Source organism: Ictalurus furcatus, chromosome 8 (assembly GCF_023375685.1).
Source record: "Ictalurus furcatus strain D&B chromosome 8, Billie_1.0, whole genome shotgun sequence".
NCBI classification, from domain to species: Eukaryota; Metazoa; Chordata; class Actinopteri; order Siluriformes; family Ictaluridae; genus Ictalurus; species Ictalurus furcatus.
The window spans coordinates 22,889,848-22,961,445 of NC_071262.1; the positions used below are offsets into that span (position 1 = coordinate 22,889,848).

At 38.6% G+C, this 71,598-nt stretch overlaps 6 protein-coding genes across 11 annotated transcripts in view; all 6 read left to right on the plus strand.

The window, feature by feature from the left end:
* The first annotated feature begins 2,387 nt into the window (after positions 1-2,387).
* Positions 2,388-28,671, plus strand: smpd3 (sphingomyelin phosphodiesterase 3). The gene is made up of 7 exons (XM_053631546.1): positions 2,388-3,797; positions 15,514-15,589; positions 18,682-18,843; positions 20,430-20,519; positions 24,189-24,252; positions 25,310-25,472; positions 28,201-28,671. Exons 1-7 carry the CDS (start codon positions 2,388-2,390, stop codon positions 28,300-28,302), a joined length of 2,067 nt encoding a protein of 688 aa, XP_053487521.1. The 3' UTR covers positions 28,303-28,671.
* Positions 27,688-59,790, plus strand: LOC128611770 (regakine-1-like). 2 transcript variants are annotated; one of them, XM_053631548.1, is made up of 4 exons: positions 27,688-27,694; positions 58,822-58,900; positions 59,104-59,224; positions 59,408-59,790. In XM_053631548.1, the coding sequence occupies exons 2-4, from the start codon at positions 58,837-58,839 to the stop codon at positions 59,520-59,522; spliced, it is 300 nt and encodes a 99-aa protein (XP_053487523.1). In that variant the 5' UTR covers positions 27,688-27,694; positions 58,822-58,836; the 3' UTR covers positions 59,523-59,790. The 2 variants fall into 2 exon arrangements, with proteins under 2 accessions (XP_053487523.1, XP_053487522.1); XM_053631547.1 differs by lacking the exon at positions 27,688-27,694 and having other exon boundaries at positions 58,572-58,900.
* Positions 50,049-52,456, plus strand: LOC128611771 (C-C motif chemokine 3-like). Its single transcript, XM_053631550.1, has 3 exons — positions 50,049-50,257; positions 50,929-51,049; positions 51,981-52,456. Exons 1-3 carry the CDS (start codon positions 50,188-50,190, stop codon positions 52,087-52,089), a joined length of 300 nt encoding a protein of 99 aa, XP_053487525.1. The 5' UTR covers positions 50,049-50,187; the 3' UTR covers positions 52,090-52,456.
* A 4,482-nt stretch (positions 59,791-64,272) lies between the features above and the next one.
* LOC128611832 (monocyte chemotactic protein 1B-like) lies at positions 64,273-65,132 on the plus strand. The gene is made up of 3 exons (XM_053631647.1): positions 64,273-64,346; positions 64,529-64,649; positions 64,820-65,132. The coding sequence occupies exons 1-3, from the start codon at positions 64,283-64,285 to the stop codon at positions 64,923-64,925; spliced, it is 291 nt and encodes a 96-aa protein (XP_053487622.1). The 5' UTR covers positions 64,273-64,282; the 3' UTR covers positions 64,926-65,132.
* A 2,532-nt stretch (positions 65,133-67,664) lies between these two features.
* Positions 67,665-68,588, plus strand: LOC128611833 (C-C motif chemokine 4-like). Its single transcript, XM_053631648.1, has 3 exons — positions 67,665-67,728; positions 67,905-68,025; positions 68,206-68,588. Exons 1-3 carry the CDS (start codon positions 67,665-67,667, stop codon positions 68,318-68,320), a joined length of 300 nt encoding a protein of 99 aa, XP_053487623.1. The 3' UTR covers positions 68,321-68,588.
* Positions 68,589-68,913: 325 nt separating this feature from the next.
* Positions 68,914-71,598, plus strand: part of LOC128611831 (monocyte chemotactic protein 1B-like) — a 4,327-nt gene continuing 1,642 nt past the window's right edge. The window contains exon 1 of one of the 5 annotated variants that reach the window (XM_053631643.1): positions 68,914-69,008. The gene's annotated coding sequence lies outside the window, so the exon portion shown is untranslated. Of the gene's footprint in view, positions 69,009-69,233; positions 69,530-70,999 lie in introns of those variants that run through there. The other 4 variants (XM_053631645.1, XM_053631646.1, XM_053631644.1 and 1 more) reach the window with 4 other exon arrangements.

Sequence of the window (71,598 nt, forward strand, 5' to 3'; positions counted from 1 at the left end):
CCATAGAAGACTGTTCATCAGTATGAAGGGCAGAGGTGGATGAACAGATTGATGTATGGATGAATGGATGATCACTTGTGAAAGGATGGAGGTTTAGATGGATGGATGGGTAGATAGAAGGGTTGATTACTGGTGGAGATGAATGGATGACCACTTGAAGATAGATACATGGATGGACATATGAATGGATTACTGGTGGATAAATGGATAGATCTTGAATCACTGGTAGATGAATGAATGAATGGAGGGCTGGATGATGCATAGATTGGTGACTGGTGGATGGATGATAGACTGACTGATAGAGCAGGGATGGATGGATGGGTAGATGGATGGATAAATGGATTATCACTGGTAAATAGATGCAGGTTAAAGTGGGTATGGGTGGATGAATTGGTGGATTACTGGTGGATCGAGGATGAATGATCACTGGTGAACGAATGGAGGATCAGAGGGATGGATGAATGGATGGATGGATGGATGATACATAGATTGGTGACTGGTGGATTTATGATAGGCTGGCTGATAGACCAGAGATGGATGGATGGATGGATGAATGGATGGATGGGTAGATTATAGGTGTATTAATTGAGGGCAGAGATGAAGGAATGGATGACTGATGGATGGATGGATGGATATATGGATGGAGGGATTAATCACTGTTTGAATGTATCAATGATCACCAACAACACTTTACAATCCTGACTATCAAGATGCTGTGTTTAAAGTGAAGAACCAGTTCAAGGCGTTCTGGCAAATGCATTTAGCATCTAAAAAAACAAAAAACAAACTGGTAGCCAGCTGTGATAAATTAGGGGTGGAATTGGGCACAGCAGGCTGTATAAGCTTGAGGAACACACTGATGAGCTGCAGCTTTAGTGATTTTCAGCATCTAATCTCATAACACTCGCAGATCCATCAGAACTGTAAAGACAGACAGATTGATGTTGATTTGATCTGCTTTTATCAACAACTTCCTGGTTACTCATTATGTGAGTTTCCATATATACAAAAGGTCATGTAGAATGGTTGACTCTGACATGACGGAATCTAAAAAAATTGTCATTTCCTTCCTTAATTACCTACTTATTGCAGAGAAAATTAGGCACATTGTTTTTACTGAACAGAAATGTATATTGTTTTTTTTGTTTACAAAGACGACTGCATAGCTGTCTCTTCCTGTCTAGATGTGTGCTATTTGAATGCTGGGAGCATATGTGCAAATCGTGATTTTATTAGTACTCATCAGAGTCATAGCCGCAACTGTCAAGAAGGTCAACAACACAATAAAAGGCAATAAACTCCAGGGCGTAGCTGTATTCCTAATCAAAATACACAAAGTTCATGACACAGAAGGCTAGCAAGACATAAAGAACCAGAAAAGACCAAGGATCCGTTTACTTTTTCACTTAGGAAATTAGGAGTCCACAGATTGCAAAGCAGGTAGGGATGAGGAACATGGCACTATGGATTGCCTAATTATTATATTTTGCAGTTACATCTGTGCTGAGATTCTTTTAAATTCCCTTAGTTTTGTCTTTTTTAATCATAAGGTCGGTCTGAATAAATAAGACACATCTGCCGGACAGATTTTTTAATTAAATTAGAAACAAAAAATAAAAGCGATTTCGAGACAGTGCATGATTATGATAAATCATAAAGGATTTCGGGAATGTTTTGTACAGTATGTTCCATTCTTTTACTAAAAAGGATTTTATGTGTGATGTAGATAGATTTCATTTCTAAGACTTTACTCTTTGTTAGTCTTATACACCTAACTATACACCCATGCACACAAAAATCACGAAAATCAGTGAAAGAATAATGTTGGTTATAAGTGTGCGTAAGTTCCGGATCTCTCTGATTCTCCGCGCTCCGTGAGGAGCTAATATTATTCATTATTCATCGTGATTCAATCTGATTTCCAGTTCCCATTTTTTGCTGATTGCACATTCTCCTCAGCTTTCATCTAAGTCCCTCTCTCGCCTCTCCTTCTTGGTTACCTGCAGGTTCGGCAATAATGACGATGAAAAAGATGACAGCGGTGGTGCTGGTGATTTGACATCCCGTTCTGCAACTGAGAAGTGTGGAATATTATCGAGCCCAGCAGCGACTGTCTTGTCAGGATGCTCAGATTCTTTATAAGATTGTAGAATTTCAGTCCTCCACCAGGCAGCCTCACTGGGGAGGAAAAAACAGCAGATCTAAAGCCTCAAGGCTGGAGAGCCTGTTTTTTATCAGCAGACCATAACGACGGAACCATGTAGAGATATTTTCTGCTCATAAGGGGTGTGGGTTAGCTTTCTAGTTCCTTTTAAGGTTAATTTGTTTGATTTATGTCTTTATTTCTTTTTCTGAGTTAAATTTCTGAACCAGACTACCACATAAAAATGGTTCTGCACACATCCCCCTACCCAAGTGCCTTTCTAAGTTTTCTCAACAACCTGTCCTGGGCCTTGGTTTTCCCCTGTTACTGGATGCTGGACAGGCTCATGGCCTCATGTGTGGCCACGTCACTTGAAAAGCGAAGGCGCTCACAGGACCCCTGCTCCTTTCTGGCTCTAGGGATGTTAATTTCTACACCGCTGTACCTAGTACTGCTCCTGGCCTCACTACCGTTTGCCCTGCTGGGATTCCTGGTCTGGGCACCTCTGCAGGCATCCCGCCACCCATATATCTACTCATACCACAAACCAGACAAAAATCAGGCCGAGCATGGTAACGTTGCAGGATCTGGGGCAGGGATTCGTGAATGGCGCCCACAAGGCCGCAGTTTCTGCTTCGGCAGTGCCAACGTGTGCCTTCTTCCGGACTCGCTGGCTCGCTTCAACAACTTGGCAGACACGCAGCGCAGGGCGCGAGAGGTGGGCAAGCGCATCCGTAACGGTGCGAGCCGACCACAGATCAAGATCTACATTGATTCTCCTACGAACACCTCAATTAGCGCTGCATCCTTCTGCAGCGTGGCCACGCAAGGCTTCCGACGTACATCCTCATTAGACCAGCGTCCTGAACCAGCAACAGTAAGTGATGGTGACAGTGATCCTGTTGCAGAGTGTCCTGTGCATTCATCAGGTGGAACAAGTTCGGATTGCCCCGTCCATAACACCCAAAGTGTTCCTGAATGTCCCTTGCACACTAATGGCGAAGAAGCATCTTCAGATTGTCCAATCCACCAACCAGCAGATATGCAGGCATCCAGTGATTGTCCAGTCCACTCCACCACAGTGGTCACAAACTCAGAAGAATGTCCCTTGCATCCGTCTGGGGTCCAAATCAGCATCACATCGCCTGACCCTGAACCTTCTGAGGCCGAATTCCGAAATCATCGGTCCAGTGAGGGAGACATAGGCAGCTTGCAAAGTCGCACTGCCTCCCGCGAGTCTTTGACCCGTTTCCATGGTGCCACAGATGGGGGAATACCATCCAATAATACACTCTCACAGCACCGTGCCTCTTTCTTCAAAAGGCCTGTTGGCCGCAAACGTCGACATGGGGACGATGGCTTTGACCACGAGATCTCAGCCTTTTTTCCTGCCAATTTGGATTTCCTGTGCCTGCAGGAAGTGTTTGACAGACGGGCATCGGAACGACTTTGCTGTCAGCTGCACCGCTACTTCCCATATGTCCTGAGTGACGTGGGACGCTACGGCTGGAAGGGTTGCTGCTCAAGATTCAAGTTCCTAAACAGTGGCCTCGTCCTGGCCAGCCGCTACCCCATCCTGGATGCACATTTCGAGTGTTATCCCAATGGCCGTGCGGAGGATGCACTTGCTTCCAAAGGTGTTCTCTATGCCAAGGTAAGGAAGCTCTTTATGTAGGCTAGAAGTGGCGGTCGCTAAATCAAGCATAGTGGAGCATGAATAAGCATTTTCAAGTTCCTAATTTTGTTTCAAATTTGCTAAAATTGCAGCATTGTGAATTTTAACTAACCTGGCCAATTTTTTTTGTTGTTGTTCATTTCTAAGAATCATTAGACAAATTTCTGTAATCGACCAGGGTCTCAAACTCTTACAAAGATTAGTTTTTTCTTGGCTGTACGGTGACATAGTCTTTTGTGGTGGTCTTTGCAGTGTCTCTTCAGGGGTGTATGTGGTCAGCCTGGTTTGCTGTGCACATTGACAGCAGTTGCTCTCTGCTCTTGTAGCCACTTCCTGGCTTTCTGATTTAAATATCATGCAAACCTATACAAATGAAAGGATTCATGTGACAAAGAGAAGACTCAGAGATAAACTATGTCACCTAGCATTGAACAGTGATTTTTGATTCTTATGTTTAGACGTTATTGATTTAATACTTTATAATTAAATTGGCACCAATATATAAAATAGCATTACATAGTCTAAAAACATGTTTCCAGCTGGAACAAAAACACACCTTAACCCAGCATGAATTCCATGTTGATGTATGTTGGATTGGCTTTGGTTTTTCCCTAGTTTGACAGTTTATGCGAACTCTTGCTGTTAAACCAGGTCTTACTGGTGCAACTAGTGTGGTTTTGCTGGCTGCTTGCTTGCAAACAATATGCATTATGCTAGTCCAAGCAGTTTTTTTCAGCAGGGTTTTCTTGACTGGCAAGCTTTGTCAGGCTTTGTCCTCACGTCGCTAGTGTAGGTGTTGTTTACGTATAATCAGGATGCCGAGGATGCTACAGCACCCTCTAGTGGCACACAGGTAAAAATGTTACAGACTTTTACTGGTTTTTGTTTGTATTTTACTAGTAGAAAAAAAATTAAGTTCTAGAGAGTTCTTTGAGTTCAACTGAAAGCACGAGTGTATTTTTTATCTAACCATCAGATTTGTCTGAAAATAGACCTACTTCATTAAACCAATAAACTATTTTAAAAAACAAGATGAAGCTAATGTAATAAAGTTAAAAGTAAACCTTGGGAATGATATCGATGTTTGAGTTGACATATAAGTAAAGATGTTTTGGGTTACTGACTGGAAGTGGCACACCTTCTAGTGAAGACCTCATATTTCTGTTACTGGATTCTTATCTGACATTGAGTATGTTATATTTCAGTTGAAAGCACCTCTGACTAAAAATCCATCCTCACATCCTCAACACTTCCAGCCTCTTTAGACTATTTAAACACATTTTATATACTAACCGACACAGCAAGCTAGTTAACTGACTATCATATTCTAGATATCAAGTTAAATACACTGCCTTGTTTAAGATAAAGATGGAGAATCTACAAATGCAAATACAGCCAGGTCTTCTGCTGCTTTCACGTCCTGCGGGAAAGCGTGCAGTTGCCAAAGTTGCGTTTGCTTTGGAAAAAAAATATTAATTATGTGTCAAATTGTGGGAGCTTTTTGGCAACCCTGATTTCTGACCCCAGCAGAACTGATTCAACTGACTACTACGCAATAAAATCTTAAATATATTTCAGTTTGTATAGAATTACAAATTAGATATTATATCACTCACTTCGGTTCTATTAAAAACATATCGGGAAGAGATGTTCTGATGTTTAACCTGAATCCTTCTATATGCTAATGCCATATGCACTACTGAATGCTTCTGTTAGATAAAGATAAGTGCCATTTTGTTCCTAAAGTATGAAATGCTTTCAAGCGTTCAAGGCTTTTTGATGCTTTCAGGTCTGAATAACTTGACGTTTTCGCTATCCTCTTAAATTCTCCTACATGATGTAAAAGAGGCATAAATCCAAGATATGCTATGTGTGTAAAAAAAATAAAAATAAATAAAAATAAAAAAAAAATTGTGTTTAAATTAACAGGACATCAAGCAAACGCCGCACTCTTCGGAGGAACTTGCAATTTTTCAAAATGATCATGTGACGTCATCACAACGCGCATTCAGCCGAAGCCGTCTTCGATGCAGGACAGTAACAATAAGAAAGCTGGATTGAGCTGGAAAGGAAATTTTTATCCAAAGATGTGAATGAGCAAAATTTGGAAACATTTTTGTAACGCAAGGTCAAAGGAAACTTCCTCACTTCAGATAAACAGTCTGATCTGCCATTTTTCCTGGCAAACTCTAAAGTGATGAATTATGGGATTGGTTTTGCTTGTCCTTATGGTACCTTCTGAATGGGACAGACTTTATGTTCATCTCAGGAGCACAGAAATTAGGCTGCCCAAAAATGCACTTTCATAATCACAGACACACACACACACACACACACACACACACACAACAACAACTCCCTTGTCGAAGGGTGTAGGTGGTTTAGAGCAGCTGTTGGTCAGGCTTGACTCTGGATGCATGCTTTGTGAGTACACACACTGAATAATTTATAATCCTGGCTTTGTAGAGTAGAGCATCTTTTTGAAGTGTCTCATCCGTAATTCGCGATGAGAGACGCACTCCTCTGTTCTGATCTTTGGAATTGATGGTGGTTTCTATTAATATGAGTTTGGAGCTGTGCCAGAGTGGAGCTGAGTTTTTCATCGCAGAGGGATTCTTCGTGTGGAGAGTGTATTAATGGGTCCTGAATGGGTAGCTCTTTAGAGAGAGAGAGAGAGACAGATGTAGGGGTCATGTTTTAAGTATGTGTGTGTGTGTTTGTGTGTGTGTTAGAGAGAGAGACAGAGAGGGGCGGGGGGGGGGGGGGGGCAAAGAGCAAAGAGCGGTAGTGCTTATGTTTATCACCTGAGTCCCTGGCTGAACTCCAGTTTCGTTGTCAGTGCCTGGCAGACAAGCCTGCTAAATGGTGTGTGTGTGTGTGTGTGTGTGTGTGTGTGTGTGTATGTGTGTGTGTGAGAGAGAGAGAGATAGAGAGAGGGAGAGTTGTTAGACAGTAAGTGCCGTTTGCTAAGCAACAACATGCCAGAGGCTGACAGTGGCTGACAGCACACCCACCACACACACATACACACATACACACACACACTGATAAAGGTTGTCAAAGCTTCAGGTTTCGGTTTTGTCTTTGTATTTTTCATATAAGCTGCACTTGTAGGTGTGCAGAAGTGTTGATATTCAAATGCTGTTGAATTCTGGATTCTGATTGGTCAGAAGGTGTTGATTCATTGTTCTATAACTATAATAGCAGCTCTAACAGTAGTGCAGCTGCAAATCACAGGTTTATATTAATGCGCTTGTTCTAGTACGTTATTGTTTCTATAGTAACAGCTCATTCGCAGGGACTTGTATTGTGAATGAATGGATTTTTATTTTTTTTTTAACCTTGTGAAATCATTGATATGGAGACTCCAGTGTCAGCGGACAGAGGAGTTTCTCTGTAACATGACCAGCTGTGTGTTGTTGTTTTTTGTTGTTTGATTAAGAGAAAAGAGAGAGGCTGGTGAGGGAACGACTGTTTATAGCTACTATAACGTAAGTGAAAACAGGAGCTAACTTGTTTTGAGAATGTTCCACTCCGTTAAATGTAACTGTAAATGGATAAAAAGTGGTGACAGGAGCTCCGCTTCATCACACCACCGTCTGACGTATTATTTGAATAGAACAGCACAACGCTGAGTGTTTTATTGCTTACATAACAAAGTATGTATATGAGCTGGGCGTGGTCAGTCACTGAAGATCTCGCAGTGTGAGTCGTTATCTAACATGGCTGTGTCCCAAACGTTAGAGTTGAAAGTTAGTTCGTGTTTATACTGTATATCAAATTATGTTATATTAAATTTAAAAAAAATGTTAGGTATCATAAATAAGGGAGATTATATCTGGATTTATAAATGAGCTTGAGGCTTCCTAACGTCATGGTTGGAGTCATGGGGTCATAATGCAAATCACAGTTAAATCCGTGTTAAAAACGACTCTGCTGATTTACTACTAATTTATTAAACACAATTTCAGACATTTATTGAATATGTAATATCACGGTATGTGTTTGTAAATGTAACAGCAGTGTAGTGTTCAGTCTTGTCTTCATGCTTAGGGTTGAGACGACCTACGGCTGAAGCTAAGAACCCTGGTAACAAAGAGCTGTTTTCAGGAAGGTTTTGGGAATATAGGAATCTGGGAAAATCGGATTCTGTGAGCACAGGATCCTGGAAACTTTGTGAATAAAATGGCCTGTGAATATAGGCTCATGACTCTGAGGTACTGCACTGAAGCTGTTCTGGAGGTCCCTGTTGCCTGACACCTTATTTGTTGTTTTTTTCCTTTAATTTGTCAAGATGTGATGAAGGAATATGGCCGACGGCGTGATAAACACGAGCGAAGGAAGGAGGCAGGAGAAATGGAGTGAGGAAAGGCAGTAGAGAGGCAGAATATTAATTAAGCTTGTTTCCCAGAGGATGCAGCAGCTCTGTAATTCAAGCCTTCCTGAGCACACACTTATCTCCCTTATTATTATTATTATTATTATTATTATTGTTGTTGTTGTTCTACTTATTATTATTATCATTATTATTGAAAAGCTGGCTGAGGTCTCCATGGGACCGGAGTCAGCATCGGTTTGGGAGTGTGTATGTGAAAGTGAGAGAGAGCGCGAGAGCGAGAGCGAGAGAGAACATCCCTCAGTTTATATGATTGTCTCCTCCAGGTTCTTGAGTCTGTTATGTAAGTGTGTGTGTGGGTGTGAATGTCCAAGTGTCACTTGGAAATGTGTGTGTGTCGTACGTGCCTTTCTGTGTCAGAGTCTCACTTAGAATTTGTGAGTTAGACGTGTTTGTTAGCCGTGTGTGTGTGTGTGTGTGTGTGTGTGTGTGTGTGTGTGTGTGGACTCAATTACTCAATATTATTCATCAAGTGTCTGATTCTGTTCTACCCTTGCAGTAATCCTGTGTGTGTGTACATGTGTGTGTGTGTGTCATGTGTGTCTTTTTGTGTCAGAGTCTCACTAAGGATTTGTGAGTTAGATGTGTTTGTTAGGCATGTGTGTGTGTGTGTGTGTGCATGCGTGCGTGTGTGTGTCCCACTTTGTATTTGTCTCCACTTGGTGCCTGAGTCTGTTATGTGTGAGTGTGTGTGGGTGTGTGAGTGCCTGTCTAAGTGTCGCTTAATGTTTGAACTATGTGTCTCGTACTGTGTCTTGACTGAGTGTGTGTGTGTGCATGCGTGTGTGTGTGTGTGTGTGAGTACACACTGAGTTTCCATGTAATCAAGGCCACTGTATATGGCCACTCTGTAGGTGTTCAGTTACTGACTGTAGGCCATCTGTTGCTCTGCACAAAATATTGCCCCCCGCCCATGCCTGAAAGTGCAAACGTGTGTTTATTGCACCTTAATACAAACTTACTGCACTTTCATACACGCGCCAACCTCGTTTCTCACCTTATAGGCTTTAGTTTCTAACTGTAGTTACACAGGGAAAAGTTCAATACAATAATTTAATACATTTCAAAGTTTTTTCAAAAGCTTTTACACAAAAGTTACTTACATTGTAAATATTATAAAATATCAAATATAATAAAATCAATTCTAATAAATGTAACAACAACAACAAAAAAAAACAGTCAATTGTCTTTATATATAAACATTTCCATTTCAAAAAATAAACGACTTTTCCAAATCCAATTCCAATCTTCCAACAACCTGGCGTTTGTTACAGGATCCGATATCCGATATCTTTTCTCCGATGTCCGATCAAACATTTGTGCCAGTATGGGCCCGATCTTGATACTGGTTATGGGATCTGTACCGTCTTGTTTCTTGACGATCATTATACGATGTGAAAAAAACAAGCAAAAGAAAACGTCCCTTTAGAAGCCAATGCAGCCAAAACACGCATGCTGACGTCAGGCAGACGTTTTCTTTGTGGAAGGTATTATCTCGGGAAGTTTGCAGCATCACGCTGTTCGATTGTGCAAATGATTTCATTTCAGTTGTGAAATTGTGCTGATGAACAGCTACTCTGACTTGACCTCAAAATTCACGTTATGAGCTCCAATGGCTGTAATCATTAACACACACACACACACACACACACACAGTATTCCTGTTTTCTGCCCCTACATTTGCTGACGCTTTAAAGCGTCTCTGAGCTCAGCAGTGGTACACACTTCCAGCCAAGCATGCATAAGTACCTGAAATATTCATTTCACACTGCAGGGCACCCACACACACACACACACACACACACACACACACACACACACACACACACACACACACACACCCAAACAGAGCGAGAGCGAGACAAGCTGTACTCTGCACTTTGGCAATGGTTCATCACTGTCCCATAATGGAATTAAAATCTACAAATCATCACTGAGGAGCGCTTACATTTACTAGCCCTGCCTTTCTAAACCGTGCCGCTTGCATTTTATCCATCTGCATTAATTAAGCATCCAGGCTTTTTTGCTTTGGCACCAAATGATGCGAGTTAAAGGAAATCTTTGTAAAGACGGATCGATTTAAAACACTTGTCTTAATACGTATTATATGGTTGCACTCTGCGCTCTGCAGCTACAGCTACGTCCAAGCACTCTGGCTCCTTATTAAGGAATCAAACACTCAGTGTTGTGCCGTTACAGGATCATAATCAGTGACAGAGTAGTGCAATGAGCATATTTACAAAGAAATAAATAAAAAAAACGCTTCTCATGTAACCAGGAAACCGCAAGGAAGCGTAAACTCCTGTGTACTGAAGATGTCGGAAAACTTCCTTTAACTGTTACAAAGCTCTGACACTGGAGACTCCTTCCGTACAGTAGAATATACGTCTCCTTACAGAAAACTTCGTCGTGTCAATAATAAGATCATTCAGTCCGTACAGGATTTGGTAGGATGCCAGAAATGCTTGATTTTGCCGTGGCTTTTTTTTTTTGTGACGCAATTTGCAGAGTTTTGTTCTGGAAATCTACTCGAATTGGCGAAATTGCGGAAAATCTGTAGTAACTTTGAAAATCTCCGACGAATATTGCGATCGCAAATTTGGGACTGATTAGTAATCCATTGTGAATGATTCCCTGTGAATAATCTGTGACTATGGAAACAGTAAAGTATTAGAATGAGCGTATTAATATAAACCGTGTAGCGAATCGTAGCAGTTGGAACGACCGATTTAACAGTTGCTGAAATCCTGCTATTTGGTATAAAACTGTAACCGTATTAGTGTGCAGTGGGTGAGGGTCGTACAGTGTGTCCTTCCAAAGGTAAAAGGAAAGAAGCGATATTAAATAATGAGCCGTTGTTTCTAATATTCTATCGAGAGCGACTTGTCGCTACTTGGTAACCTGAAACTCGCTCTATGTGTATTACATCATTGGCCCGTTTATGAGCGAGACGTCTCATGACTCGCTCACCCCATTTATTCATTTCCTACATTTAGTCGTCGTCAGGAATTTAATATTCGGTACATCGGATGAAATATTTCCTCAGGCCAAATCTGTTGCTTCTTACTACAAGTGGGCGTTTCAGTCATTTTTAAAATACACTCACAACTTTCTGATGTTGTCGTCATGTGCTACAACGTCTACACTGATTGGTCAATGACTACGTTTACATGGACAGCAATAATCTAATTATTGACCTTACTCTGATTAAGATAATAATGTGATTAAGGTGTTTACATGAGTCGCTTTTAGAATACTCCCGTCATGTTCCCGTTTTACATGTTATAGAACATAATTAGACTAACAGCTCGCGTCATTATGTCACCGCGCCACGCCGTCCGACGTCCCTCCAGAATTTCACGTATCAACATACAGTTCGTCTTCGTTATGGTATACAGTTTCTGTGTTTTTATTTAATTTTTTTTTTACGAGCGCTTTACGTGCAGTTAATTATTTGTCATGCTGTATGTGCTAATAGACAACTGCTTGAAGCGGTGGGCTGCGTCTCAAACCGCGTACTTACCGTCTATAGAGTAGCCGAGATACATGCATTTTTCCCCACTATAGGCCTGTAGTAGGCAAGTACGCGGTTTGGGACGCAGCCGAACTCTCTTGTTCGCCGTAAAATGTCGAGAACTGCCTTGTGTGATCGTGTCCTGTCGCAAAATGCGGTGAAAACTCTCACACGACGTTCATAATGTGATTAAGGTGTTTACATGTAATACACGTCCATAATGCGACTAAAACAGGAGTACTCCACATGTCTTAATTCGATTAGAGCTTAATTCGAGTATGACCTTAATTAGATTAAGGTAAGTAAAAATTGCTGTTTACATGGTAGTTCCTTAATCAAAGTATGGTCTTAATCGGGTTAAGAGTGGATTATTGTTGTCCATGTAAATGCAGCTAATAATAAGTGAATAAGAACGCTCTTTTTTTATGTAACGCCTGTCCAAGTGGTAATGCTGCGGAACCGACGCCACGTCAAATCAAACTGCATTGAGAAACAAATCGAGATTTGTTTACTTCTGCCCACGTTGATCCCATTTTATTTCTCTCATTCATGAAAATAAGAGTAAGAGCCCAGAGTTATACATCTCAATCTCAATCTGAGAATTTTCTGTAGAATAGACAACTCATATGTCCAGTTCCTTCTGTAATGTACTGCAGTGTCGTATTTTTTTTATATTCATGAATATTTGATTTATAGAGTTTGTACGGTGAGTAGAATCAAGTAGAAGCAATTAAAAACGACTCAGTCTTTTATTCTTCAACAATAACTTTATGGTGCTTATACTAGTGTGTTTTAAATAAAACAAAAATGAACAAAAAAAATTAATGAAAGCGGTTTCCTTGTTTTCCCATTTTCATCTCGAAACAAAAAAAAACAACTAATAAACACTATATACACGGACCACGCTGGCTCAGACGTGGTTTATGAGACGGTTTCGCAGTAACAGGCATATTTGTTTATTTCATAATTACTCATAAGCACATATGTACATAGTTACCTTTGAGGTTTTTTTTTTTATTGGATGCAGAAAGCGCTCACGATCTTCTGATTCCTGTTTGGCTCTCCGTCGTTCAGGATGGAAAGGAAGAGGAAGCAGGGCCGTTGGCTGTTTGGCTCAGTGTGTGTATGTGTGTGTATGTGTGTGTGTGTGTGTGTGCGCCACACCACATAGGAGACAATCTGTCTCTTCACTGCCGTTTAATCTACATTAAAAACGAAAACCTGCATCGATCCAAATGACATCAGACTAAGCCAATTCCCCATAAATAACCAGTAAGAGGCAGACAGAGAGCGAGTGAGAGAGAGAGAGAGAGGGAGGGAGAGAGAGAGAGAGAGAGGGAGAGAATGACTCATTTGAAAACTTGTGTTTCACATAATGTGGAAAATTGACAAGAAAATGTGACATGTCAGGTACCATGACTCAACTGCACGTCTAAACGATCACTCAAGTTGTTCAGTGTCTCTAACAGATTTGTTGATGTGCTTTCTGACTCACTGTTATCTGGAATTAGAAGCGAAAGGAAATAAAATATATGTTATATTGCTTTGCTTGTATTTCCTCATTTGTAAGCCGCTTTGGATAAAAGCATCTGCTAAATGAATAAATGGAAATGGAAATGTAAAATGGCAGCGATTAAAAAAAGCATCCTGACACCAATAGGAGTCGGTTTGTGTAAGGGAATAGGTTCCAACTTATACGGTAAAATGTCCTAAAATGTCCATACCAACATTTGGGCTTTTAATAGAGTGTAAAATAGATGATAGTTTTGCCTCAGTCCCTTAGGTTTGTCACATGATGATTGTAAGTTACGTCTTATGGACGTCTAAGTTATGGAGGATAGGTAGTAAGTTTGGGTCATTCCTATGTTCCCCAGTTCTGTATTCTGTTAACAGACATGAAGGAAACTTTTTTAAAAGCTTTCATGTAGTCAGGACTAATTCTCCCAGCACCCTATTCACTTTATTGCCTTTTAACTTTAAACACCAAGGAACATAGGACCCTGGGAACATAGATACGCTCCCGCTGAGTTGCTCAGAAGCCGAGAATTTATTCATGTCTAGTTTATTCTTTGTCTTTAGGTTTTTTGAGAGGAAATGTTTTGCCTTCATTTCATTCCCTCGTCCAAATACATCATCCATCCATCCATCCGTGCTTTGTTGTCATAATGAAATTCCTTACTAACTGTACTAACTTCCATTTTAGTGTTGCTGTCACTTTAATAAATGATTACAATTTTATCCGTTGACACAGACAGTTAATGTACTTCAAATTAAGTTCAAACGATATAACTTTGGGATCTGGCTAGCATTACCTAATGGGAACTAGCATTTTAGCTAGCTAGCACAACCAGATTGGTACCAAGGTGTTTCTTTTGAGCAAATATGAAACGCTTACTCACACTGCCAGAATACACATCCATAGTTAAGTTGGTAGAAAGAGCAAGAGGGGATTGTTACATGCTAATTTACATGTGCATATAGTAGCTGAGCATTAGCAAAGTGAACAGCTTGTTCATATGTAAATCATATATTAAACTGACGGATATGTGTTGAAGGTTTTTATTTTTTCTTCTTCTAATTTATCCATATAGGCTCAGGGAAACCTTACTTTCATGTGTCCCTACCAACCAGCATCCATCAGACAAACATAGTTCCACTTAACATCAACTACAAAACAGCTAGTGTTTCGTATACTAATCCACTTATCCACTTTTAAGTTTTAAAGTGGCCATGAAATCAAAATGAGTGGTTCAGAACTTTTTGTCCCTGTCCCTTATTGGTATGGACACCAGTATGATACCATCTCTGAAAAAAAATAAAACAACAAAAGATGTATGTTATGGAGATATTCTTGTTTAAAATTTTATAGTTTGCCACTTCTAGGAAACTTATAGTTTAGTTTTTTTTTTTGTAAATTTTATTAACTCTGTACTAGTCTTGTGTTTCTCCAATGAAATGCTCTCTAGAAAGTATATGTGTCCCGTCCCCTGGTTCTACAGTAACAGTTCATTAGCAGTAAACATGGTTCCTCTGTGTGTTTTTGGCTGAGAGTCTTCCTGCACATTAATCACTTTTCCAACCATCGCTTGAGAAAATGTTTGGAAAAGGGTGGAGTGTGTGCGAGTTGGCAGTTTTGTGAGTTTTGGGAGAAGTGTTTTACCAACTTGGGGCTGTTCAGTGCTGGAGTGTCGCTACCTCAGACTGACAGAGAATGTTATTATATTCGTCTCTACCACCATGGGTGTCGTAGTAGTGTCAGGTGGGCCAGTGGTGGCTCAATAGTTAAGGTCGGGGGTTCAAGACCCAGCATAGCCAAGATGCCACTGTTGGGCCCTTGAGCAAGGCCCTTAATCCTCTCTGCTCCAGGGGCGCTGTATCATGGCTGTGCTCTGACCCCAACTTCCTAACAAGCCCGGATATGTGAACAAAAGACTTTCACCGTGCTGTGACATACGTGATGTTGTCGTCTAGGGAATCGTCCTGGCGTGGGTGAAGGTGGCAGATTTGAGAAATCCTCCACAGCTGTTAAAAGGCTCTCGTTAAACTCTTCACTGTTCTTTACTGTCAGGTTTGTTTAGATATCCAGGGGTGTGGCTTACTGTATCTCGGAGGCTGCTGGCTGTTGTGTAAATCAATCACTTCAACACGCCGTTACTCAGACTTCCTGTTTCAAAAGGAAATTCATAACATTCGAGAATCAAATGACGGCTCTAAAGATGTTTCACGGGGACTTTAATGTCATGCTGTGTAGATTGAGACAATCTTTCTTCCCTCTATCTCCACAGGTCCAGGTGGGCACCTCGCATCAGGAACAGAGGATTGTAGGGTACATCGCCTGCACCCACCTTCACGCTGTCGAAGGTGAGTGACTGTGGACACACACACACACACACAAATTAAATTTTTATTTCTTTAGATTTGTGTGTGTGTGTGTGTGTATGATAAAAGCCAAAATGCTGCATGACTGGATCAAAAAGCACACTTATTAAAAGCACACACACTGCACAATTGTTCTGTTCATTCACAATGCTATAACACACGCACACAAACACACACACACACACACACACACACACACACACACACCCCGATCTGCTCTCACTTTCTGCACAGATTAACGATCATAGCCCATCAAACCACCCACACATTCATAGACACACACGCTCACACACGCGGTGTCGTGTAACCATGGCGACAGGTCATGACCGAGTTCAGCGTCAGTGCTGCTATTTAAAGGATGTGGACGTAGGGAAGACAGAGCTCCCTGCTATTCCTGGAGCCCCACACACTCACGTCTGCTAGCGATGCTAATTACAGCGCACTCAGCTATTCCCGACTCATGCGTGAAAAATGAAAGAGAAGGAGAGCAAGAGAAAGAGAGCTTTTTCAGCTGCTGTTATGCTTTTACTCAATAATAAAAGGCCATTGTAGTCCTGCATCCTTTCACGCGAGCGTGTGTGTGTGTGTTTGTAATTGTGTGTATGTCCTTCTTCCCCATGATGGACAAGCAAAGAGGACATGTCTCCTTCAATGTAACTGACAAGTCAGAGGCCACGCCTGCTTTGCTGTGACTGACAGGTAGACAGACCACTCCTTCACTGGGACTGGCAATCATGAAGCCATCCTCCTCCTCACTGAGAGCGGTTATACGTACTTGTGTCTTAAATTTATTCCCACACTTTACTGTGACTGACGTGTAGAGTGGCCACGCCTCATTCACTGTGACTGACGTGTAGATTTACCACGCCTCCTTCACTGTCACCGACATGTCGAGAGTCCTCGCCTCTGTTTATGTGGCTAACATGTAGTAAGGCCACACCTCCTTCACTGTGACCGACATGTCAAGAAGCCATGCCTCCTTCACTGTGATTGACATGTAGAGAGACCACACCTTCTTCAGAAGCCACGCCCCTTTCACTGTGACTGACATGTAGAGAGACCACTTCTCCTTCACTGTGACTGGTAAAAAAAAAAAGGCCAAACTACCTTTACTACGCATGAGAAGTAGAGAGGCCACACCTCCATCACTGTGACTGACAGGCACATCGTGGTGGGGTAAGAGAGAAACACAGTGCCAAAGGAAATTGATTTGATAATGTCTACAAATAATAACCTAATAATATTAAAAGATCCAGGCATGTGTTGTCAGACTTACAGAGCGATACAGAGAAGCTCGGATTCATTCAGTCACCATCGCCGAGCAGCTTTTACACGATTCATGCTGTTCTGAATGGATGAACGTTAGCGTTATATAAAGCAGATCTGAGGCGTGACAGCGCAGAGGCAGCTCTGTGTCGCTCTTTAATCATTCGTGTACAGTCTCAGCTCACACCACAGCCGTGACTCATGGGCTTTCTGTCTTTAAATACGGCCTGATTTCACCTTAACGCCCAGAGACACACTACTGCCCACACACACACACACACACACACACACACACACACACACAGACACACACACACACACACACGGCAGGAGCTCTTTGAAATGTGTTACTTTGAAATATGCTATGGGAATGCTGCACCTTTCATTCCTATACACTCTCTTGCTCTCTTGCTTTTCTTTTAGGTGTGCTTAGTGTCTAAGAAAGCTTGCATTTTTTGCATTTATTCCCTCTCCATTTTCTCTTCCTTTTCCATTTATTCTCTATTTACCTTTCATCATGCAGCTTTCCTTTCTTTTCCTTACCTTTCCTTTCCTTTCTACCATTCTCCTTTTCCTTTCTTTTAGTTTCCTTTCCTTTCCTTTTCCTCTCCATCCTTTCCATTCCTTTCCTTTCTACCATTCTCCTTTTCCTCTCCATCCTTTCCATTCCTTTCCTTTCTACCATTCTCCTTTTCCTCTCCATCCTTTCCATTCCTTTCCTTTCTACCATTCTCCTTTTCCTCTCCATCCCTTTCCATTCCTCTCCTTTCTACCATTCTCCTTTTCCTCTCGATCTATTTCCATTCCTTTCCTTTCTACCATTCTCTTTTTCCTCTCCTTCCCTTTCCATTCCTCTCCTTTCTACCATTCTCCTTTTCCTCTCCTTCCCTTTCCATTCCTCTCCTTTCTACCATTCTCCTTTTCCTCTCCTTCCCTTTCCATTCCTCTCCTTTCTACCTTTCTCATTTTCCTTTTCTTTCTACCTTTCTCATTTTCCTTTCCTTTCTACCATTCTCCTTCTCCTTTCCTTTCCTTTCCTTTCCTTTCCTTTCATTTCTACCATTCTCCTTTTCCTTTCTACCATTCTCCTTTTCCTTTCCTTTCTTTTCATTTCCTCTCCATTCCTTTCTACCATTCTCCTTTCCTTCCCATCCCTTTTCTTCCCTTCCTTGCATGTCTTGTCCTGCCCTATCAGTCCTTTCCAATATTCTCCTTCCCTTTATTGCTCTTTCTCTTCCCTCTCTTTCTCTTATATACAGCATTGGGTGTACAGTACTGTGTCTTTCCTGTTTGACGTATACTGAAAATTCCCAGGATCCCACCAGGGGGTAGTGTTAGACTGAAATTTAGCACTACGCCTGTAAACTAGCCTGCATTACGAGGTTGCTCTTTAATCACCAGTTCCCGTCTGTTTCTCAAATTGCTGCTAAACTGGTTAGCCCACAGCGTCAGTTCCACTTTTTAGTGAACGTTGATGATGTCTAGTGGCAATCTGTCTAATAAAAGAACGCAGAAGAATTCTGACTAATAACCGCAATGCATTCACTGTCATCTAAGCTACGCGAGATGCACGTCTATCTCGGAATAAGGGTGGGTCTTCTCTCGGCTAAACCTGGACACGCCTCCAATCAGTGATATTCTTTGAGAGTCTTTATACACATATATAATATTTAACATATAAAGAACTACACTATAACGATTCTACATTTATCATCAAACCCCACGGTCAGATTCAACGGTGTAGAAATGACTAAGACGCGAATGATCAAAGCCGTCATTGCCTCGTTGTGTCTCTCGGCCTCGTACAGGCGATGCGTCCGTGCGTTGCGAGCAGTTAGATCTGCTCCTGCAGTGGGGCGCTGAGTTTAGGAGGGCCACGTCTCAATCCGCAGGTCAGGAGAAAGGTATGGAGGACCAGGTGGCCTTCGACGTCATCCTCGGAGACCTGAACTTCGATAACTGCTCCTCAGGTAAGTTCACTGCTGGAAAATATGCACTTCGCTTTTTGTTTTTAATTATACCCCATCCCATATCTAGTACATTGCTTTTAGCTTTAATTAACAGTCATTTAGAGAGGGGAAACCCATCAGAGGTTCCTTTTTCCAGCGATAGCACTGACAGGAAAAGTTATGGAAGCCCTGGACGACAAGTAGTGAAATAGAGTTCTGCTGTTATTTCGATTTATTAACTCGTTATTATTTAAGATATCATGTCATTATTTTGATGTAACATCTTGAAATCTCGCTAACGCTTTACGATAACAGTACAAGTAACTAATGGTCAGTTAAGGCATGTTCTAATCAAGAACTAATGAAGAACCTTAACTACATGTTAGTACATGTTTGTTAGTTAATGTATTAATGAACACTTTGGGATAAAGAAATCAAACCCGCTCTTTAAGAAAGAATATAAATTAAACGTGCACATTTTAAAATTGTTTGTAAAATTTGCCAGCTGCAGCTACATCACAAACAACATTGGATGGCGCTGGATTACTTTGGCGGTTGACTTTGGTGGCTTGGCGGTTAAGGCTCTAGCCTACTGATCGGAAGGGCAGGGGTTCAAGCCCCAGTACTGCCAAGCTGCCACTATTGGGCCCTTGAGCAAGGCCCTTAACCCTCTCTGCACTGTATTATGGCTGACCCTGTGCTCTGACCCCAACTTCCTGGCATGCTGAGTTTCACTGTGCTGTAATGTATATGTGATAAATAAAGACTCATTATGATTATAGTTAAGGTTAGTTCCTCATTAGTTACCGATTAGTACATCCCTTAACGCATCATTAGATCATATTAAAGTAATTATTAATTCAGGTATTAGTACATGATTGCTCGTGTACTGTTATTGTAAAGCGTTACAGGAAGCTCTACTTTATAGCTTGGGATTTATTAGTTATTTAATTAGAACAAACCAAGCATGTATAAATCCTATAAATAGCAATAAGGTTCTAGCACCTTCTCTGCTTGGACCCCTAAAATAACCCCCACATAAGAAATGAATAGCTTATTTTTTTTATTAGTTATTGTCTCAGTGCATGGCCCCTTAAAATCCTGAGCAAAATCAGTTGGGTTCCAATGCTTTGTGCTTGACCCCTAAAAATCCAAGCACGTATGAAAATACATAAAAATCCCAACAAAGACAACAGGGATGTAGCACATTCAGCGCTTGGACCCCTAAAATGGCAGTAAAACTGTTATTAAAAACAATACTAATAACCGTGGCCAGGAATTATAACAGCAATTTGAAACAAATTCTTTGAACGGCTTTTGATTTCGAGCTGTGTCTCAGGCTCGCTCTGAGCACTTGGACAAACATCGATGTCTCATCGTCGTCAAACTCCCCCGGCTCTATTCGATTCCATGCTGACTGGAAGGGAGTTTTCAGCTTAATTAAGTGGATCATTCGGTCTCAGACGTATCGACAGCCTCCTTTCTCTCCACTCCAGAACCCAACGGCAGTTGATTGTATGTTTGAAAAGATGGAGAACGGCAGGGTTTCATTTTAAAGTGCTTCTCTCCCTCTCTCTCTCTCTCTCTTTTGTTTCTCTCTGTTTTAGAGGATAAGTTGGAGCAGCAGCACGCTATATTTACTCAGTACAGAGATCCGTGTCGTCTGGGGCCTGGAGAGGACAAACCGTGGGCTTTGGGTGAGTCGACTCTCGCTTGCTTGACGTATTACTGCCCTCCTGTGGCTTATTACTGACACTGTGACCTGCTTTTATACGTCATGCGTCATCAAAGGAGTTTCCAGTTCCTTCGTCTCACAGTACATTTATAGATTAAAAAGAAATTAGAGCTAAAATGACCCTGATATTCCAGTTTATTTAAAGCAACGGGCTGCTTTTTGTTTACTTTCTCACCTCTCTGTACAGCACGTTATCTTTTTCGTGTTAGCTACCAGTGACTTACTAATAAAGTTTATTTTATATACCCAGTATTTTTCAATTAAGCGTTAAGTAATATAAGAAAACTGTAAGCAATCTCAAACTTAAGTGATAGCAGCTGTGTTTCGTTGTTCGCTCGTAAAAGAGCTTCTTTTCTCAGTCGCCATTTTCTAGTGGTGTCATATTCAACGTCATATTGATGAGAAATCTAGCGAAGAGGTAGTAGATACACTGTGGAACTCAGAATGCAATGCAGCAATATGACACAGTTACGGAAGAGACTCGGCCCAGCTAGTTAGCGATCTACGAGATGATGAGTGTGCAGACGATGAGGTGAGAAAGCTGGACAGACCACAGGACTAAAGCACCGCTGCAGCACTCTGTTTGGGTAAACATTAAGCGAGGGCGAAATCCCACTCCACGGCAACACGATCAGCAGGTAGAATAGCATTGTGGGTAATGTAGGAAAGTGTTAACCAGAGTGAAAATAGAGCAACATTGTCAACAAAGTCAGTGAAAGAACCGAAATAAGTAAATAATAAATAAATAAATTTAATAAGAGTGTAGTTCTTGGAAAGTTGGGAAGGATGATCAAGACAAATAACAAACTTTTTTTTTTTTAAAGTGTGGGGAAAGTGTTGTCTCTACACACTGCTCGAGAGCTCTTCAGAGCTTTATGCTTTGTGTGTGTGTGTGAGCACACAGAGCAAATTTAGACGTGCCGCAGGCTCCGCTCGCCCCGCAGATGGTGTGTGAGATGAGCTGGCAGGATGTGCCCGTGAAGACGTTGCCTTCCCAGCATGCTCCGCAAACAGACAGGTCCCGAAGCGGCGGCAGCGGTGGTTTAGTGGCTCACGTCCAGTTGCCTTAAACACTGACCACCCTTGAGTCGAGAGCCTCAGGAGATCTAGGCCTGCTCAAGGAAAACAACATGGCTGCCAAAACCTTCTGAATTTTAAAAAGGCAGTGTTTGCTGAGTTTGTTAGTTTTAGCCCTTGCTGGGTTTTCCTTTTTTTTTGCTCCAGAACTGTGAAACGGTTCTGTTTCCCTGAAGAGTCTGTTAAAGGAACACAAGTCTCTTGTGGGAAAGGAAATACAAATGGAGTCCATCAGCCAAGACATTGTGGTCTCTAACATGGCTGGAGCTACGAGGCTAATGTAGCTAAGTAATGGAAAATGGAAACTACCGCATCAACTAAAATGTGTGAAGGTCCACTTACATTCAAGTCAATAGAGTATAATAGATCCAAATAGAGAGCTAACATGACTGACAACAGTTACCTTTTCAGTGCTTAAAAGGTGCATTAATAATTAGTTCATGGCTATCGATACAACAATTTGTATTGATTATATTTAGTTTTGTGATGGCCTAGCCCTCTAGCTAGTCTGTGGTCCGATGAGCTGCCTTCAGCTAAATAATTTACACAAATGCATGTGATTGGATCTGCCACGGACGTTGCATAGGTACATGTTTTAAAAACATAGATTTGCTGAACTGCAGCTAAGATTTTTATCGGAACTGCTACAGTGTTTTTTCAAGTTTGGTTCGTTGCCCCCTGTACTTTAGCCTCCAAATGTACAGCTCCGCCTTCAAACTCCAAACCACGCCTTCTATCTGATTCTGATGCTGTAGCGTGAAACCAAACTCTGTGCTGAGGAAGAAACTGATTATGTAGCTCCAACTCGTTTCTACATTTTTAGCTCAGCTGTGTCTTTTTGGCCTTTTTTTAAATAGATAACCCCATCAGCAAGTCTGTTTGTGACACACCTACAGTACATCTGTGACATTTATTAGGCTTACAACTTCAAATATAATGCTAAACTGATCGTTATAAGCTTTAATTACTGATCCACTCAAATTCCAGAAGAATTTAAGTAAGCAAATGTCAGACACCAAACATATCTTTTGGGAGTACATTTGGGGAAAACTGTCAATTATTTGAATTTGTAAAAAAATATTAGTGGTTAGCACGTTCGCCTCACACCTCCAGGGTCGGGGGTTCGATTCCCACCGGGGCCCTGTGTGCAGAGTTTGCATGTTCTCCCTGTGCTGCGGGGGTTTCCTCCGGGTACTCCGGTTTCCTCCCCCAGTCCAAAGACATGCATGGTAGGCTGATTGGCATGTCCAAAGTGTCCGTAGTGTATGAATAGGAGTGTGAATGTGTGTGTGAATGTGTCCTGCGATGGATTGGCACCCTGTCCAGGGTGTACTCCGCCTTGTGCCCGATGCTCCCTGGGATAGGCTCCTGGTTCCCCGTGACCCTGAAGGAAGGATAAGCGGTATAGAAGATGGATGGATGGATGGATATAGGGCTGTGTGTTTGTGTTACAGTGCTGTTGTTTGTGTTTTTTTAAGCATTCTTGCTCCTTATCCTTATAAACTTATAATAGGGGTCCAAGCACCAGTAGACACCGCAAACACAAGATTAAACTAAACAAACTATATGTGAAGACAAAGAAAAACTAGAAAACTAAGAAATAAGAACAAGGTGCTATAAAAATGCTTAGCTTTTTTAAAAATTAAAAGTATAGTATACTGTATGTATATATATATATATATATACATAGAGAGAGAGAGAGAGAGTACTGCACAAATTTCAAAATTGAGATGAAACAGTCTTAAATGTAGAAAATTTACTATAAAAGCAGTAAAACTAAACCTTATGAAGTTGTATCTTGGAGAACCTTCACACTTTTTCAAGCTCTCACCTACTTCTTTCTTATGATATTGTTATAGGGGAAATTTCAAGACGTTTCCTCTGTTAGGTGTTAATAAGACAGAATTGTATGCATTTATAAATGTTAAATATTTTTATACGTATGCATTATTTCGTTTATTTTTAGCGATTCTGATTCATCTGTTCAGTCTTGCTTCATATCACACGTTGTATAAGGAACTGTCTAATCTGTTAATAATAGCCCCTGAAAAGAAAATGGACAAAGCAAGAAACTGAGGAACTGAAAGAATGACCTGTAAGGGTGAATTTTTAAAAAGCCCCCGAGATGTGTAGCATAACGAGCGATAGAGGAAGTGTAATTATGACTCACGGCTTCATCGAGCTCGTTTGAGTGTGGTGCGATGCCCACGCGTGTGTGCAGCGTCTCAAGCGCAAGCTCTAAACGGGTCCTGATTACACAAAGATGTCAGATCTGTGTTCTCGTCATGACTGGAGTGTCTGCCGAGGCGTTTAGATTAATGCAAAAGAGGGGTTTTGATTGCAGAACAATCTGACGGTCGGCGTTCCTGTAATGAGTGCAGAATCTCTGGATTTGAATGTCGAGAACAAATCTTGAATGTTCGCGTCTTAGTCATGAATGTTCATGCAGAACATTCATGGAGGTGTTAAACGGCTAAATACGGCCTCACAAGGTCGCAAAGAGTCAATTTTGCATCATTCAACCCTTTGTGTGTGTGTGTGTGTGTGTCCACAGGTACCCTGCTGGACACGAGTGGTTTGTATGATGAAGAAGTCAGCTCGCCAGAGAGTCTACAAAAGTAAGTCTCACACACACACACACACACACACACACACACAAACACCTTCACCCACTGTTAAGTTCAATAGTAAGTCCAAAACACAAAGGCTTGGACAGACACTAACACACACATTCTAACAAATCCCACCCCCCCTCCTTCATGGTGGAACCATTAAAGTTTCTGTGTAGAACCCTAGAACAGAATGTGTGTAGTGTATTGTAAAACTCCTTTTTTATGTGGGTATGTATTTATATTGTTATAAGAACCCTTAATTATCCAATGAACCCTTAATGAACCCTTGAAGATTATTTTTTTCAAGAGTCTATGTATTAACTGGGAACCTTTTTTTTGGTTAATTAACCACCCTTAATTTTCCAATGAACCCTTAAAGAACCCTTTTATTGAAGCGTGCATGTATTAACAGGGAACCCATTATTGGAAACTAAGAACCCTTAATTTTCCGATGAATCCTTAAAGAACCACAGAAGAACCCTTTTTTCCAAAGAGTGTATTAATTGGGGAACCTTTTTTGGAAGCTAAGAATCATTCAATATCCAATGAACACTTAAAGAACCATTGGAAAGTCACTTTTTCCCTAAGACTTTAAGTATTAACTGTGAACTCTTTTCAGTATGTAATAACTAGGAACCATTTGTTGGAAACCCTTAATTATCCAATGAACCCTTGAAGAACCATTTCCCCCCTAAAAGTCTATGTACTGACTTAAGTATGTGGTACTTTCTGTGCAATGTTTAGCATATTTTTTGGTGATGTCTGAAAGCACTGTATGAATTATCCAGTGCCCACTGATATCACATAGTGGACTTTTCCATAGGACATCTCCTATGTGTTGCATTTTCTCTTCCGCCTTGTACCACCTTTTACAGTTCAGACAAATGAAAGAACCTTTTAAAGCATTTCTCCGAATCCTTGGCATTTCCGTTAAGCCTTTTTTCTTTTAAGCTTGGCATTTCTATGAATACTTGGCATTTCAAAGTCGGGGTGGACGCAAATGTCCAATGCACACATGTACCCACTGCTGATTAACTATCTCCCTGCATTCCTCTTTTAACAGGGTTATGGAGAATGAAGAAGGCAGAAAGGAGTACTTGGTTTTCCCAGCGAGTAAGAACCAGTGTCCAAGTCAGAAGGGACGTAAGATCCCGCTGAAGGGAAATGGACGCAGGATCGACTACATCCTGTACAGAGAGGAAGGCGTGTACGCCGACTGGAAAGTGGTCAGTATGAAGAAGTAATGTACTTCAGTCTGTTTTATTCAAGCTCAACACTCCCACCTTGTGGCACTGAGTAGGAACAGCCTGATTGGTAAAGGAGTGAGGAACAATTATTTTATTTATTTAAAAGTAAGATGTACTTTTTTTTTATCCATTTATAGTTACATTTAATGCTGTGAAACAAGTTATCACTTACATTGTAGCAGCCATACATAAACTGTAGTTCCCTCACCAGCCTTTATTTCTCTCTTAGTCTTGAAGGGCAAAAAATGCAATTTGAAATCCTTTTCACAGACCGAAACAGCTTTATGCTAATTTATTTAATACCTGCCCTTCGATTCTACTGGTTTGCATTTGCATGCAGAGTTCCTGAAGTGACTTCTTTATTTTTGCATTTTGTAAATCAAAATGGAATACTGTACCTGTATATGAGCTGATAATTCATTAATCTACAGTACCGTGAAAACGTAGTTCATACTTAAATGTTTCAGATCTTCAAAGAAAACTGAATACAAGACAAAGACAACCTGAGTGAACACAAAATACAGTTTTTAAATAATCATTTCATTTATTGTAGGAAAACGGTTATCCAAAACCAACTGGTCCTGTGTGAAAAAAGTAATTGCCTTCTTATTTACTCAATCAACCAGTTAACTACATTTAATTGATAATTATGGTCAGTTAGAGTACACACACCTAGCCTTAATTACTGGCAGCCCTGTTCAATCTAAAAATCACTTAAATAGAACCTTAAATAGAACCAATGTGAATTAGGCTAAAAGGTCTCCACAAGCAGCACACTATGTCCTGATCATAGCTGAGAAATACATAAGTCTGGAAAGGGTTTAAAATCCATTTCTAAGGCAATGTGACTCCAGCAAACCCCAATGAGAGCCATTATTTCCAAATGGAGAAAACACGGAATCTTCCCAGCAGTGGCCAGGCCTAATTTCACTGTTCCACTGTTCCTCCTGATTCCACTGTTAGAGATTGGGAAATATGGTATGCATGGGAGAATTGCAAGGTGAAGACCACTGCTAACCAAGAGGAACACACTATAATGGGTTAGCATGGCTGTGGACTGCTGAGTCAAAAGTGGAACTTTTTGGGAAGACATGGGTCCAGTTATATCTGGTGTGCAGCTAAGACAATAAGAACAATGAGAACATCATACCAACAATCAAACATGGTGGTGGTAGTGTGATGTGGTGGGGATTTGGTGCTGCTTCAGGGCCTGAGCAACTTGGCATAATTGCTAGAACCATGAATTCTGCTCTCTACCAGAAGATCCTGATCGAGACTGTCTAGTCATCAGTTCATGATCTAAAGTGTAATTGGGTTATGCAGCAAGGCAGTGATCCAAAGCACATGAGCAAGTTCACAGCTGAATGACTCAAAAGAAACCAAATGAACGTTTTGGAGAGGCCTAGTCAAAGTCCTGAATTGAACCCCATAGAGATGCTGTGGCAGGACTCGAAAGCGACCTCCAATGTGGCTGAATTAATCAGTCCGTACAGGATTTCGCAGAGGTTTTTTGTGATTGTTGCAGCCAAATATGTTTGCTTTTGCTGCGTTTTTTTTTTCTTCTTCAAAATTTGCGATGCAAGTTTTTTGTGCTTTTTTTTTTTGTGGAAAACTACTTGAATTGGCGAAATTGCAATTGCACAAAATAGTTGTACACGTTCTTTCGCAGTGATGTTTGTTGGTAAATGAGACCTTTTAGCTGTACTCATGTTCAACGCACGTGAATAGATGAGGGCTTTGGCTGAATGCGCGTTGTGATGACGTCACGTGGCGTGTCCTGGCGTCTTGTACCAGCTGTATATGGTTGAAATGACAATAAAGCCACTTGACTTGAAATATGTGTAAATCTGCTGTCATTTTGAAAATTTATTAATTTAATTAATTCATTAATTTCTGAGATAGCAAAATCCTGGAAGGACTGACTAAAGCAAATAAAGCGGAAGAGTGAGCCAGAATTCCTCCACAGCAATATGAAAAACTGATCTCCAGTTATCAGAAGCTTTTGGGTACAGTTGTTGCTGCTAAAAGAGGCCAGTTCAATTCCAGTTTCGCATGGGTGATATGTGATAAGCTTTTCCCTTCAGTAAATGAAATGATCATTTAAACGCTGTTTTGTTTCCTCATTTTCTCCTTGTCTGATATTACATTTCGTACAAGGATCTGAAACCATTTAGTGTGACAAATGTCAAAACAACAAAAAATGGAGGAAAACAAATGTTTTTTTTGAACAGCATTCATCAGTCCTCATGCATTCAGACTTTTTCCCCATGTGGTCCACTTCGGAGTTTTTGGCAAATCTGGAAAACCATCAGCACCATCCAAAACATTACCAATGTGAGCTGGGGAAAGGGGGCGGGGCTTCCAGATAGCGTCAGTTCATATCCGAGACACTCAAATGACGATTGTTTCATCTGCCAATTTTATTATGGGAAATAATAATAATAATATGGGACAGCTCTTTAGGTGTATTTTAGAGTACATTCCACATGTTAACATCTGGAGCTCATCTGCAAAATGTGTAAAGGTTGGCAGGTCTTTTCATTTGCTGTTTTTTGGCATTTTCTGTCTCACTTCTCACCCACACCCACATGCAGTTTTGAAGGGCTGACAGTTTGAGTCTCTCTGCCGAAGCGTAAAGGTCAGTTTATTTCCCGAAAAAGCTGGGTGCTGAGTGAGTCATCATATGTTTGTTGTTGTATTATTACAGGACATTGAGGAGTTCAGTTTCATCACTCAGCTGGCCGGACTGACCGATCACCTCTCTGTGGCAGCGCGACTTGCCGTGTCTACAGGGGAGGAAGAGTCATAAATCCGGCTTCCTGTTACACAATGCCACGGACAGAGCGAGAGAGAGCGAGAGAGAGAAAGCAGAACTAAATCCTTCCCAACTGCGGAATGGAAAGGAAAATAAGTGTGTGACGTTTTAAATCTTGCCTCATCCTCATCAGTGACAGCATGGAGGCACGGCATCAAACACAAACACCCACATACACTCACGCTCACCCACATATACACCCACACACACACACACACACACACACACACAAAACACTGATGGGCACACTGTCCTCTGTTTTACCCAGAGACACACGGTGATCTCACTCTCTCACTTCCTCTTTTGGGTATCTCTACATTCACACTCGAGAGTGAGAGTTTACGTCCTTATCGTGCTTTATCACACAAGTTTGGCTCAACTCTGCTACTTTCACTTCTCCATGGCCTACGAATTGAGGAGAACACTTTTTTTTTGTGCCATGACTCGAGGAAGTTTTACAGGGAAGCCTAGATTCAGAGTATTGCATGTCCCGATGATTAAATGAGACCTTTCCCTTTAGCTCTCCTCAAGAACCTCAGCGAGAAGTTTCTTTCTTTTCTAACCTCTTTCTAGACCTTTCTATGGCTGAGCGCGCCGTCTTTGTAGAGCGCTTGTACAGAGTCACCTGTTGCGAATGGACTCGACTCTGATCTATAAATACAATCAGAATAATTAACTCTCGTATTTCTAGCGGTTTATTGTAGCCAATCTTTGAACTACAGTAGTGATACCGTGTGTGTGTGTGGGGGTGTGTGTGTGTGTGTGTGTGTGCGTGTGCGCAATGAGAAATGGGTTTAACTGTAAATTTAATCTCCTGTTGAAGATTTTTAACTGTTTGATAAATGCACAGCCATGAGAAACCACCGTCATAATCACAAAATCCTGAAAATGGTTCAAAGATTCCACGGGTTCTTGGTCTCTCGCAAATCTTATCAGTCTCACACACACACAGACACAGACACATTCTCATGCGCTGTCTCACACACACTGTTTTTTTTTTTCTTCAGTATTGCTAAAGTAATTATTTTCAAATTGAATTTGATCAGCCAACCAATCAAATTTGATCTTATGACATCATTCCCAATCTTTCTTTTCATTCACTTGAGCATAAATACTGGTTTAGCATTTTAGCAAGTTTAGCACTAGCTAACCTAGCAAGTCATTTAAATGCATTACTGAGGTAATGTTATCCACCTAACTAGTTAGTTTAGCTAACATTACCCCTCCAGGTATCTCTCTAGCTAATGTCAGAATAACAATGTGTAGTTCAAGCAAATGGCAAGTGTGGTTTTTTTTTTCATTTTAAGCTAATATAATATGTAATTTAAACCGGTAACCATGTTGGCTAGCAAGCTAGCTAATATTAGGCTTGTCTAGCAAGTGTTAGACTAAGTATTGTCTAGCAAGTGTTAGACTAACATCATGTAGTTTAAACACATGACAAGCTAGTTAACTTCAAGCTGTGCTATTATGTTTGCTAGCAAATCAAGCCCATTTTTAAATCAAATATTTCATTTTAATTACTTTGTGTAGTAAAACCAGTATTTTATGCTGAGCATACTTAATATTGAAGAAGTTTCATGTGTCTGGATTGAAATTGACTGATCATGTTTAATTTAAGCTCCGCCCTCGCTGAGACAGAGATGCCTGTCACTTGCAAATTCAGGACCTTTTTTTATGGCTCTAAGGCTTTAAGTGAGTTTACGGTACAGTAAAAAGGCTCTCTGTTCAGGGTAAAAAAAAAAAAAAAAGGCTTTCCGTATCCCCTCTCAGCCTAGACAACCGCACCTGTGCAAATGTTTACACCCCCGTTACTCAACACTATGGAGGACACCGGACTCAGACTGAAAATGACTACACCACATGAACTGCTGTACTTTCTATTCATCTGTCACTTTGTTTGCTTTTATACGCTTTCTATATTATTATTATTATTATTATTATTATTATTATTATTATTATTATTATTATTATTAAGCAATGCAGTGTTTTCCCGCATTAGCTTAGGTGCTAAACGGTTCAACTGCAACAGAAATTGGCATCCTGTCTGCATCCTTCTTAAAGTCCTAGTGTGAAATTGGCAAAATATACAGATGTTAAGTATACAGTTGGGTCTGGAAGTCTGATTCCGTGAACAAGGACTGTTTTTATTTCATCAGTCATTAAAAACAAATATAAAATTCAGCTGGAAATCACAGAAAACAACTCACAGCCATAACCACAGTCCTTCAAAAGAACCCTTTCCTATTGTCTTGCTTTTATACTGTTTTTACAAAGTAAAGGGGGAAAAGTGAAACAAAGAAACATCAAAACATTGAGTTAACAGTTAACTATTTACTATATCGGTAGCTCAGTATACATATTACACATAGACTGTACACACTGTGCATATCAGATTAGGTATATAGATCTATTAACTGATAATATAGCAATTTCTTAAGCGCCATCACAAGTGGAAATTTATTTGAGTGATTATCAGTACACAGTATGTGCCTAGATCTAACCCTTCTATACGTAACCCTTCTTATATCACAATTACAAATTTTGGGGGGAAAAGAACAACACTTTTTATCCATTTAGAGTTACATTTAATGGTTTGGAGCACCCATGGACCAAGCAACTTCCTGTTCTTACGTTATAGCAGCTGTAAACAGCTGTTTCTGCACCAGCCTCGCTTTATTTTTTTCTTAATAAGTCCTTAATAGGACAAAAAAAAGTAGACCGGGGGTCTTCCGTCTTGTCTGCAAAGAGCCGGTGTGGCTGCAGGCTTACATTACAGCCAAATTGGAGGCCCACTTGATAGTTGCTTGGAGACTAAGATGAACTGATTAAACAAATGGAATCAGGCGTGACTCCTGCTTGGTTGGAATGAAAGCCTGCAGCCACACCGGCCCTTTGTGGATCAGACTGAAGACCCCTTAAGCAAACAGTCCTGAGTCAGAAAACTTTAAGTTTCTCAAAGTGATGACACTGGAGACTCCTTCATAAATGTTAAATAAACATCTCCTTACCGAAAATTATACCATACCAACCATTGTATTGTATGCCTTTGCTATGTCTTTGTTAAAAACCAAACAAACACGTTTTTCAATTCGATTAAGTTTTTAGACTCGGAGTCTGTGGAGCATCTGCCGTATACCGTAAGACCCTGTGAATAAGCTATTACTATAGAAACCATAACGTATTAGAACGAGTGCATTCATATAAACCAGAGCTGCTGTTATAGTAAATGAATGAACATTTTCTGACCAATGAGAATCGAGCATTCAACAGCGCTTTGGTATAACTGTTAAATAACTGATGAAATAAAAACATGCTTTTGGACCTGACTGTGTGTGTAATAAAAGTCACTGAGATATTCTGGTTAAGTTTTTGTTTTTTTTCAGTGTGTATTAGTTTTTGGTATTGATCTAAATGTCTTATTCAATAGAGAGTTATAGAACAGTAAGTTTAAAGGTTGGCATGTTGACTAAGTATAACTATTTCTGTTATTTTAATTAATCGAGCCACGTTTGTGTCCTCTGCTCATGAAAAGAGATTATCGTTTATACACAAAGAAAAGCTGACAGGTAAATATATGGGAGAATAAATAAAATAAATAAATAAATAATAATGTCAGTGACATTCGCTGAAGTCAACGAGTTCCCGCCCAACGTGGCCAAATAATCTAATGTAAATAATGAATCAAAATAATCTTCATACAGTACTTTTACCTCAAAAACCTATATCTTTTTTATAGATAATAGCTTTATTTCTATAGCACTTCATGTATTTTTAATTCAGCATTCTCGTCGAGGTGCTCTGGACGCGCCATCAGGAATGCAGGTTGAATTTGTAATATACACAAGGCCAGTGTCGAGCGTATGTTCATAAAGAAATGATGGGTTCAGCAATTCTTTTGTAGAAATCCATTTGAAGAAAGCAGATGCTTTTCTTTAGATGCTGGTGCCCCCAATTCCCCCCACCCCCAGCCTGGCTCTACCCAGAATGCATTGCTGATGCCCTGGATAGCAGTATCGGGATCATGGATTTCTGTATGTGATTTCATGTATGTTTTAAATAAAGTTAATAGACATCTTCTTTTTGATGTTTAGTTGCTCCAGCACATCAACAGTGAACAATATCATGTCCCATGATGCATTGCGCTGCTTTTTGCTTTTTTAGAGTGGTTCTGTTTTTAGAGTATGTAACTCACAAATTGGCCCTTTAACATGTGTTTATGAGAACATATAGGATTTTAGAAAATGCATCAATGTTCTAGGCAGACGTTCTGGGAGAACCCCAGCCCTGGTGAGTGTTGTAGCAGGGCTCACAGTCAAATTGGCTGCAAGTGAGCATTACATTATTCGTCCTGAGATGTTTGATCTCAGCTCACAGCCAAATAATACTTTTATGAGTTGTGAGTTTACTACAAACCAGCTATAGAGGAAAGAGATTACCTGAAAGTTCAGGGTAGTGATCCTCCAGGACCAGCATTATGAAACACTGCTCTACATGACTGGATATCATCTGCCTGGGGACCTCAAAACATCGATGCTTGACCCCAGAGTATGTTTCAGCAAAAGGTCAACTCTTTTACAAAGAAACTATAGTCCAATTTTCATGCTGTGTTCAGTTTTGTACACTCAAAAAAAAAAAATCTACATTGTTTAAGCCTAAAGCATCTTCAGTTTTTCTCTCTGGGGAAACCCTTAAAAGTCCTGTGTAGAACACAACATCAAAGAGTTTTCCTTTTAGAAAAAAATTTACAAAGCGAAGACCCTTAAGGAACCCAAATCAAAGCAACTGGGTTTGTTTTAATCTCGATGTTTCATCACATCTTGGTCTCCATTGGGTGGCAAAACATCTTCAAAATTACAGCACAAGTGCAGTGTCGTTGATTCACTGCTATAGCACCAGATGACTGGAAACCTTCACAGACAGTGTGAGTGAGTTCCAAATCATTGTACATTATATCCCAACAGAAAGTCATGGGAATGGATGGTTTTGCCACCACTCATTCGAGCAATCGGGAATTATGTAACATGGGAGTGTATCGTTCATCAATCATAAATAACTGCTTCATCCTGGTCAGGGTCACTGTAGATAAATTACTTACACTATACGGTGAAAAGTTTGTGTATACATGACCATCACACGCATATGTGCTTTCTGAACATCCCATTCCAGATTTAGTTCCTCATTATTATAATAGCTGTTATAATAGAAGCAGCACAATGCATAAAATCATGCAGATACAGTTCAAGAGCTTCAGTTAAAATTCATAAAGTGTGATCTCTGTGACTTTAACCATGTCATGGTTGATGGTACCAGATGGGCTGGTTTGAGTATTTCAGAAACTGCTGATCTCATGGGAATTCCATACACAACAGTCTCTAGAGTTTATACAGAATGGTGTGAAATACCAAAAATACATTCTGTGAATGGAGGGCCTACAGGTTTAAACACCTTGTTGAGAGAGATCAGAAGAGAATGATCTGACTGGTTTGGATTGGATTGATCATCATTCTAGTGCTCAATGGGGCCACAGTCAAGAGGGTGAGAAGATACAAATACCTAGAAGTCCACCTCACAGAAGACCTCTTCTGGACAACACACATGAACAGCTTAGTGACAAGGGCATGCCAGTGCCTCTACCATCTCTGACGCATAGCCAGGTTCAAGGTCTCTCAGAAAGTGCTGAGGACTTTCTTCACTGTGGCTGAGGAGAGTCTTCTCACAGGGAGCATCACCGCCTGGTTCAGCGGCACCATGGCCCAGGACCGAAAGGCATTGTCAAGAGTGGTGAGGGCAGCAGAGAAGGCCATCAAAACATCTCTCCCCTGCATCACAGACATCTACACGCAGCGATGCAGGACCAGGGTCAGGAGAATTATCAATGACTTTCACCACTCTGGACATAGACTCTTCCCACTGCTCCCATCAGGGAAGTGCTACCGGATCCTGAGGACCAACAAAAACAAACTCAGGAGATGTTTCTGCCCTCAGGCAATCCAGCTACTGAGCAAGGAACTGAACAAGTAGTCTGCATATTCCTACCTCACACACAACACACATACACAAAACAATTTGCACTATGGTGAAGGAAAAATAATAAATAATTTTGCACATTGAGTATTTCAAAGTGCAATGTGCGGCTGTGGCTCAGGTAGTAGAGCGGGTTGTCCACTAATTTTAGAGTTGGTTTGATTCCTGGTCCACATGTCTCCATATGCTGAAGTGTCCTTAGGCAAGACACTGAACCCCAAGTTACTCCCAATGGCAAGCTAGCACCTTGCATGGCAGCTCTGCACCCACTGGTGTGTGAGTGTGTGTGTGTGAACAGATGAACGAGGCAGTGTAAAGTGTTTTGTAGACCTGCTAAAGTTAAAGAAGCAATATAAAGTGCAGACCATTTACCATTTACATTGTATAGTCTCGATATACACCTTACAACTCTGTGTATCTGCTTCCACACATCCTATTCTATTATATTACATTTATTCACATCATATTCACTGTAGTCCATTATATTTTTATTCTACAATCTATTATATTTTATTCTACAGTCTATTATATTTTATTATGTCTACTGTATTTTATCATTTTTTCTACATTCCATTTTTATTAAGTGTGTATATCCTTAGTTGTTGTTGGTCTGTTGGTTATTGCACTGTGGGACAAGTAACTAAGGAAAACATTTCACTACATAACATGTACATTACATTACATGTGTCTAATACGTATGTGACAAATAAAGAACCTTGAACCTGATTTGAGCTGACAGGAAGTCTATAGTATCTCAAATAAGCACTTTTTAAGAACACATGAGGTTCCACTCCTGTCAGCCAAGAACAACAATCTGAGGCTATCATTGGTACAGAATCACCCAAACTGGACAGGTAAGACTGGAAAAAGTCCAGGTGATTTATGTGTTTTCTTCAACTGTCCAGTTTGGGCGAGCCTGTGCCCAATGTAACCTGATTTGTTTTAGCTGAAATACTCAAACCAGCCCTTCTGGCACCAACAACTAGAGTTGGGGTACTCGATCCCGGACTCAGACTCGAGTCCAATTATGAACGAACTCAGACTTGTAACATGAAAAGAAAGATAAAAAATAAATAACAACATAAATTTAAGATAACAAGCAGGGATGCAGCTTGTGAACAGGAAAGGCAGGCGACTGCTTGGGGCCCCAGGCTGTTAGGGGCCCCAGTGGGCTGACAAACTTTACTCCACAGCAATGTCTCAAAATGTGGCAACCCCAGTGACAGTGGACAACTTGCAAAGACGTGACAGTCGGAATCCTCCTAAAAGGGGCCCCATGTCATTCCCGTTGACTTTTCGGGTGGTAATATATTCAGAAAACAACATTAATAAAGGAAAACAAAGAGGACATTTCCATAAGGAAGTGAAAAAAGAAAGAGAAAAAAGAGTATGAGGAAAAAAGAAAGCAAGACAGTTGTAAGTGGATCAGATAATGACGATTGTTTGTTTAAGTATAACAGTAAATAACCGAATGTTGTTGTTTAGATATGGAGAATATAGTGGCAGCATTTGCACTAGCCAAGGCCCGTAAGCAGTATTTGTAGAATCAATGCTGAAAGGATGTTGATGAACACTGGACAACCTTATAATGTGGGTTTAGATCCCTAAGAAAACTGAAAAAAATAAATTTTTCGACATATAGTTTGTACTATGTTTATATTATTTTTATTTTAAGTCTTTTGCAATGTTTTATCGTTCTACATATTTATATTTTGTTCTATTGTTTTATCGTTCTTTGTATTTAAAGTTTGAAAATTGTACTAATGTGAACATTTGAAATAAATACAAAAGTTTCTATTGTGTACATTTTTGGCTGGTGTCAGATTATTTATAACATAATAGTGATGAACGCTGGTTGGAGGGGCCCCCTGAGAGTTTTTACTCTAGAATTAGACACTAAAATCTCCCCTGATAACAAGAAATTAATTAATATCTCCCTGCCTGACCGGGACTTTCTGTGCTCACAGACATGAAACAGAAAGCCCCCTCATCATGCGAGTACTGAACTGAGTTCTCTTTAGCAGCTTATTAGACTTGGACGATCAAATAAATTACACACACATATCATGTCAAAATGCAGGTCTGGCCGAGTATTCATGTAAACACAGTCGGTTATGTCTTAAGTGAATATAAACGGTTGGGAAAAAATCGGAGGTGTGTCAATACACTATATTGGATATTAAAGTTTTTTGGATCTTAGTTCTTAAAGTCCAATAAATCTGTTGCTGTCTGTGTCATTAATGTTAATCAAACAACAAAAGACAAAGAGAAAATCACTCACGCACTCATTTGACTGAATAACTTCAGTAAATTTAATAAGAATCCCTGTATATGTCATACAGTGAAATCTATTTTATTTTACATTTAATTGCTTTATGCACCTTCCATAGTATTTCTTACTTGATACACCTACAGTACCTGAGAAAACGTATCGTTGTCATGAAATAAGATTATAGTCATATCGCCCGCCCCTAAACATTAGCATTTGGTGATACCAGTCTTGAATTTCACGTAAAATGTGAAAAGTACTTCTTAATGTAGTAAAAATCATAAACCCTGCTGATTTTTATTTATTTTTTATTTTATTTTTGGAATTAAAATGAAAAAAGGTACAAGAACAGAGCTGCGTTCAGAAATGAGTTTGTTGGCATTCATAGACAGATTAAAAGCAGTAATAAATCATGAAGCTTGTTGTTATGACCTGCTGCTAAATGTAACTCTACTCTGTACTTTCTCTCTCTCTCTCTCTCTCTCTCTCTCTCTCAGTCTATTTAACTGTGGGGGAGAGCATCGAATCATTGAAATGTCAACTCGAACTCGAGAACACAATATAGTTTGATACAATAACCAAAGAGGTTAATTTGAACTTTCATACACTTGTAATATAAAAAAAGTTCTACATGTACCTCTATATCCCTTTTTTTTTTCTTTGAAAACATTTTTTGATAGGAAACTAGTTGAGGTGCTGATGACATGAAATAAAAACATTAAATGGCAATGGAAGATGTAATAGTGGTGTTTTTTGTTACATTTATGTTGCCATTGGTTTGTGAAGGTTAAAATATCAATTTAACAGCTCAGTGTTGAGGTTACAATTGCAATTTCAAATCTTTTTCAATTTAATTATTCTCTGGACTCGAACAGACTCAACTCGGACTCAGCCACTAAGGACTCGGACTTGAGTCCAACTCGGCCCCTTTTGGACTCAGACTTGGACTCTGACTCGATTGGTTAAGGACTTGGTCTCGACTCGAACTCGACAAAGGTGGACTCGGACCCAACACTACCAACAACCATGCCATGGTTAAAATCACAGAGATTACACTTTTTCTTCATTGTGATGTTTCCTGACCTGTATCTGTATGATTTTTTATTTTTTTTTTTTGCATTGTGCTGCTGCCACATTTACTGATTAGATAACTGCATGAATGTGGATGTGTACAGGTGTTCCTGTTAAAATGGACAGTGAGTTTATATTAACTAATACACTATCAGCTCAGTGGCAGTTTATCCTGGTCAGGGTTAATGGGGTTAAATTACTGACATGTATTTGTTTTAAACTATGTTCATTAGAAGATATTGCAAATGGGTACAAACAGCAGGAGTGGGTGGGATTGGTCAGAATTCTTTCAGGAGCAGGTGTGATTGAGATAAACAAAAAACAGAACCGTAGAAGTGATATGAAAGTGAGAATGTTCCAATAAAAGAAAAAGAAAAGAAAGCAACATACAGATGTATTGTAGATACAGATGTATTTCCTTGCTCAGGTCTTATTTGACCGATCGCTATCAGTTCATAGATATAAATAGCGACTTCTCCACACATACCGAGCTTAAAATTGGTGTTCCACAAGGTTTTGCTTTAGGCCCAATGCTTTTTACTTTATATATGCTGCCTCTGGGTCAAATTATTTGTAAACGAATTAGCTTCCACTGTTATGCTGATGATACACAGCTGTATGTTTCAGCGAAGCCAGATGACAGACAGCAGCTTAATAAAGTTGAGGAATGTGTAAAGGACATTAGACATTGGATGCTTATTAACTTCCTTTTACTTAATTCTTTTCCAGTTTCATTTTTATTGAACATTTCTGCTGAAAATTTCTGCTGTACATTTCTGCTGAACATTTCTGCTGAACATTTCTGTTGAACATTTCTGCTGAACATTTCTGCTGAACTAAACATTTCTGCTGAACATTTCTGCTGAAGCTTTTGCTTAATTCTGACAAGACAGAAGTACTTGTACTGGGAACATGTGCAGCTAGAAGTAAGCTTTCTGATTACCCAGTAACTCTAGATGTCCTTTCTGTTTCATCATGTGCAGAAGTAAAAGACCTTGGTGTGATTATTGACCCCAGTCTTTCATTTGACGCTCATGTAGATAATATTACCAGGATAGCCTTCTTTCACCTCAGAAATATTGCTAAGCTAAGAAATGTAATGTCACTACATGATGCAGAAAAATTAGTTCATGTTTTCGTCACCTCTAGGCTAGATTATTGTAATGCCTTACTGTCTGGATGTTACAGTAGGTGCATAAACAAACTCCAGTTAGTCCAGAATGCATCTGCAAGAGTCCTTACTATAACCAGAAAGTATGACCACGTCACCCCTAGCTTATCCACACTGCATTGGCTCCCAGTAAAATTTCGCATTGATAATAAAATACTATTACTGACCTATAAAGCACTGAATGTTCTCGCGCCACAGTGCCTGAGTGAACTTTTGGTCTTTTATGATCCGCCATGCCTACTTAGATCAAAAGGTGCAGGCTATTTGTTGGTATCTCGAATAGTGAAGGTTACAGCAGGGGGAAGAGCTTTCTCTTACAAAGCCCCACAGTTATGGAACAGCCTTCCAATTAGTGTTCAGGACTCAGACACAGTCTCAGTGTTTAAGTCTAGTATGAAAACATATTTGTTTACTCAAGCTTACCCTGAATAGACTTTCTTATATGCAAAGTACACAGTCTTATTCATTACGGTATAGTAAGCATACCTAATAATCTCTCCCTCTCTTTACCTTCCTCTCCCTCTCTCCTTCTGTCGAGCCACACATGATATTATGGAGATGCCAGTGATCCTGACCCTTTCTACTCTCCGGACCTGCCTGATCCATCCTGATGCCCTACCTCTGGATGGAGCTTTCATCAACTAGAGGCTACAGCCTGGAGATTGCTGAGGATGGTACTACTTGAAGTACCACGGAAATGGTTTTGGACTTTGATTTCACATGGACATTCTCGCTGTGGTTGCTGGGACTACGGCTGCTGCTATGGCCTTAGGACTGCAATTACCACATGCAATTGTGCACTCAAGTCTCCTTTAGTGAACAGTGGACTAGTTCAACAAAATGGACTTCATATAAAAACCATAATGAACTTCCCTTTACTTTCACACTAATCGTTGTTACCCAGACGAGGACGGGTTCCCTTCTAAATCTGCTTCATCTCAAGGTTATTCCCTCATATTATCTTAGGGAGTTTTTCCTCGCCACAATAGGGATAAATTCACACTTTTAAAATCTGTATCCTGTGTTTATATGTTTCTGTAAAGCTGCTTTGAGACAATGTCCAATGTTAAAAGCGCTATACAAATAAAATTTAATTGAATTGAATATTGTGGAATGGGTTTCACCTAGTCTGAAATATTCCCAAAATAAAAAACTACTGAAAAGTCTTGCTTTCATTCCAGTCTGTCTCATTACTGTTTTTTCCCCACACCACCCTGCTGAGTCAACATCTTCACAACGACGATCACTGCATGTGTTAGTCGAGTGGTTTATGTAACTCCTACAGCCAGTGTGACTCAGCCATTTAAAATCACATGAGAAACACTGTGCATGCCTGATAACAGAAATGTGAGCTGTGAGAGATGATGAGAAAATGGTGTCTGTTTTGAATTAAATGTGAAAGTGTCTGGTAGCTAGCATTAATGGAGTTCATGATCCTAATGATGATACAAATGTGAAATGAGGAGGTACCACCATCATAACTAACTTGACCTAACTTTTGGATTATAGTTAATTAGCTACAGTCAATTAGTGAGTTACATCAATTATCTAATATTAAGTCGTGCCTTATTATTGTTATTCCTCTATATAGTTGTATACATTGTACATGTATATGCTTGTATACATAGCTTGTTTATGAAATGTCGTTTCTTCAGGACTATAGTGCCAAAGTGTCCTTGGGCAAGACAGTGAACCCCAAGTTGCTCCAGATGGCAAACTAGTGCCTTTCATGGCAGCTCCTCCACCATTGGTGTGTAAATTTGTGTGAGTGTGTGTGAATGGGTGAATGAGAACCAGTGTAAAGTGCTTTGGAACCACTAAGATTAAAAAATCAGTATATAAGTGCAGACCATTTACCATAAAGTGCAAATACACATCAGTGTAAGACAAGTGGAACATAATAATGATTTGTTTCTATCTTTATTTCAATTATTTAGCTGGCCTTGTCTTTAATGTTGTACTTTGAAGTTTGATTTATGTACTTATGTTTACTTATGTTTATGTTTAAAGTGGACTAGTCCGTCTTTATTGCCACCTCTGTTGATTTATTTGTTTGGTTCTGTTCAGTCCTCAGTTGTCTGAGTTTAGTCCTGTTCAGTTAGTAAAGAATTGAATATGATGTGGCCGGCGTTACAAGTCGATCTCTATTATAAGCCTAAATATTGATTTTGATTATTTGAATTTTTGTTGTGTTACCCTGTTAACTAAAGTGTTACCCTGTAGTGGTATTAAAATGCTAGTACAACAGTTTCATTTCACAGCTTCAGGATCCATGGTTCGATCCTGAGCTCTGTTTTCTGCCTATGCGGAGTTTCATGTGTTCTCTCTGTGTACATATGGGGTTTCCCCAGGATCACTGGTTTCCTCCTAGCTCCCCAAAACATACCAGTAGGTGCACTAGCTACTGTATGCTAAGTCATCCCCATGTATGCATGGTGTCCTAGACAGGCTATATTCCCATCTCATAAAGAGTGTTCTCTGCCTTACTTAAGATGAATGAATGAATGAATATATTGTAGCTTGCTTGTATTGTAGTTCACCAATTCAATGGGTTTATATGGACCACAGGGTCAAAGGGTATTAGTGGAACAGGGAGTGTGGCATGCAGTGTGTAGTGATGTCTCTCTCATTTCCTCAGTGGTGTTCAAAAACAGTTTCTAAATCGAGACACAGGTCTTGCGGTTCCTGGTTTAACCATAAAATGCCATCTGATTAAAGGTTCTTCTGCTTTTTTGGTTTTCCTTCCCAGGGAAAGTGGTTCAGCGCTGGTTTCAAGCTTCCTTCACATTAGCTGGTTTTAAATGCTCTTTGTTTTTTCTACTTTTTAAAGAAACTATTTGGATCTTTCCACCAGTGTCCCTGTGTGTGTGTGTGTGTTTGTTCATGGAGGTGCTTTCCTGGCTCTGGTGGACTTTACCACAGAATAGGGGGAAATTGTGTGTGTGTGTGTGTGTGTGTGTATGAATCAGAGAGGCAAATTAGGGAAAGATAACATGTGCATGCATGTTACATGATAATTTTTTTTAAAAAAATGTAATGATTAATTAAAAAATAAAGCATCATTTCAGAGGTAAATAATGGTATAAGAAAATAATCAATGACAGAGTGGTGTGATGAAGAAGAGTTACTTCAAATTAGCATCTATCAGTCCATCCATTTTCTGTGCCGCTTGTCGTGCTGGGTCGCGGGGATCCTGGGGCATGGGGCACGGGGCACAAGGTGGGGGACACCCTGGACAGGGAGCCAATCCACCGCAGCGCACAATGACACACACATTCACACATCTTTATTCTTTTCCTATAACAACATGTCCCAAAGTGTTTTATACCTTTTACACCACAGCAGTTTGCCAATGATTAGAAAATATTTTTTATTAAAGAAAACAATGTTTACTTTTTATCTGTTTATAGTTACATTTAATGTTTTGGAACGTCCATTAGATGAGTTCCTGGTCTTGCTTACATTATAGCAGCTATAAAAAGTTGTTCACTCAACACCCTCTCTTTTTCTCTCTCGCGCTCTCAAAAAAAATGCAACTTGTCATGTAACAAAAAACACAAAGCCTACACTCTTCTCTCGTAAAAATGTTGGAAAATACAAAGTTACAGCTTTAACTCTTACACTGGAGGCTCCTTCCCTAAAAGTTAAATAATAATACACATCTCCTTCCAGAAAACAACATCATTTCAGAGATCACACATGTTTTTCATCTGTTTATTTGTTTATATTTACACAGGTTAATTATATAAAGCTGTGATTTCATTACTATGACTAAGTGTATTGTCACACAATTGTTTCCACTAAAAAAAAAAAAAATCACCTGGCTCCTTCTGAAGAATCATGTCGGAAAGTTTTGTAATCTCCAGCTTCAAACAATGGAGCAGAGTCTGGGCTTGGAGCCAAAAGGAGACAATTGTGTTAAACCGACATTACGTCGGATACGAACACACCTACAAGTCGATTAGCAGCCTTGTAAACTGCCTAGAAAGCATAAACTTTAGGATGTCACAGAACTTTATGCAGCTAAATAAAGATAATACAGAGGTGCTTCTTTATAGGAAATGATGCACAGAGAAAGTTAATTATGCTAGACTCCTTGTCTCTCATTGCAAATGACTGCGTTAAGAATTTAGGGATCTAAACAGCATAGTATCACCTTCGTAAGATCTCTAAAGTATGTGATATTCTCTCTCCCACAGATAGTGAGAAACTCATACATGCATTTGACTCATACATTACATCCAGACTCGACTACTGCAACAGTGTTTTGGTTGGCTTTTCAAAGAGCGCCATTAAACACTTACAAAGAGCTCAGAATGCAGCTGCAAGAATGCTGACATGTAATAGTCTGAACAATTATATCACTCCAGCACTTAAATCACTTCAGTGGCTACCTGTGTCTTACAGAATTGATTTTAAAATCCTGTTATTCATTTTCAAATGTCTTCATGGTGGTGCTCCTACATACCTTAGTAATATGATCACGAAATATACTCCTGCTAGATCACTTAGGTCATCCAATCTGCTGGTTGTACCCAAAACCTGGCTGAAAAGCGAGGAGTAGGACTTTAGTCACTACGGGCCTAAACTGGGGAACTGTCTCCCTGACAACCTACGTGCATTTTATTTAATTAGCACTTTTATCAAAGTGCATTTGTTCACTGGGGCCTTTCCTGAAACCAGTTAATTTTCCATACTTGATTTGTATTCTTTTATTTATTCTATTTTATTTGGTTAGCCTATATGTCTTTTATTTATTTAATTTCATTTCTTACTACTGATTTTATTTTGCTCTGCACTTACATATAGCACTTTTTTAAGCTTAGCGGTTCTACAAAGCACTTTACACTGTCTCATAAACCCATTCACACATACATTCACACACCAATGGTAGCAGAGCTGCCATGCAAGGCGCTCACTTGCCATCGGGAGCAACTTGGGGTTCAGTGTCTTGCCCAAGGACACTTCGGCATGTGGAGTCATGTGGGCCGGGAATCAAACCGCCAACTCTATGATTAGTGGACAACCCGCTCTACCACCTGAACCACAGCTGCCCCAACCTTCTTGTATCTACTGTATGTCTTCTGTAAAGCACTTTTTAAACATTGTTTTTAAAAAGTGCTATATAAATAAAGCTTTACTTACTTACTTACTTACCTACTGGGTTTAACACACACACACACACACACACACACACACATTCATTTTGAATTATCAATCAGCAACAAGATACAGAGTGTGTGTAAGTGAACTGGGTTTAATACTAAAAGCTATAAATCTGCAATTATAAATCTACTGCGACTGAGAAGAGGAAGAAGAACGTTTTACACAATGCTTTCTATTTTATATATATACACAACACATTGATTATCTCATTACAATGGCACCTGTCTATGGGTGGGATATATTATGCAGCAAGTGAACAGTCAGTTCTGGAAGTTGATGTGTTGGAAGCAGGAAAAATGGGTAAATGTAAGTATCTGAGTGACCCTCGATAAGGGCCAGATTGTGAAGACTAGACGACTGGGTCAGAGCATCTCCAAATCTGCAGGTCTTGTGGGGTTCCCAGTATGCAGTGGTTAGTACCTACTAAAAGTGGTCCAAGGAAGGACCGTCATGTGGACAGCTTGGTGCGTGTGTGACGCTTATCTGGGGAAGAGATGGCACCAGGATGCATGATGGGAAGAAGGCAGAGGTAGTGTGATGCTCTGGGTAATGTTCATCTGGGAAACCTTGGGTCCAGGCATTCAAGCGAATGTTACTTTGACACGTACCACCTATCTAAACATTTTTGCAGACCAAGTACACCCCTTCATGGCAACGGTATTCCCTAATGGCAGTTGCCTCTTTCAGGTGGATAATGGTTTGAGGAACATGATAAAAGTTCAATGTGTTGACTCAGCCTCTAAATTCCAAAAAAACAATTTTTTATCCATGGAGGCCCCACCTCGCAACTTACAGCACTTAAAGGATCTGATGTTAATGTGTTGGTGCCAGATACCACAGCACACCTTTAGAGGTTTTAATGTTATGGATGATTAGTGTATATACTGTACACAGCATTCAGAGAGACCAAGAAGAGAAATAAATCATCATTTTCATTAAATCAGTGAGATCAGTGAATCAGTAAAACCAGTCAGGCAACATGAGACGATATAATGGACTAATATTGTATCAATGAAGCTACACTTTTAGAGTTCAGTGGATAAGTCAAATTTCTTAGTCTCCAAAAACAGGACTTGGAAATTCCACTTGTCTCATAAAAAAGCACTGCTGTAGAGTTCTACAGAGAACAGTTTACTACTAAGTAGTAAACATACAGAAGTATTTTACTACTAAGTATATCAGTATATCAGAAGTTTTGGTCTGAATTTAAGCAACAGCCTCATATTAAATCTTGTCATGTTAAGTAAATGTGAAGCTTTTTACAGTGACGAGGCAGTGACGAAGCTTTTTACAGTGACGAGGCAGTGACGAAGCTTTTTACAGTGACAAGGCAGTGACGAAGCTATTTACAATGATGTTTTTTTCCCCTCTTATACCACAGCAATTTCCCAATATTGCAGTATATTATTGAATAAAGAATGACACGTTATACTTTTTATCTCTTTAGAGTTACACTACCGGTCAAAAGATTAGACACACTCATTGTTTATTTTTATTTTTAGTTTCCACATTTTAGAATAATAATACAGTCATAAAATCTCTGTAATAACACAAATAGATACCCTTTTTTTGCCTAGAATTTCCAGAAACATATTCATGGCATTTTCTCAACTGATTTCTTGAGGAATTTCCCTGAGATGCTTTTTAAACAGTATTAAAGGAGTTCCCACCTACGCTGGACACTTATCGGCTGCTTTTCGGAATATTTCTCTCCAAGTCATTTTTTCTTTAAAAAAAAAAAAAAAAAAAGATTTATTGTTTTCTAATGAAAGAAATGAATATGTTGGCACGATTATATTTTTGTCTACAACACCGATTTCAAACATTCAATCACACACCTTCAGATCAAAAGGTTTTTAAGATCATGAGAAACATTTCAGTCAAGTGTCTCCAAACGTGTGACCGGTAGTGTATATCTCATGTTGTGGAATCTCCGTGAAACGGGTTCCTGTTCTCGCTTACGTTATAGCAGCTATAAGCACCTCACAAGCATAAACTATTCAGTCCTGAAGATGTCGTAAAACGTGAACGTTACAGCTCCTGACAGAAAAGCTCACCACATTATACAAATCTCATCATACAAGTACCTGTCAGAGCTGCTGTTATAGAAAATGAATCACCAATCTTCTGACCAATCACAGTCTAGAATTTAGTAAAAAAAAAAAAAATAGTAAAAATAGTAAAGGTTATAGCACTGAAGTTCTGATAGTGTTTAAATAGTAATAAAACAAACTCCAAAAAGACTAGTTTTTAGTATACTAAGTATATTAATATAAGTATACTAATATATACGTATGCTAATCAATATAATTAATTGAACTGGCAAGTGAGTGTTAATCTTTCTTTCAACTGAATAAGGCCCATTTTCCAATAACTGGTTAAAAACAAATATCCAGATTGTGGGCTTTTTTTTCCCAGAATCTCCCTCACTTGTTTGTGCCTTTAAATAAAAGTATCTACCAAATAAGTAAATGTAAAAACGATCCACACAGTTTTTCTTTTATATTATGTACTACTGAAAGCCTTTTTTGGATCAAGGATGACATTTTAAAAAATTTTAATATTCAAATGTCGTTGTTGCGGTTCCTTCCACAGAAATAGAAAGCCGAAACTCTGGGAGGGAAAAACCTCAAAAATCTTCTGTCCCCTGTGTTATTCTACACGTCACCATCAGCCTCTGTTTGAGTTCTTGAAACAGGATCTGAAACTGATGGGGTGTTTCTTAGTGCAAAAGATCACACTGCACATGATCACACCTCTTCAGTAGAAAAAAAGAGACAAAAACAAAATCTTCACATTGATAATGAATCATTACCCCGCCTTGTGCCCGATGCTCCCTGGGATAGGCTCCAGGTTCCCCCGCGACCCTGAAGAAGGAGTAAGCGGTAGAAGATGGATGGATGGATGGATGATAATGAATAATACACCCCTTACACATCACATATCATCACATATCATAGACATAACATATGACATCACATATCATAGACCTTATACTGTATAGTGTATAGTGCAATGCTAAGTAAATACAATAAAACAACTGCAGACATTTTTTGTAATAAAAGCATTATATGGCCAAAAGTATGTGGACACCCGACCATCGTAAACAGATGTGCTTATTGAACATCACATTCCAAAACCATGGTCATTCATATGGAGTTAGTCTCTTAGGTTAGGTTTGGGCCTCTTAGTTCCAGTAAAGGGAAATTGTAACGGTACAGCATACAAAGATTTTCTAGACAATTGTGTGCTTCTGACTTTGTCTTAACAGTTTGGGGAAGAACCGCATATGAATGTGATGATCAGGTGTCCTCATACAAAAATAAGCAGATTTCTTTTTGTTAGAAAGTTGAATTTTAACCTTATGTATAATTCAATTTACAATTTTCTTGTATAATACGACACCCACCAATAATAATAATAATAATAATAATAATAAAAAAGAAGAAGAAGAAGAAGAAGAAGTAGAAGAAGAAGAAGAAGTAAAAAAGTAGAATACCTTTTCAATCATGAAACAAAATGAAAATCATGGAACACATTATGATTAAATCAGTGAAATCAGTGAGTGATTGAATGACTGTGAAAACAGCAGGTGGTGATCTGATGAGATGCTAATTATGTGGTTTTGACTCTAATGGACGTTATTCCTCGACTCTGTACATGCAGTAGACTGGAGCTGGAGAAACTCAGAATCATCTAAACTTGTTTCTCATCAGTGTTTGTCTTAATGTTTTCTGAATTAAGCTTAAGATTTTTTCAAAGGTTGCCCCCAGTCAGATCACAAGTTTCTTAAAGTTTCATTTGTGCATCATGTAGGACCACTAACACATAGATTATTATGCCTATGTAAGTAGGTAGTGTGGAAGATTTTTTAAATATAAAATACAGTATGTGGCATCCATGACGTTCACACCCATATGCGGTTCTTCCCCAAACTCATGCAACAAAGGTAGAGGCACAGAATTGCCTAGAATGCCTTTGTATGTTGTTGTATTGAGATTTCCCTTCACTGGAACTACAGGGCCTGGGTTTACACTGAACAGTAACATTATGTATTGTTCATTATTTCTGTTCTAATTAGCTAAAACAGGTTAGCACTAATAGAAGAACAAGAGCAGGTCCGCATATTGTACTGTATTGTATTGTCATCCTTGGGGGAACATACCCAGGCCACTGTGTTCTCTCAAAATGAGAGAACCTTGTGAAAGGGACTTCCTTGGATCATGATTATGGACATAGGGTCACCAAAAAATGTTTCCATCCATCCATCCATCCATCCATCTTCTATACCGCTTATCCTTTCTTCAGGGTCATGGGGAAACCTGGAGCCTATCCCAGGAAGCATCGGGCACAAGGCGGGGTACGCCCTGGACAGGGTGCCAATCCATCACAGGGCAACCAAAAAATGTTTTTTTAGACTAATTTAAAAGGCACACCTTTACAAATGATTTTCCAGATTTCCAGAAACACAGGACCCTGGAAGGTCCCTTAAAATTAGGAACCCAGTTACATATCATCATTTATTACTGAACTTGAGAAGCTACGTACAATATTTTCCTGTTTCCCAGAAGACAAAATATTAACCGTTTACATCAATGATCCTGTTCAAAAGTGTACACCCCCCTGGCTTTTTATGCATCGTGTTGCCTTCTTGAGCCTCAGTGAATGTTTGCACTCTTTGTAATAGTCGTGTACGAGTCCCTCAGTTGTGTGAAAAGATGGATCACAACATCATATAGTCGCTGTTGGAAAGGGATCAATTATGCGGAATGTGCTGGAAAAGCAAAGAATGTACAGGACCTGGAGGATTTTTCTGAAAAACAGTGGGCAGTATGACTGCTCAGGACAAACAAGGGACTCATAAAACTAACAACGATCACAAAACATAAAAACAGTCATTGATCATCCAGGTAGCAACACACAGTATTAAGAATCAAACATATGTAAACTTTTGAACTGGTTCATTTGTGTAAATTCAGTTATCATTGTATCTTGTGGACTATATGTCAACATCTGTTACGTGAAATAGCTTATACAGGGCAGAACTACGTAAAAAACTAAATAAAATTTTTAAGATCCCTCTTTTTTTTCATTAATAACATTTTGCAGATTCTGCAAGGAGTATGTAAACTTATGACTTCAACTGTACAACCCTGGAAGTATAGGACCCTAGAAATATAGAGCCCTAGAAATATACATCACTAGAAAGATAGAACCCAAGAAATATTGGTTGCAGGAAATAGGACTGTTTTCTGAAAATATAACGAGAAAACATATAAATTACATAGGACCCTAGAAACATAGAGTCGTGAGAGCAGGGAATGGGTTGTTTCAATTAAAAATTTCAATGACACTGAGAAAATTAGGAAAATTAGGCCCTGTGATCATGAGGCTGAGAGAACACTGGATCCTGACAATAAGGTTGACCTTATGATAGATACTGTACCGAAGTAACACACACACACGCACACACGTGCCTTATTGTCATGATATTATGACTTGCTATTGTTGCTGTTGTTGTTTTTTCCGATTGAACCTAAATAATTTCTCACCTCCTACGACAGCTCTGCAGCTCAAATGCAACACCAAAGCTGACATGCAGAGGTGTGTACATTTCAACAGACTGTTGATCTCATTGTACTGTATGAATAATACCTGCCACCCCTGCCACCACTGCTACCCCTGTCACCTTGTAGATCTGCTCTGTTCTCTAGCAGTTGGTAGTTAATTGAATGTATTTGTTGAAAACCAAAATAATAATAATCACAAAATAATATTAAAGACTTGTTGTTTTAGAGTAACATGCCGAATGACTTTCCCCGCCTCCACTCACGTTTTTTTTGTTTGTTGTTTTTTTGAGAACCACAGCATGTTCACGCTGGAGAAAGAGAGAAGTGAGAATCTGCTCTCAAACATTGTTAGTGTGTCCATTGGTTTACACTGAATGTCAATTACGTCTGGACATTTTCCAAAGCGTCGGCAAACCAAAGTCCCCGCACTACTTCCTTCCTCCAAACTGGGGCTTCCCCATGACGGTCCAATGTGTATAAAAACGACAAGCTGACTCTCTAATGGAGCATAAGACAGTGAGATCTCCTCAGGTACTCATCTTCTTTAATCTGTCCATCAGTCCTTTGGGTTAGATTCAGCCAAAGATCTCGAACAAGGAAGCAAGATGTCGGCCTGCCGTTTGATCCTCCTGTCCGCCGTGGTGGTGCTGCTGAGTGCAGTCACACTCACTGAAGGTGAACTATTTGACTATTTATACATTAAAGATGTTGGGTGGCTTTTTTAATATTATTACTCATTTTTGTTGATATTTGTTGCATTAGTTGAACATTTTAAAATATTTTTGAATATGTATACTAACTTAAAACAGCTACATACCACAACGATATTGAATTTGGGATTTTGATTAGTTGGAAGGTGGTGATTGATTTTCTGATCACACATTTAAAAAAAAACAATGTGTAATCGATTATATGATATGGTGAATTTTTCTGTAAGGAGATCTTTATTTAACATTTATGGAAGGAGTCTAAAGCGTCAGTGCTCTGTAACAGTCAGAGGTAACACTGTAACTTTGGAATGAGCAGTTTTAGAAAAATAATCAGCTGTGATGTGGTTACAGTAACTCTGCTAAATATGTTGGGCTTTGGCATTATTATACACCACACATTCGAGCATATGAAGCTGTTTCAGATTAAAATGGATTGCATTGTGAAAGAATGTAAATATAAATTAAATATCAAGAAGAATGGGGAAAATTATAAAGCTGATAGGAACTGGTGTCTGTACTTAAGTATGAGTCTGTGTGTTATGTAGGCCTGACACATCAACAATCAGTACAATGGATATAATTGACTCTGTGTAGAATTGTGCATAGAGCTCAACTGATGTGTGTGGCATTTCACAGGGATGCGTTTCACGGGCACCAAAAACGTCTGCTGCTACTCCTTCCACCCACGTCCACTGAAGGCCATCATGGTGACCAGCTACAGCCAGACCAGCCCGCAGTGCACAAAACAGGCCGTACTGTAAGTGTGTGATTATCTGTTATTATTGAGAGACAGACAATGAAAGACCCAGATGGAGTGAGAGAGAGAGAGAGAGAGACTGATATAAAAAGAAAGAGAGAGACAGACAAAGAGAAAGAGAGACAGAGAAATAGACAGAGTGAGAGATGGATTGACATGCAGATAGAGATAGAGGCAGACAGACAGAGACAGAGAGGAGACAGAAAGAGAAACAGTAACAGAAAGTTGAATTAAGGGATAATAAAATGACAGGGTATTTTTTTTTTTTTTTACCATGTGAAGGAATGTTCTGTCATGTGCAGATTCAGATAGAAACAAGATGCTGAAACTGTAAAAAGGACAAAAATAACCTCATAGAGTTAACTCAGACTCAGAACTCATACTCCACCTACTGTTTACACTGCCGTCAGGCATTTATGTGTGTGTGTGTGTGTGTGTGAGATGTTAGTTTAAACTTCTAAACTTAATTAGTAATATTAAATTCGTGATTTTGTCTTTCATTAATAAATAAAACACGGTAAACACTGGTTAATTGCTGTGGTATAAGAGAAATAAACACTTCGGGACATGCTGTTGTAACAGTAACTCCGATTCATCACGCCACCCTGTATTTTATAATTTCAGATAACAGCACAATGCACAGTGCTTTGTTACTTACTTATGACAGTGGCGCTCTATTAGATTTCCTTTTTATGATCCATCAGCACGATCATCTAGTTTTGTGTTATGTGAAGTTGATAAATGTATAAATCCCCAATTAAGTTTGTCTTGTGTTATCATGTTATTGTGTTTTTAACTGGTTCATTACTACCCAGAATCATCACTTTACTCACACAGAGAGCCACTCAATTCTTTGATGATATGAGAGAGTTTGGCATATAATCGTCATTTTCATCGATATTTAATCGCTTCTTTGTTTTTTTCACTACAGGTTCAGAACCAGGAAGGGAAAGGATGTGTGTGCTAAACCCACTGATGCCTGGGTGAAGGAGCTCATCAAGGTTTTGGACATCAAGTCAGGAAACCAGGGATCCATATAATCCTGTTGACCCTGTTGATTATCATCGTTATCATCATGATCAAATTCTATGATGGGTTTCGAGCAGATTTGCACAAACTCTAATGATGTACAAATCTCTGAAATGCCACTAACAATTCACCACATAAAAGCTACCTATTACACACTGAATGTTCTCTCAATGAATGTTATCATTTTTTCTTTACTTTTTTGGGGGAGTGTATTCTATTTTTGACCTTTTATTGTCATTTATTTTATTCAAATTGTGACTTTATTTGTGTAAGCACTGATAAATGAAACGTTCATGCTCTAAGTTTATTATATCTATTAACATGTGATATGTGGAAACTAAAATGATTTAAAAAAATAAAATGAAGAGATGCAAACATTCCCTTAGTTGTCATTGGTTTTATATATCTACATTGTGCCACCAAAACAACTGTGACCCGTCAAGGCATGGACTCCACAAGTCCTCTGAAGGTGTGCTGTGGTATCTGTCACCAAGACCTTAACAGCAGATCTTTGGATCCATGGATCGGACTCGTTTGTCCAGCACATCCCACAAATGCTTGATCAGATGGAGATCTGAGGAATCTGCAGGCCAAGTCAACACCTTGAACAATTTTTGCAGTGTGGCAGGAAGCATTATCCTACTGAAAGAGGCCACTGCAATTAGGGAATACCGTTGCCATGAAAGGGCGTTCATGCATAATACAGCAAATAAAACAGAGACAAATGTTTGACTTTCTGATATTTATTCATGTTCTTCATGAGAAAAAGGATCAAATCTAAAAAAATAACTAATTCGACCTCACATATCAAGCAGCAAAGTAGCCAAGTTTACACAAGGTTTTCCCCCCAACACCAGGCTAGACAAACTACTAAAACATTTCTTCGCAAGCCTTACTAAGACGAAAAAAAATTCTTCTTGTCATGTTACTGAGAAACTGGAAACTCCTTTATTTTCAGGACTTTCCCATGTCAGGAAAGTTTTTGACTGTTACAAAGTGCTGACACTGGAGACTCTTTCCATAAATGTTGCATAATACATCTCCTATCAAAAAACTTTACCACATTAACAATCATATATTTGTCTTTGTTAAACAACAGTTTCATTAATCCAGCCTTATATTATTATGCAATGTCCACCATGCAAGTCCCTGTGAACGAGCTGTTGCTATAGAAACAGTAACGTATTAGAACTAGAGCTTTTATACAAACCTGTGATTTAGATTTGAGCTGGATCTACTATAAGAGCTACTGTTATAGAAAATTAATGCACACCTTCTGATTTAAAAATGACATGGTGCTGTTATATAAAAGAAGTGTGTGTTGGTACTCTAGCAGCTGAGTTTTGAAGGTTGTTAGAGTTTTAAATGGTAGACCAATAAACTGAGCATTACAGTAATCAGTATGAGAATGAGGGCTGTAGGATTCGATTTCGGTCTCGAGACATTTTCTGTATTGACTTGGGCTTGTCTCAGACTTACTGTCACTTGTACTTGGACTTGTCTTGTTCTCGGGCTTTGTTCTCACTAAATATGTTTTTGGTATCCATTGTTGGATTGTAAAAAATAACGTTCATGCTGTCTTTTCTTTGCGTGTGCATAAAGTCTGACAAGAAATAATTCCTGCTTCTAAAAACAGTCTAATCATTGACACAGTGCATGAATGCACAACTAGCTGAAGTAAAGTCTTGGCCTCGAAAAGGATTTGATGGTTTTCAGGCTTGCTTTTATTTGGACTTGCCTTGGCCTTAACCACTTTAACCCAGACTCAATCTCGATTAGTCCTGGTCCTGGCCTTGTCTTGGACTTGCCTGTGGCAGTGAGGTTCAAGTTAAAGTGAAGAGTCGAGGAGAACACCAAAATTCCAAATAACCTGCACAGATTCAACACATACACACCATCAGTGTCAACAGAGAAATCAGACAGTCTGGTTATTTGGGATTTGGGGTCTACTAGCAAAACTTCTGTTTCATCTCCTTTCAGTATAAAAAAGTTGGAAATTCATGATGAATTATCATTGGGAAGTGTGGAGGAATTTACACTGACATACAGTATAACTGAATATCATCAGCACAACAATGAATGTTGAGACCATGAGGGATAATTTGTCTAGAAGGATAATTACAATTATATAGCAGTTGCAATAATACAATTATAAAGTAATGACTCTGTTGCATAGTGTAAATTGTACAAACCCATGATTTTTATATCAAAACCAAAACAGTATGGTATTATTTTCTTTCTAGTTATTGCATTGTAATAGGATAACGCAATAAAGCAGGATTTGCTTCCTTCTTTACATGTACTGTATGATTGTGGATCTCATAGTCAGTGAATCACTGACAGGGGGTCTGTGATGTAAAAAAAAAATGGTACAGTTGTGAATACAGACCACAATCAAACACTATTATCAAACTTATTATATTTATTATTGAGTTTGACTCGTCACTTGAATTGAACGGATTACATCCAAACCGCAATACCTCAAAAACAAACTGATTAATAAATAATATAATTAACATCACTTGTGTTTAGTGGGTGAAAAAAAACCCAGAAATAATAATAATAATAAAGACTCCGTGACTGCAATAAATAGCCAAAAATATTGTACACATGAGAGAATGAAGATAAATAATGAAGATAATATTTACATAGTTGGATTATGTTCAAAATATAAATAAATGTGCTGAGGAGGGTGTTGGAATTTATACAGTTAAATGGATACATATATATAAAAGTTTGAGAAGCCCTGCTATGTTCACTTCGTGTAGTTTTACTGCTCTATTCATGGAAAAACACGACCACCAGGTGGCGCTGTCACATTGACCATCAGAGCTGAGAATAAGTCACAGGAATGCATGCTGCTGACTGTATGAGTAAATAATAACAAATAACGAATTTGAATTTTAAAAAAATTAATCAGTAATTACACAACATTGACTTGATATTAAGTTCTCCATGTTAACATATGAAACAGTTGTCTGTGTTGAAATGTAATTGGGTGTTGAGCTTCACGGTTTAGATTTTGTGTTGTTTTTAAGATCCACTGCTTTCACGTGATGGGTGATCCATGTCGCTGTAGGATCCACACAGAGCTTCTTTTTGGCCTTGGTCTCAAAGCTGTAAGAAAGGCACAAATATGCTGGATTAAACACAGGGGAAGCAATGAGCAAAACTGATAAAGTATATAGAAATCTGTAACCTGTCTGGTCAAATCAATAAAATATTAAGAAAATAAATAAATAAATAACATACCATTACTGTCATGCAGGCAGTTTTTAATCTCATGCAGGTGGAAGTAGAAACATCTCAGATGAGGACAAGCAAAAATAATAGGATATCTATCTATCTATCTATCTATCTATCTATCTATCTATCTATCTATCTATCTATCACTTAATAAGGGTGAATTCAGACATATTGTTACATATCTTGTACCCCAACACTTAATGCATTTTTTAAATCCTCAAGGTGTTGAATATGGACACATGTATATATATATATATATATATATATATATATATATATATATATATATATATATATATAAGTGTGTGTGTGTGTGTGTGTGTGTGTGTGTATGTCAGCATCAGTCTGTAAAATGATGAGTATTTGCAACGTTCTAAATTTCCCATAATTTCCCATAATTCTTAAGATGTTTCATTAAAACTTTATAAAAACTTTTAATTAAGCATATAAAAGGACATAAAAATACATTCATGCATCATCTAACCATAGTTGTTGGTGTTTTGAATTGAATTTTATGCATCCATTCTGTCTCTTCACTTTTCCTCCCGTGGCTTATTATATTGTAAGACTTGCATCATGTCAAACACCAGGTGGCACTGTCACACTGAAGCTCAGAGCTATTAGTCATCATCCTGTATCCTGCTGACCACATGATTAAAATATGATTACGAACAGCTTCTTTGGAAAAAAGAAAGAAAAAAAATTAACAATAAAGAAAGACATTTAAATAGTATTTGCACAATTTTGGCCATATTTTTGATATGTTCTCTATTTTAACATCATAACCAGGCTTTTGTGTTGAAATGCTGAATGATCTTCAGGGTTTTGATTTTGAGGTGGGCCTTTTTAAAAGCTCCACTGTCTTCATGTGACCCTTGACCCATGAGGAAGTAGGATCTACTCATATGTGTATGTTACTTTTTTCAGTCTCAAAGCTATGAGAAAGACACAAATATGTTGAAATCTGTAGCCTAAATGGTTAAATAATTATATGTCATTAACCTGAAACTATAGTAATAATGTCCTAAATAAAATTCTTGCAGGCTGCTTTATTTGATTTTAGTTCATTCCATAAATGCTCTGTGAATGTTGATTATATTTGAAGCTTTAATATACAAGGATGCTGTATAGTTTTATTATTATTATTATTATTATTATTATTATTATTATTATTACAATTGTATTATTGTAAATGTTATACAATAATATTAAGTGAGGCCTAGTCCCCTAGTCTCTTCCTGTAATGGTAAACAAGGCTCATTCTCTTCTGGTCAGCTCTGGGAATAATGTGTAATTATGGTAACTCTGAAGAAGCCCAGATATAATGGAAGACTGGAGAGAAGAGAAAACTCCATATCATTTGCCAAAAAGCATGTTGGAGCCTCATCAAACATGTGGAAAAGGTTAAGACTGAGCTTTTCTGAGCTTGGCATGAAGTGCTACATTTGGCGGAAACCCATCTCCACTGTGAAGCATGGTGGTGGCAGCATTGTGTCGTGAGTAGGGCAAGATGGATGGAAGCCAAACACAGGGCAATCCTGTATCCAAAGAAAACCTGTTCCAGTCTGGAAGGGACTGGGCCTGAGCTTCACTTTCCAACAGGACAATAACTCTAAGCCCAGTCAAAACCCAGTCAAAACCCCAGGGAATCTGTGCCAAAAACCTGGAATTTATTGTTCGCCAACAGTCTCCATCAGTCATATCACAGCAAAACAGTGACTCCATTTCCCAGAATGCACCACCAACTACAAACATGGCCAAAGAGGACTACACTTCCCACACACACACACTCACACCCTTCTCCGGAGTTCTAATCAGAGACACCTGTTCCCATTTACACTCACAATCACACGACACATAAAAGAGACTGTTCAAACACTAAGTCTTTGTGAAGTATACGCTCAGTTGCCTTGTCTCTGTCGTTAACCAAGCCTTATGTCATGTCTATTTATTCTGTTTTTTTTACTTTGCTTACGTTTGCGACTTCGTCTCTTTGCCGTGCCCTGTTTGTGCTGTTTGCCTGATCGCCTGACCTCTGCCTGTTGATGATTATTGTCTTCTGCCTTATCCTTTAGACTTGTTGTTGTTTTATTAAACTGCCATATCTGCATTTGTTTCTGTCTGTGCCTCCATATCATGACACCATGCAATCTCTTCAACAAATTTGCAAAGAAGAATGGACAAAAACATCAGGATCTAGATGCAGCTGTAATTGCAGTCAAACCCTGTGGGGGTGATTACTTATGCAACCAACCGATGTCTGTTATATAATAATTGCCAATAATTTGTAATATTATTTTATACTTTATTAAAATGCAAAATATATATATATATATATATATATATATATATATATATATATATATATACATCATACATTGTGTATCACATATATACATACATATATTGCATCTTCATAAAACTTTCATTTAAAAAGAAAAAGTATTTATTATAATCTTGGGTATTTTCATGAAGTGTTCCAAAAATTATGCAGTTCTCTGGAGTTAACCTTCTAGGTATTATTGTCCGTATTCACAGCCTCACCTCCATTACTTCCTTCTCCTGTGTGGTTTGTATAATGCATGTGAAACTGCTTAGTTGAGCTTTTCAATGAACAGACATGACAGAAAAAAATCCCCACTCTATATTTATGGCTGACATTTTTTATACAGAAGTTCAGACTGCTATGTCATTGCTTATTGTGACCAGTGACTGTAGAACCTTGCTGAAAAATATGATCTTTCTTCAGGACATTTTGTACTGTGTGTGTACTTTTATCTACAGCTCTTTTATTCTTTCTTCAGGAGCTAAAAACATGGATGTGAATGGAAGAACTAATCAGTAGCCCTGGATGATCAGATTTCATGTCAGGTTATTAGTTGTTTATTCGTAGATGTCCAGAGGACATGCAGATTCAATAGCTAGAGAAATATACTTCCTATAGACTTTTGCAAAAGAATGCTTTTATGTTTAGTGGGTAGTTATGTTTAAAGACACAGGTTTATGGAAACACACACACACACACACACACACACACACACACACACACCTCATACCCAAAACATTCCCCAGTGACTTGGTGGCTTTTGTCTAGAGCACAAACACAATGTGTTTCTGTTAGCTTTTTCTTTTAGTTATCAAGCTGAAATAACGTCATAATCTCTCGAAATAATGAGCAAACACACTGATTATCTAGTTTACTTGTTTTTGTTTACATTAGTTATAATTAAGATCCAAAGTATGTAAAGGAGAAGTGAGAAGTTTTCGGTCTGAAAGTCTGAAAATATTGAAAGATTTGCAGAGAAGTAATGTTCAGGAGAAAGAAGATAAAAGGAGGAAGGATGTTATATTGTAGTAGGAAGCTCGGTACTGAGAAACAGAAGAAAATTTCCCTCTCTCAGTGTATATATAAGATGGAGAGCAGCTCACTCATCCAGCACTCGACTCCTGTCTCCTGGATCTCGAACTCTCACTCCGGTCCGTCTCTGTGTGAAATCAGACTTTCTGCTAGAATGAGGAACCTGACGGCTCTGCTGTTTCTGCTGTCGCTCTGCTCTCTTCATCTGGTGTCTAGCGGTGAGTATTAAATCACTCTGTTAAATGCAGAGCACTCTTGTTTTTCTCACCTAATATCGACCAGTGTGAACCGATCTGTATTGTCTTGAGGTAGCAGTATGATTTATAATAATAATAATAATAATAATAATAATAATCTATTTCCAATGTGGAGGGGGGAACATAGCTTATACTATAAAACTATAAACAATGTTTTATCTCAGTTCCCACCAGTTTCAACCACATCACTCGGTGCTGTTCAGGTACAAGTACAGTGAGGATCCCTCTAAAGAACATTGTGAACTACCGGTGGACCAGCAATGATTGCCCCGTAAAGGCCATTGTGTGAGTATCACCTGCTTGGTACAAATATAATAATTTCATTTTATCAGCATTAGAATCAAATAAAGCAAAATCAAAAATATCTGGGTTTTGTTTGTTTGTTTGTTGTTGTTTTTTTATACAAGAACTGCTCTTTGATTATTGTGTATTAATCAAGCATCCTTGTGTACTCTTTTTGTGTCATAGCTTTGAGACTCTAAATAAGAGACAGCACTGTGTGGATCCATCAGCTGTTTGGGTCAACCATCACATGAAAGCAGTGGATCTTAGAAACAGCACCACTGTAACAGCAAAACCCTGAATCTCAGCGTTAGATGGGTTTTCAACACCGAAGACCAACATAATATACTGACCAAATTTTTATATTACTCATACAACAGACATTACAGCATATTCTCACCTCTGAGTCTCAGTGTGACAGCACCGCCTGATGTTTTTAAGAGTTCAGTATTACTTTCTGTTCCATTTTCATGTTTGTTCCAAATTAACGAATCAGTAAAATGAAATAAAATGAGGTTACGCACATGTAACATATAACTGTCTATAATAAATACTTACACTATGCAGCATTTCTTATGGTTTCCTGAGAGTCATTGCTTTATAATTCTATTATTGCAATTGTTTTATAATTGTAAATAATGACAAAATTACAGTCAGAGCCCTTCAGAGGACATTTGAGACATTATTACTCAATTTTTATCACATACATGCTGGTTGTTAGACAAATTATCATTAGAGGCATGATCATAACTTTCATGGTTATTCTGTTGACATTCAGTGTCTGAGTGAATGTCATCAGTCCGATCGGACAATTCAACCACATTGGAGAATACATATAAATGGGTATGTATGTGTACATACATCAATATGAAGGGACAGTGGGAGGGGTCAGAAATGAGGGAAAGATGAATGCAGCCAAATACAGAGAGGTTCTTAAAGAAAACCTGCTCCTGAGTGCACACAAGTTTCACCTTTCAGTACGTCAACAATCAGAATACAGCCAAGACGATCTCTGAGTGTCCTTAAGTGGCCCAGCCAAAGCCCAGAACTGAACCTTGTAGAACATCTGTGGAGAGATCTGAAGATGGCTGTTCACATGCAATCTGCATACTCACATTATTGTGAGTAGACTAATGGCCAGAAATATCAATTTAATGCATTTTAAATAAAATCTATAACACAATGAATTGTGCAAAAGGTGAAGGGGTCTGTATACTTTCTGAAGCCAGTGAAAAATGTTTTTTCTATAATATCTAGAGTTGTACATAAAGGAGAGATTGTGTAGATCCAACAGCTGATGAACTATAACCATACTACATCATAAAAGTGGAAGAATGGACATGCATATAATATTCCCATGGTTCACTTAATAAGTCTTAGTCTTCAAGAAATCATCACTTTTATACTGTATCTTTTGTATATATTTTATGTGATCTGGCAGTCTGAGGTGTCTCCTGAACACTCTGTGAGACAGAGTGCCACTTCCACCCCTTCCTTCGGCCGTTGTGGTTTGTAGTGTATACTACATGTGAAACTGCTCAGCTGAGCTTTTCACTCAACATATATGCTGAAAATTTCCCACTCTATTTATGGTTCATATTTATTGTACAGTATTTTAGACTGCTATGCCATCATGTTAGCGGTTAAAATGTTTATAAAGGACTTAAAAACGCATAAAAATACACACACACACACACACACACACACATATATATATATATATATATATATATATATATATATATATGTATATATATACACACACACACACACACACACAACCAACCAACTCAAAGCCACATGTGATTCGCATAGTCTATAATGGGTTTTTACGTAATCTTGCATAGATGAGTAATGTGGTTTGTGCAAGACTTCTCTTCGTGGTTACTTGGCTTCAACAAGTGTTGGTGTATGTATTATGTTTGTATTCGTATATAGAAATAATATATTATTTTAAAAAATTACTTTTAAATTAAAAATGAACGTATGCATGACGAATTGGTGATGAGTTTTCAGCTATTATAGAGAATCTTTATTTATTCATTCATGTATTTATTTATTCTCACAACAATTAATGTAGTGAAGTGAAGGTGATGTATTTATTAATATAATCATAGAGCTAAGCTTGCCATTTTGCCGTGGCACAGATGAATCAGCTATGAGAGAAGAGGCTATGGGAAAAGAAATACAGAAAGGGGAGAAAGTGAAGGGGATGATCTAGGAACATTACAGACAGAGCCAGAGCAGGTGAAGCTCCAGCAGTATCCCTTTACCCTGTTTGGATTACAGCAAAGAGCTTTCAGTAAGAATTGGCTAGATGCATTTCAGTGGCTTGAATACTCAGTATCCAGTAGGTGAAGATGAGAAGTGGGCTCAAATTTGGGGATTCTGCCTTTGTAACAAAACAAACAAACAAACAAACAAGTCATTTGTTTCTCAAAAAAAATAAAAAAAGGGGGATATCTCCCAAAGTTAAACTGAAACGATATTATCAGGTTCTGGAGCAAGTATCATTGATCGAGTTTTTAGGGGTGTGGATGAATTAGAAATTGACTTTTAAAAAACACATTCAACCGCTACTGGTTAAAGTATTAAAAATGTGTATGTTTAAAATCTGCTAAATAATTCCTCAAAAGTGAACAAAGCTCTCTTAACTCATCTTAACTTGATATTATTTCAATCAAGTTTGTGAAAAGCGTTTATGAATGATGTTTGCGCATTTGATTCCTTATATCTTTGCTATCATAATAAAAAAAAAATACAAATAAAAAAAATAAACATCATCAGCCTGCTTAGCCATGCCATCCACCTCCTCACTGCCCTCCACCCCAACATAAGACAGTATAGTGTATAGTGGGATTTAGTCGATAGCTGTTGTTGTTGTTGTTTTGCCTTTACTCTGGAGCCAACTGTGTCTCTGTGAGTTTAACTTCTGATTATCCTCAGAAGGTAACATTTTCAACCACACACAATCCAGACTCAAAGAATATTTTTATTCTGCAATTTGAGGACAGAAAGCCACACACACACACACACACACACACACACACACACACACACACACACACCTCATACCCAAAACATTCCCCAGTGACCTGGTGGATTTTGTCTAGAGCACAAACACACTGTGTTTCTGTTAGCTGTTACTTTAAGTTATCAAGCTGAAATAACGTCATAATCTCTCGAAATAATGAGCAAACCCACTGATTATCTAGTTTACTTGTTTTTGTTTACATTAATCATAATTAAGATCTAAAGTATGCATTTCTGTCTAAATGAGAAGTGAAAAGTTTTCGGTCTGAAAGTCTGAAAATATTGGAAGATTTGCACCTGTTCCCATTTACACTCACAATCACACGACACATAAAAGAGACTGTTCAAACACTAAGTCTTTGTGAAGTATACGCTCAGTTGCCTTGTCTCTGTCGTTAACCAAGCCTTATATCATGTCTATTTATTCTGTTTTTTTGACTTTGCTTACGTTTGCGACTTCGTCTCTTCGCCGTGCCCTGTTTGTGCTGTTTGCCTGATCGCCTGACCTCTGCCTGTTGATGATTATTGTCTTCTGCCTTATCCTTTGGACTTGTTGTTGTTTTATTAAACTGCCATATCTGCATTTGTTTCTGTCTGTGCCTCCATATCATGACACCATGCAATCTCTTCAACAAATTTGCAAAGAAGAATGGACAAAAACATCAGGATCTAGATGCAGCTGTAATTGCAGTCAAACCCTGTGGGGGTGTTTACTTATGCAACCAACCGATGTCTGTTATATAATAATTGCCAATAATTTATAATATTATTTTATACTTTATTAAAATGCAATATATATATATATATATATATATATATATATATATATATATATATATATATATATACATACATATACACACACACACACATACATACATACATCATACATTGTGTATCACATATATACATACATATACTGCATCTTCATAAAACTTTCATTTAAAAAGAAAAAGTATTTATTATAATCTTGGGTATTTTCATGAAGTGTTCCAAAAATTATGCAGTTCTCTGGAGTTAACCTTCTAGGTATTATTGTCCGTATTCACAGCCTCACCTCCATTACTTCCTTCTCCTGTGTGGTTTGTATAATGCATGTGAAACTGCTTAGTTGAGCTTTTCAATGAACAGACATGACAGAAAAAAATCCCCACTCTATATTTATGGCTGACATTTTTTATACAGAAGTTCAGACTGCTATGTCATTGCTTATTGTGACCAGTGACTGTAGAACCTTGCTGAAAAAGATGATCTTTCTTCAGGACATTTTGTACTGTGTGTGTACTTTTATCTACAGCTCTTTTATTCTTTCTTCAGGAGCTAAAAACATGGATGTGAATGGATGAACTAATCAGTAGCCCTGGATGATCAGATTTCATGTCAGGTTATTAGTCGTTTATTTGTAGATGTCCAGAGGACATGCAGATTCAATAGCTAGAGAAATATACTTCCTATAGACTTTTGCAAAAGAATGCTTTTATGTTTAGTGGGTAGTTATGTTTAAAGACACAGGTTTATGGACACACACACACACACACACACACACACACACACACACACACACACACACACACAAAACACTCCCCAGTGACTTGGTGGCTTTTGTCTAGAGCACAAACACACTGTGTTTCTGTTAGCTGTTACTTTAAGTTATCAAGCTGAAATAACGTCATAATCTCTCGAAATAATGAGTAAACACACTGATTATCTAGTTTACTTGTTTTTGTTTACATTAGTTATAATTAAGATCCAAAGTATGTAAAGGAGAAGTGAGAAGTTTTCGGTCTGAAAGTCTGAAAATATTGAAAGATTTGCAGAGAAGTAATGTTCAGGAGAAAGAAGATAAAAGGAGGAAGGATGTTATATTGTAGTAGGAAGCTCGGTACTGAGAAACAGAAGAAAATTTCCCTCTCTCAGTGTATATATAAGATGGAGAGCAGCTCACTCATCCAGCACTCGACTCCTGTCTCCTAGATCTCGAACTCTCACTCCGGTCCGTCTCTGTGTGAAATCAGACTTTCTGCTAGAATGAGGAACCTGACGGCTCTGCTGTTTCTGCTGTCGCTCTGCTCTCTTCATCTGGTGTCTAGCGGTGAGTATTAAATCACTCTGTTAAATGCAGAGCACTCTTGTTTTTCCCACCTAATATCGACCAGTGTGAACACATCTGTATTGTCTTGTAGGTAGCAGTATGATTTATAATAATAATAATAATAATAATAATAATAATAATAATAATCTCTTTCCAAAACTGTAAACAATGTTTTATCTCAGCTCCTGCAGGTATGGACTTCAAGATTACCTGCTGTGCAAAAACAACTAAAGTAAAGATCCCTTTGAAGATCATTGTGAACTACCGGTGGACCAGCAGCAACTGCCCCATAAAGGCCATTGTGTGAGTACCACCTGCTTGGTACAAATATAATATTTACATTTTATCAGCATTAGAATCAAATAAAGCGAAATCAAAAATATCTTTTTTTTTTTTTTTTTTTTTTTGCAAGAACTGCTCTTTGATTATTGTGTATTAATCAAGCATCCTTGTGTCTTCTTTTTGTGTCACAGCTTTGAGACTCTAAATAACGGAACGCATTACCGCTGTGTGGATCCAACAGCTGTTTGGGTCAACAATCACATGAAAACAGTGGATCGTAAAAACAAAAAACTGTAAAAGCAAAACCCTGAATCTCAGCGTTAGATGGGTTTTCAACACTAAAGACCAACCTTAGATATTGAACAAATTTTGATATTACTCATACAATAGACATTACAGCATATTCTCACCTCTGAGTCTCAGTGTGACAGCACCGCCTGATGTTTTTAAGAGTTCAGTATTACTGTCCGTTCCGTATTCATGTTTGTATCCAGTTAATGAATCTGTAAAATGAAATGAAATGGTGTTATGCACATGTAACATGTAACTTTTTAAAAATAAATAGTAAAATTGTGCAGAATTTTTTGTGGTTTCCTGAGAGTCATTGCTTTATAATTGTATTATTGCAATTGTTTTATAATTGTAAATAGTGACATAATTACAGTCAGAGCCCTTCAGAGGACATTTGAGATATTATTACTCAATTTTTATCAAATACATGCTGGTTGTTGGATATTTATCTGTAGGCATGATCATAACTTTCATGGTTATTCTGATAACATTCAGTGTCTGAATGAATGTCATCAGTCCGATCGGACAATACAACTACATTGGAGAATACATATAAATGGGTATGTATGTGTACCTACATCAATATGAAGGGACAGTGGGATGGGTCAGAAATGAAGGAAAGATGAATGCAGCCAAATACAGAGAGGTTCTTAAAGAAAACCTGCTCCTAAGTGCACACAAGTTTCACCTTTCAGTACGTCAATGATCAGAATACAGCCAAGACAATCTCAGAGTGTCCTTAAGTGGCCCAGCCAAAGCCCAGACCTGAACTTTGTAGAACATCTGTGGAGAGATCTGAAGATGGCTGTTCACAGGCAATCTGCATACTCACATTATTGTGAGTAGACTAATGGCCAGAAATATCAATTTAATGCATTTTAAATAAAATCTATAACACAATGAATTGTGCAAAATGTGAAGGGGTCTGTATACTTTCTGAAGCCAGTGAAAAATGTTTTTTCTATAATATCTAGAGTTTTACGTGAAGGAGAGATTGTGTAGATCCAACAGCTGATGAACTATAACCATACTACATCATAAAAGTGGAAGAATGGACATGCATATAATATTCCCATGGTTCACTTAATAAGTCTTAGTCTCAAAAAATCATCACTTTTGTACTGTATCTTTTGTATATATTTTATGTGATCTGGCAGTCTGAGGTGTCTCCTGAACTCTCTGTGACACAGAGTGCCATTTCCACCCATTCCTTCGGTCGTTGTGGTTTGTAGTGTATACTACATGTGAAACTGCTCAGCTGAGCTTTTCACTCAACATATATGCTGAAAATTTCCCACTCTATTTATGGTTCATATTTATTGTACAGTATTTTAGACTGCTATGCCATCATGTTAGCGGTTAAAATGTTTATAAAGGACTTAAAAATGCATAAAAATACACACACACACACACACACACACACGTGTGTATATATATATATATATATATATATATATATATATATATACACGCACGCACGCACACACACACACACACACACACACACACACAACCAACCAACTCAAAGCCACATGTGATTCGCATAGTCTATAATGGGTTTTTACATAATCTTGCATAGATGAGTAATGTGGTTTGTGCAAGACTTCTCTTCGTGGTTACTTGGCTTCAACAAGTGTTGGTGTATGTATTATGTTTGTTTGTATTCGTATATAGAAATAATATATTATTTTTTAAAAATTACTTTTAAATTAAAAATGAACGTATGCATGACGAATTGGTGATGAGTTTTCAGCTATTATAGAGAATCTTTATTTATTCATTCATGTATTTATTTATTCTCACAACAATTAATGTAGTGAAGTGAAGGTGATGTATTTATTAATATAATCATAGAGCTAAGCTTGCCATTTTGCCGTGGCACAGATGAATCAGCTATGAGAGAAGAGGCTATGGGAAAAGAAATACAGAAAGGGGAGAAAGTGAAGGGGATGATCTAGGAACATTACAGACAGAGCCAGAGCAGGTGAAGCTCCAGCAGTATCCCTTTACCCTGTTTGGATTACAGCAAAGAGCTTTCAGTAAGAATTGGCTAGATGCATTTCAGTGGCTTGAATACTCAGTATCCAGTAGGTGAAGATGAGAAGTGGGCTCAAATTTGGGGATTCTGCCTTTGTAACAAAACAAACAAACAAACAAACAAGTCATTTGTTTCTCAAAAAAAATAAAAAAAAGGGGGATATCTCCCAAAGTTAAACTGAAACGATATTATCAGGTTCTGGAGCAAGTATCATTGATCGAGTTTTTAGGGGTGTGGATGGATTAGAAATTGACTTTTAAAAAACACATTCAACAGCTACTGGTTAAAGTATTAAAAATGTGTCTGTTTAAAATCTGCTAAATAATTCCTCAAAAGTGAACAAAGCTCTCTTAACTCATCTTAACTTGATATTATTTCAATCAAATTTGTGAAAAGCGTTTATGAATGATGTTTGCGCATTTGATTCCTTATATCTTTGCTATCATAATAAAAAAAAAATAATACAAATTAAAAAAAAATAAACAACACCAGCCTGCTTAGCCATGCCATCTACCTCCTCACTGCCCTCCACACCAACATGAGACAGTATAGTGTATAGTGGGATTTAGTCAATAGTTGTTGTTTCCCTTTCTCAGTGTATATATAAGATGGAGAGCAGCTCACTCATCCAGCACTCGACTCCTGTCTCCTGGATCTCGAACTCTCACTCTGGTCCGTCTCTGTGTGAAGTCAGACTTTCTGCTAGAATGAGGAACCTGACGGCTCTGCTATTTCTGCTGTCGCTCTGCTCTCTTCATCTGGTGTCTAGCGGTCAGTATTAAATCACCCTATTAAATGCAGAGCACTCTTGTTTTTCCCACCTAATATCGACCAGTGTGAACACATCTGTATTGTCTTGTAGGTAGCAGTATGATTTATAATAATAATAATAATAATAATAATAATAGTAATCTCTTTCCAAAACTGTAAACAATGTTTTATCTCAGCTCCCGCCAGTGGGGACTTCAGGATTACCTGCTGTGCAAAAACAACTAATGTAAAGATCCCTTTGAAGATCATTGTGAACTACTGGTGGACCAGCAGCAACTGCCCCATAAACGCCATTGTGTGAGTATCACCTGCTTGGTACAAATATAATATTTACATTTTATCAGCATTAGAATCAAATAAAGCGAAATCAAAAATATCTGGGTTTTGTTTGTTTGTTTGTTGTTTTTTTATACAAGAACTGCTCTTTGATTATTGTGTTTTAATCAAGCATCCTTGTGTACTCTTTTTGTGTCATAGCTTTGAGACTCTAAATAAGAAACAGCACTGTGTGGATCCTACAGCTGTTTGGGTCAACCATCACATGAAAGCAGTGGATCTTAGAAACAGCACCACTGTAACAGCAAAACCCTGAATCTCAGCGTTAGATGGGTTTTCAACACCGAAGACCAACCTAATATACTGACCAAATATTGTAAATACTCATACAATAGACATTACAGCATATTCTCACCTCTGAGTCTCAGTGTGACAGCACCGCCTGGTGTTTTTAAGAGTTCAGTATTACTGTCTGTTCCGTGTTCATGTTTGTATCCAGTTAATGAATCTGTAGAATGAAATGAAATGGTGTTATGCACATGTAACATGTAACTGTCTCTAATAAATACTTACACTATGCAGCATTTTTATGGTTTCCTGAGAGTCATTGCTTTATAATTGTATTATTGAAATTGTTTTATAATTCTAAATAAGGACATAATTACAGTCAGAGCCCTTCAGAGGAGAAAAATGTTTGTGAAAAATGTTTGCGCTTTTGCACCCTTTATACCTTTGCTATAATAATACAAATAAATAATACAAATAAAAAATTAACAACACCAGCCTGCTTAGCCATACCATCTACCACCTCACTGCCCACCACACCATGAGACAGTAGCGTGTACAGTGGGATTTAGACGATAGTTATTGCTGTTTTTTCTCCTTTTTTTTGCCTTCCCGTCGACGCTCCATACTCCAACCCAGTAGGTGGCGGAAAAGGACTAGAATGGTTTGCCAATTGCCATAAAAGAAGAAGAAGAAGTTAAAGCAAACAACAAAAAAAGGTACGTTTGTTATTAGTTGTCAACAAGAGAACTTTTTAAAACTATAGTGTTTACAGTTTAGGTGACATTCATTTCTTCTTTAAGTTTCGAATGACAAGGTTTGTGTGTGTGTATATATATATATATATATATATATATATATATATATATATATATATATATATATATATATATTTCGACTGTTCTTACAGAACAGACCTGATAAGAGTAAGGAAACTTTTAAACTAGCTGTTGTGAAGCGTGCTGAGACCTACGCGGATACACCTCGCAAGGAAAAACCCGATAGCGCCCTGAGACACTGGGAGTGCTCAGTGGTTCCTCTGGCAATGTTGGAAGTGTTGTAACAGTACAGTAACTCATAACAGTAAGGCAGGGGGTGCTCATTACGTCGCAAGACAAACACTGGTCGATCTTCCCGTCCTTTCGTGCTTTCAGTGAGTCCTGTAACCAGAGCGAGAGAGAGAGCTTGCACACACACACACACCAAGAAGCGTGAACTTGAACCTGACTGAGCGAAAGCTGTGAGTTCGGAACCGACGTGTTTCCTGTTGTGAGGTTGTTTGTTTTTTTGTTTGTTTGTTTTTTTGTTTGTTTGTTTTTTAGCTTTGAAAGTGCGCGGACTGAATAAACGCGAGCCCGGAGCTCTGTTAAAATTCCGCCTGTCTACCGAGTCTTCCTCCACGCCCTCATACACCCGTAGTTCCACACACAAATACATTCAAAACACATTTCATTATAATAAAACAATCTCCAATATCACTTTTATTGTCTATCCATAGGCCTAATGATTTCTCCTAAAGATATCTCCAATGCTTTGCCATCATACACTTGTGAGGCTATACGGTTACTATAACAACCAATAGCAAGTACAGCAGCTGCGCAGTAGTTAAAGTACACTATGGTTGCAAATTTAAAATGGCAGACGAAGCAGACGCAGGTAAAGTGCCAAAAAAAAAACACCACCATTTTCACACATTTACATTTATTCACTTCGCAGATGCTTTTATCCAAAGCGACTTACAAATGAGAAAAAGACAAGCAAATTTTCACTCATGATACAGTTCACCCAAAAAGTATTTTTGTCAGCCAACTAGTGATGTGTCGTTCATTTTGAGCGAATCTTTAATATGACCCGGGAACAAGAAGTTGTCTCAGAGTGATTTGTTCATTTTTGACCGCGCATGCGCTGCAACATCTCCATAGGTTCTGTACCGGCAACAGAAATGATTAGTTCACGTCTCAAGTCTTCGGGTTCGAGTCGTTCGTTCTTCTGGTGACCGCGCCATAGGCAATGCACCGTGCAATACTGGAAACGGGATGAACGAACGACTCGGATTCAAAGACTCGAGAGGTGAACTAATCATTTCTGTTTCTGGGGAATAGATGTGACAAATGTGACGTGACAAAAGAATGACTCAGATCAGGAGGTGAGGTGAACTAACAGACTGCATCGCCTGAAGACCTAAAGCTAAGCTATTAATTAATCATTTCCGTTTCTCATAATTCGGCCTCGGTTGCATTAGCCAATAATTTATTTTAAAGTTTATTAAATAGTTGATGTGTTGGGGAATTTAACATGTAACATTTTAATTATATTCTGTTGAAATGACCGAAATGACTCGGAAAAAGATTCATTCATTTTGCTGAACAAGATTGAAAGATCTGCGTCAGTAAAATGATCTGAACTTCCCATCACTACAGCCAACCTGGAAGTTAGCATCACTATGGTTCCCTCGACAAAAAGCCAGTATGATTTTTCCATTGGCTTTTGGATTATTGCAGAAAATAAGCTCTGTGACCAACAAAAGTTTATGATTCTTAGATGTTTTGTTCATCAAGATAATCTTCACACATGAACACAACTTCTATGAATTTTGAAGCCTCAATAGAATTGCCAGAAGTATAATGCTAAAGTTAGGCTAGAAACGAACTACACCACGGTCGCATGACTTCAACGTCTAAGCTTCCACCACTAAGCTTCCAACAACTCTTTCAATCCTTATAAAAAATTAAAAACACTACAATTGGAAAATACTATAAATTGATAAATCTACAAGTGTGAAATTTTGAGTTGGAATAGTTTGAATTTTCCTGTTCGCCATGATGACGTTTAATGTCCCCGACAACCTCTGCAGTCCCGTTTAGCCACTTGTTAGCAACCGAATTTTTCAAGACATGTTAAAGCTTAACAAAATCACGAGTGGGGTATTACTGATGTATTTTGTGTAGTAAAGTGAAACGTGTACATGTCTTGAGCTTGGGTTAACCACAGACCTTATTTCAGGCATTTAAGCAAAAACCCATTCAAGAAACCCACTGACTTTGTGACGATGGAACCGGAAATGCTAAAATGCTAACTCATTTCCGGGGTTTTAGGACTCATTGTTACAGCACTCTATGAGAGGAAGATTTTTTCTTTACAATGCCGAATTCAAAATGTGTCGAATTTGTCAAAAACAAATATAAAAACAAATCTCTCAAAATAATTTCTCAATCTCCAAATTTAGAGTGGATGTGCGTATTTCACATGGTGACTCTTACCATAATAATAATATAAAAAAGTAGGTCTCGTCATAGAAGTGTGAGCACC

What these genes read in the sequence shown, in the direction of transcription:
- smpd3 (XM_053631546.1), top strand. Translation starts at nt 2,388, where the DNA reads ATGGTTCTGCACACATCCCCCTACCCAAGTGCCTTTCTAAGTTTTCTC. An exon ending in AAGGTGTTCTCTATGCCAAG is followed by an intron (nt 3,798 to 15,513) that starts GTAAGGAAGCTC and finishes CTATCTCCACAG; the next exon opens with GTCCAGGTGGGCACCTCGCA. An exon ending in TCGCCAGAGAGTCTACAAAA is followed by an intron (nt 24,253 to 25,309) that starts GTAAGTCTCACA and finishes CTCTTTTAACAG; the next exon opens with GGTTATGGAGAATGAAGAAG.
- LOC128611771 (XM_053631550.1), top strand. Translation starts at nt 50,188, where the DNA reads ATGTCGGCCTGCCGTTTGATCCTCCTGTCCGCCGTGGTGGTGCTGCTG. An exon ending in TGCAGTCACACTCACTGAAG is followed by an intron (nt 50,258 to 50,928) that starts GTGAACTATTTG and finishes GGCATTTCACAG; the next exon opens with GGATGCGTTTCACGGGCACC. An exon ending in TGCACAAAACAGGCCGTACT is followed by an intron (nt 51,050 to 51,980) that starts GTAAGTGTGTGA and finishes TTTTCACTACAG; the next exon opens with GTTCAGAACCAGGAAGGGAA.
- LOC128611770 (XM_053631547.1), top strand. Translation starts at nt 58,633, where the DNA reads ATGTTCAGGAGAAAGAAGATAAAAGGAGGAAGGATGTTATATTGTAGT. An exon ending in TCTTCATCTGGTGTCTAGCG is followed by an intron (nt 58,901 to 59,103) that starts GTGAGTATTAAA and finishes GTTTTATCTCAG; the next exon opens with TTCCCACCAGTTTCAACCAC. An exon ending in TGCCCCGTAAAGGCCATTGT is followed by an intron (nt 59,225 to 59,407) that starts GTGAGTATCACC and finishes TTTGTGTCATAG; the next exon opens with CTTTGAGACTCTAAATAAGA.
- LOC128611832 (XM_053631647.1), top strand. Translation starts at nt 64,283, where the DNA reads ATGAGGAACCTGACGGCTCTGCTGTTTCTGCTGTCGCTCTGCTCTCTT. An exon ending in TCTTCATCTGGTGTCTAGCG is followed by an intron (nt 64,347 to 64,528) that starts GTGAGTATTAAA and finishes GTTTTATCTCAG; the next exon opens with CTCCTGCAGGTATGGACTTC. An exon ending in TGCCCCATAAAGGCCATTGT is followed by an intron (nt 64,650 to 64,819) that starts GTGAGTACCACC and finishes TTTGTGTCACAG; the next exon opens with CTTTGAGACTCTAAATAACG.
- LOC128611833 (XM_053631648.1), top strand. Translation starts at nt 67,665, where the DNA reads ATGAGGAACCTGACGGCTCTGCTATTTCTGCTGTCGCTCTGCTCTCTT. An exon ending in TCTTCATCTGGTGTCTAGCG is followed by an intron (nt 67,729 to 67,904) that starts GTCAGTATTAAA and finishes GTTTTATCTCAG; the next exon opens with CTCCCGCCAGTGGGGACTTC. An exon ending in TGCCCCATAAACGCCATTGT is followed by an intron (nt 68,026 to 68,205) that starts GTGAGTATCACC and finishes TTTGTGTCATAG; the next exon opens with CTTTGAGACTCTAAATAAGA.